Genomic DNA, 72,089 nt, shown 5'->3' with positions numbered 1-72,089 from the left:
TCAAGTTCCAACATGAGCCTCCAAAGAGCATCAGCAAACACTGCCAAGACTAAAAACTACTTGAGGTGTCTGCACTTCTCATATGCAACGCACCACTTTGCCTTTAATAAACCGGGACTTTTCCAGGAAATTCTAAAAGCAGAAGTAGTAAAACCTCTCTTTATTTTTTTAATCAAGTTTTAACGATGGAACAAAGTCTCTATGCAAAGCTCCCAGAAAGAGCCAGACCACCATCTGGCTCCATCATAGAGCAATGACAATTCACAAGAAACGCGTATCTAACCAGCGCTCTGAAATCAAACGCTAGGTTGGCTCCGTAAAAGCTCCATTACAGCTATGAACACACAGCTGTACGTTTCCTCCCTCCTCATACATAAATATACCCTCGGACACTTGGACACAGGGGTAAAATAAATCATTTTATGCATTTGTCTATGCTTCCCTCTTATGCCTGTTACCAATCAACATCAAGAAGTATCTTAAATATTGTACGTATTGTTAGCACTATAGAATATATAGAATATATGTAATTTTATTTTTGTTTTCACACATGCTAATGTATTCAGTATGATAAATGTCTTTTTAAATCCTGCACTTCTTGTCACGCTGTAGATCCACTCCTATTTGACACTGACTCCTGGACATACATGTCAAGACAAAAATAAATACTGCTGTGATGGCAAATATTTTAAAACTCTTAGGACACTAATACAGTGGCATTTGAAAGACTTCTTAAACACAACAAAAAAGACAATAGTTAAATAGAAACCTGCTTTGACACAGCCATAAAACCTGTACTACATTTGCGAGATCCGTACTTGTTTCTGCGAGAGCAGCTCCTAATCTTTGAACATGTCAAATGTTGCACTCCAGCCCTCCACCCATACCCTTAAAAAAAGTCCACGTTGTTATTTTAAGCAAGCATCCCCTCCAGCTGTACATAAGCAACACTGTAATTCCCAAACAATTGAGGTAATTATAAAAATGAATATCATTTATTGTTTTTTTTATTACTATCATGTCTGAACATTTGCTTTCATACAAAAGTCTGATTTTCAGCACTATGCTTTCCAAGGGCATCCCCTCCGCACCAAGGGAGATAAGTTGTGTTAGGAATTGTGCAAGAGTTTTTGTTACCGTCTTCAAAATCACAAGAACTCCATAAACAATATTTTGGTACAGAATCACTGCCTGGCATTTTAGAGAAGGGGAAAGGGGCTTTACACGTATTATCAGTTCCACTTTATTTTTTTCTTTTTTTTTTTTTAATCGCATCTAATCCAATGGAAGGGGGGGGGTAAAAAACAAGAAAGAAAGAAATCATTACATTACTGTATGTTACCCTTCAGCAGTCTTTGGAGGAAATCAGAAACCAGGTTGCTTTTCCCGGCTCCTTCCCCTCACTCAAGCCAGCTGGAGGGGCTCCTCTCCCCCAGGGCCTCAGTTGCCCCCAAGGGCGGTCGGTGGCTGCCCACTGCCCCGTCACAGCTGCGGCTTCCTGAGCAACGTTCTGCTGAGGTCCTTCACCTCTTCGGGGCTGCCGACCCTCTCGTAGCCCAGCAGGGCCATGGGCTGGTGGCAGTACTCCTCGACCTGCTTGATCTGCTGGTAGCTGAGCGCAGTCCTCCAGGCGCTCAGTGCCTGCGTGGCATTCCTGGCCGATACCACGAAGGGCTTGGAGGAGTAGCCGGGGCCGCTGGTCATGTTAAGAGCAAACTTCTCCATCTCTGGGCTGACTGACAGGTTGACGAAGCCATACACCTGCCGCAGGGTCTTGATGGGCTCGACCACCAGGTCCTCATAGCGCACGGCCATGTAGTTGCCCTGCAACCAGTCAGGGGGGTGCAAGGCAGTCTGCAGGGTCTTGGCCATGCTGCTGCAGATGACCTCCATGGCACCCAAGGCATGGTAGTCCGAGCCACCCCCCCCCTCCTTCTTTCCACCCAGCTTGTGGCCGGCATCAAGGAAGGGCATGCGGTGGATGCGGGGGTCCCTGCTCCTCACCACCTGCAAGCTCTCCCGGATGAGGCCATGCCGGGACTTGATGCGGGAGCTGGCAACAGCCCGGGGGTCCCGCACCAGGTGGATGACTTTGAGGTCCAGGGTTGGGTCCTGCATGAGTGGGGCGAGGACGGCCAGGTCGAAGACACGGACACCCTTGATGACCAGCGTGCGATACTTGTGACACTCCTCCTGGAAGCGGCTGAGGCGCTGCGGGGGGCACTTCTTGCACACCCGGTCGTCCACCATGCCCACCACCTCCTTGCGGTAGGCCGGGCAGAGGGGCGAGGAGCAGATGACCTTGTTGGTGGCCGCCCCGAAGATTCCCAGCGTGGTGAGGTTCTTGCCGGCGCCCGCCGTACTGTAGAGCTGGAAGACAGAGAGGTCGCACCGGTACAGGGAGCTCAGCATGTCACGGGCCGCCCCTTGCAGCGAGACGGCGTCCCCGGGGTACAGCTTCTGCCAGACGTGCCACACCGGCTCATAGAGGAAGAAGACCTCGGGGTTCTGGTTGAAGAGTTCCCCGAAGAAGGACGACCCCGAGCGCCAGGTGGTGAAGACATAGACCAGCTGCCGCCGGGCGCCCGCCGGACCGCGGCTCCCGGCCGGCGGCGGCGGCGGCGGGCGCTGGCGCGGGGCGGCCGGGGGCTCCCCGCAGCGCCGCGGCTCCCGCCGCCACTTGTACTCCAGCAGGTTGAGCGCGGCGAGGAGCAGCAGGAGCGCGTAGCCCAGGCACAGCGCCAGCGCCTTCCGCCGGCACACTTTCATACTGGGCGGCGGCGGCGGCGGGGCCAACTGTTGCTCAGCGCCCCGGCGCCCCGGGGCCCGCGGCGGGCAGCAGGGCGCGCCGCCCCCGGCGCCGTCTCCCGGCCGGCCCCCCGCGCCCAGCCCGCATGGCGCAGCCGCCGCGACGGCCCCGCTGCCGCCCCCGCCCCGCCGCTGCCCTACTTAGCAGCCGCGCGGCCACCCGCGCTTCTTCCGCGCTGCCATCACCGAGCGGCCGCGGGCGCCGCCGCAGCCCAGCTCGCGGCGGCCGGCGGGGCGAGGCGGTGCCGCGCTCCGCTCCGCCCCGCAGCGCGGCCGCGGGGGCGGGAGCAAGGGGCGGCGAGCGGGAAGAGCGGGCAGGCTCCTGCGGCGCGTTGCGCCGCGCCGCCACCGCGCATGGCGCCCCTCCGCCCGCGCCGCAGTGGGGAGAGCCCCGGCCGTCACCACCGCCGCCGCGCAGCGAACCGCCGCGGAGGTGCGGCCCGAAATGGCGGCGCCCCACCCCGCGCTCCCCATTGGCGGCCGCCGCCGTCACTCCCGTCGCCGTCCCGCGCCCGCCGCAGTGCCCCGCCGCACTCCGTGCGCCCCCTGGCGGCGGAGGTGGGGGTGTCCCTGAGCCAGCCGCAGCCCCGCCGCCCGCCACCGGCGTGCAGCGCTCCCCGCGCCTCTCGGGACAGCCCGGCCCGCCCGGGAACAGCCAGCCGTTACGGCACCCGGCCCCGGTCCGCCCGGGTCTGAGACGCCGGTGGGCGATGGGCGCTGTTGGAAGTTGGTCCCTTGTGGTGGTGGGTTTCCGTCCACCCTGCCTCGGGGGCGCAGGCTCCGTCACCGGTTACGCCTCGGGCAGTAAAGCTGCGTCGGTAACGGGAAACGGGAAAAACAAGGCGGGGGAGGAAACCCATAAAAGGCCTGAAACGGATGCGGTCCCGGCCCCGTTAACTCGGTATTTGCAGGAACTCGGATTTCTCAAAGGTCCTATAACCTCTCCTGGATCTTCCTGATGTAGCTCACACGCACATGTACCTTCCTGCCGCTCGAAAATGTCTCGCAGTCCCTGTGCAGCCGGTAGGTGCCTGCCAGGCCCCCCGAGCGGACACCGCGCGGCTGATGATGTTGAACTCGCTTGTGTCGCGCGCGGGACTTCCCGAGGAGCGCGGCCCCCGCCCCGCCCGTGGGCAGGGCCCCTGCGCGCCGGCAGCGAGCGCGGGCGGCCGCTCGGCTCGGCGGGGAGGCGAGTTGTGGGGCTCGGGACAGGCGAGGAGAGGGTCGACCCCAGCCCCACGGCCACGGATCGCCCACCCAGCCCCACCTTTGCTCGGCGGGGACAGACGCTGCCCCGGCCGCAGCCGCGCCCCCACGCCAGACACCCCCCTCTGCCACGTGTTATAGCCACAGCGTTGTATGAACGTGTAACGGAGTTACACTAACGTGTAAGGTAGCACAGGTGCTTTAGAGAAGACCCACAGGCCCAGAACGCACCCAGCAATGGCACCGAGTGAGCCCGGTGGGGCCGGCGCACTTGTGAGACCAGAGACTTGCCAACACCGCGCTGTGGGCAATGCCCAGGGACGCTGTTAAGTCGAGGCATTTTCTCACAGGGTCCCCTCTTCCCCCGAGGGAGATCAGGGCAGGCACAGGGCTGATCACGAGTTACAGAAGCATTTGGTGACCCTCCTCTTCCCCTCGCTTTTCCCAGCAGCGCTCTCATTCTTGCAGCCTCCCCCCCCTTCACAGGATACATACATCCCAGCGCTATAAGGGCAGGCGGTAGGTTTGAGCTGCTGGAAGGCTGCATCTGACTCCGGCACAGACCAATCCCTCCATGATGGATGACACTGACAAAAGTTTTTGCTGGAACATTTATTTTCTGAATGGCACAGATCCGATACCACAGCACCTGCTTTTATGATCACAGAGTGGATAAAACACAAATTCATCCGGTGTGTCTTGTCTGTAGTACTCTATTTAAAAAAGGTAAGAAAACAGTACAATAGGGTGAAGGAGCTAAATGTGTCAGCAATTCTTATATCCCTTATCAAAAGGATTTCTGTACTGCCAGATGTTCTACAGGGGTATTAACAGCCAAGCTGCCTCTGTAGAAAAGCCCCTTCCAGCCCCAAAGCGAAGGGTAACATCCATAGCAGGAGGGCTCCACTCGTCCCTGCTCGGTCCTTCGAGCCACAGAGCTTCGCAGGGCTCAGCGGCAGCGAACCCCTGCTCCGAGACGCTGTGGCCACCCACACCCCGCTGTTCCGCGGGAGACGCAACCATCAAACCACACGGGACGAGTCAGGGGAATCATTTCGAAGCTGCCAGCAACTCCGGTAGCAGTATTAAAGTGTTCCTGTGACTTTTCATACAGAAGTGACTTGTTAATAGCAGAATTAAAACAACCACTAAATATTTGAGAAAAGTCTGTATTTCATCAAACAGTGAGGGGGAAAGGGAAGTCATTTTTTTACCTAGAGCACTCCAGAGGAAGCACTTAAAGCCACATTCTGCAAAAATAATTTGTATCTAGTTGGCAGAATAAATGTAAAGTTTAAATCTGATGAGCTTAAAACAATTGCCTTGTAACTTTCAAAACAGAGTATATAATGAAACAGGACGTATCTCTGAAGCCCCCTGCTGCATGCAACTCCTGCAGTTACTTTGTGCTCCAGTCCTAATCCTTGAGTTCTTGGATTATTCTTCTGCTTATGCCCTTTTTATAAAGGTATGGATTAAATATTTATTTGGCTTTACACACTGGCTAAAGGTGAAGTGTCCTTCAGCCAGCTAAAGCAGAAATGTTTATTTAAACGATGAATAACAGCAGCAATACTGAGACACGGTAGTTCATAAAACAGTATCCCCCGCCAATATTGTACTGCAGCACTAATGCAATAAAGGACAGGGACTACAGGGAGCAAAACCAACTCATAGCAGTGAAAAAAATCATTAAAATATCATGAAGTTCAAGTTAATCCCTTCTTTTAATTTCACTTGGTTGAAGACAGGTATGAAATTTTGTAAAAAAAACAAAACTACAAAGCCATCTCCAGTAATTACACAATTTAAAATTTAGCAAGTAACAAATGAAGATAAGCAAACATGAACTGCAAGCATAGCATTTGAAATGGCCACACTAATCAATAAACCCAAACATTAGAAGATGTTATTGCATTCTGCACCTTCCCTGCTGTTACACAGCGGTTACGTCTTTCAGAATCAGTGAGTGCACGAGTACTGACAGTAACACTGCCTTCATTACACTGCTCCACCTCTACCTAGGATGGGTCCGAGCAGTTCTTTAATTCAACCTCCACACTGCAAAATGGAATCTTACTTTTCAAAACTGGAGTTATACATGTATTTATTCTGTGCAGGTGGACTCAGGCACCCATGCAGAACCCAACTGAAATCAGTCAGGTTCAGTGCAGCTGCAATATTCAATCCTCCCAGAAGAAGTTTCAGATGTGGTAGTCAAGTTATCACTTTAAGCAACTCAACATCAATGAATATTTAATAAGCTTATATGGAAAATATTTATGCAGCCAACTTTCAATCCACATCAAGTTTTGGTTGTGTTTTTTTCTTTTTTTTCTTTTTTTTTTTTTTAAATCATCTACACATCTGATGCAAAGTATTATAAACACGGACAGCAAAACCCAGCTCGCTCACTCTGCAGATCTGTTGATGAAGCCGAGGCACACTGTTTCGGGCCATGGTCATTGTAAACAAGAAAACTGTCCTTAAAGGGATTCTGAATTTTGCTTTTTTCTTCTGCAGTCTGTGATTTAAAGTATTTGCTGATCTTCGAGAGTAAGAGTGCAGGCAGGCAAGCAGGCAACACTCATCATCAAGAGCTGTAACAGCAAGTTCTTGGCTGTGCTGCAGGCTGGCAGGTATCAGCTATTTGGTGAGGCATGGCAGCGTGTGCAACCAGAGCCATGGACTGTAACAGTAATTTTAATTCCCACAAGTAGCCAAAAAGTTCATACCTCCCCCAAGTTTAAAAGACAAATTTGTAAAAATGTGCAGAGATTGAACCAATTAATCAATCATCTCTTTCCAAGCACTAGCAAAAATCATCATCAGGCAGCTGGCATTTAAAGGACTCTTGGTTTTTGCACTGAAATAAAGAGAAGACATGTAGACTATCACAGAAAAAAAAAAAAAAAAAAGAATATGATGGGGCAGGGTTTTCTAACAACAAGTCCAGGGGACAAGATCCTCACCAAAGAGGACTCTGATAACTTATCCCACTTGTTGAGCTACCTTCATGATTTTTACAGCTGCCCCCAGACTTAAAAAAACTACCATGAAATAGAGCCCCAGGTCAGCAAAATACTTAAGTATTTGATTGATTTTAATCATGGGCTTAAATACTACTGTAGCCAATTGAAAACTGAATTAAAATCAGCACCGTAGCGAGAGAGTTATTTTACGTCTTTTCAAATAATTTCTAGGGTAAAGTGTTTTGCTTAGTATCTCAAACCTAGTTTGGAGAGTGGGACCCCACCAGAGTGGGTCAGCAGACGGTCCAGGCTTTGCCTGGTCTTACCATCTAGCCTATGTGCAAAACCAAAAGAATAGAAACTTAAGTGGTAAGAGCCACAGTAAGCATGTGAAAGAGGAACATTCCGCAGCTGAACAGAGACAGCACTTCGCAAAGTTGTTCATCTATTTCAGTGTACATTTTCCACCCTCTGTTTTACTTCATGCCAGTCTAATTTAGGCTCATTAGTTTCAGTATACTTATGTTGAATAATAAAACTTTCCTTTCCCTGAGAAGTAAAATTCACCGTTAAAAAATAAAATTAAAACCCCCCAACACTTATTTCTAGGCCAGCTTCACTTTTTAAACATTACACCTTGCGTGCTTTGATAGAGCAGAAGAGAATACATCTTGTCCTGTGCAGGCAGCTACACACCACAACCCAGTCTTCCCTCAGATATAAATAAGGTGGCTGTATTTACCTCAAACTCTGCAGCGAGCAGTGTGTAAAGTGAGGGATCAGCAACTGTGATTAAAATTCCCCAATTTAAACTAGGAGGAAAACAACCTCATTTTTTGCATTTAATGCTTAAATATTTTATGTTCCAGTTTAATATTTTATATTTAGTAATGATAGTTATGATTTTTACATGTAATATTTAGACAACCCAAATCCCAACAAGTTGAATGATTTTGTCCCCCCCCCAAAGGGATACCGCCCCAGCCAGAATTCTCCAAGATTCCCTCCCAACATCCCTGCGTTAAAGCGACGGGGATGCAGAAGGTTTGATCCTTACTGGAACGCTTCCTGACTTGATTTTCTGGGGGGTGTTTATGCTTTAAAGACTTGCCTTTCTCATGTTCACAAGGATGGAGTGGGCACAAGGTGAAGGAGTTTTTCCTGAAGTCAAACTTCAGCAAGACTTTATATTTTAAAGACAAATTATTTTCAGATGAAAGATGGAGGTTTTTATACACCTAGCGTGTGATAAGTTCTGGGTGTTGATTAAAAACTCCTGTATCTAGCCTAATCTGTTCAGGATATATAGCTGCTGAATTCCTCGACTGCTGCTCAAAAGTGAGATTCTTTAAAGCACAAGTTACAGATTGCAAAGTGTGAACAACATGTACAAAAAATTGAGTAGCTACACAAACTTGGAGATCTATAAATCTGATTAAGACTGTATTTTGGTATCACCACTAGAAATGGGTGAGAAAAATCTGCACAGTAGCATTTAGAACTGCAGATACTTGGATTTTGCACCCTTCTTTTTAGTACTGTGCATAACTTCTGACAGCTTATTCAAAGTCTCATGCAGCAGTGGCAGCCGATTTCCCTCAAAACACACTTACTTCCAACAATGCTGAATTCCTCGGCAGCCATTTGGTTAAGCAACGATGCAGTAATCTGCCTTCTAATAACTCATTTTCTCTTGGATGTTCCTTCTGGACTGCACGTACGGAAGCGGCGCTGCAGAAGCAGCTGGCATGGACCGAAATTAAACCCGCTTGTCATAAACCAGAAATACATGGCAAAGCGGACAACCTACCTGCGGCAAGTTGTTCCCCTATTCCCCCCCACGCCCCGCTTCTCCTTTATATTCACCTCCAGTTGCACAGGTGACATTTGCAATAAATTTAATTTCAATAAATATTTATAAATTCCTGTTTGTGCAGCTGAAGGAATTCCAGAACTTCATGAATGTCCTGAGGACACTGCGGTGTAGTTAAGCCTGTATTTGACTTTTATTGAAATTAGAAATCTTCTCAGCTGTTGTGTAACTGTTTTATCTTCTAAAGGAAATTAAGAGATTCTACTTTTATAACCACGTACCTAAAGCAACGGGCAACGTACCGTTTCACATCAAGAGCTTCCAAAACCTTTAGCAGGTCACACGTAAGAGCTGCCTCAGCCACACACATTCGGGTATCTCTGAAGTCCCTGCAACCAAACCCACGAACCTGGGTTAATTAACGTCTTGGCACCCTCCACCCCCGGTTTGCAGCGCCCAGCAGCCCCCAGATCTCTTCGGCCGGCCAGCGCACCCGCCCCGGCTGGCATCCCCGTGCGGGGGGCCGTGCCCCGGCACCGCTGCCACGCAGGGTGTCACCCCGCATCTCCTGCTGCGCCGCCGGGCGCCCGGGGCCTCGCTTGCCTCTCGCCCCCCACGGACCGCAGGCAGCGGAAGCCGCGCAACAACGTGCCCCCGGGCAGCGGAGTTGCACCGGGGGCGGGGGGGGCGGTCGTCTTTCACGCCAGCCTGTAGGAAGTCCCCGCTGTGATTCGGAGTAGAAATTTGATCGTTACAGATGGAGAGTCCCTTTTTCTCAGATCTAGAAGATTTTCAAGAGTTGATAGCGAATGATTTATGTTACTCGTTGAGTTTAAGAGATGCAATGGATTAATTTCAAGATCTTTCCTAGACAGTCATTCATAGCATGTTGCATGTTAGTTACGTGAGAAACACAGAATTCTCACTCTCCTTTGTCCTACGCTCTGTATTTGAATTTTAAGACAAGGATTAGGGACTCTCTTCCCTGGGATTTAAATTTGTCCCATCCCTAGTTAAATGAGGACCAGCTATTTTGCTCCATCATCTTTATTGTAAATTTTTTTTTTTAATTATCTAGTATAGTTACCCAAACTGCAAACAGAGGATGAGAATCCACGGCCCCTCGATTCACACAATGGCCATAATTCAAACCCAGTCTCCCGTCTTACATTTTATAGCCAATTCTTTTCCAGAGTTTGCCCAAGGGAATATTCTCCATTCAGTTAATCAGCAGATGATTCTTTTCCCATAGTGCTGGGAAGATAAACTAAAATGCCAGGACAAAATGTCACCAGCAACCCAAGAGACGCAGATTTTATTATGAAAAACACCAGTATCAGCTGTAATAAAAACCTATATACCACAAAAACCTCAGAAGGTTCATCTCCTGTCTCTGAGCTTCTCTGTTTGCAACAGTGCAGTGTTAGCTCTCACAGTATCTAGCAGGTGAAAACATCTGGCTAAATCACTCCTGAAACATCAAAGGTGTACCTTTTTAGCACAACTGAAAAGATGAAAACTGGTTTCCACATCCAGTGATGACTTTGGTGATGATCTTGATTGCTGGTAATCATCTTGGAAGTTGAATCCTGAGCACAGGCAAAGTCCCTGATCCATCTTCCACAAATCCAAATTGCATGCATGAATTCCACCCTCTTCCCACACTAGCTAAATTTTATACCCAGAACAGTCTCTCATACAGAATTAACCTACTCTGATAGGCTAAATCTTTTCACAAAAGATTTCTGAGACCTATTACATAGACCTTACGCCTACCCTTTCTCCATGCCCACCTTCCTACAGGCACACTTACCACACGCAAGTTCTAATGACCAAAGTCTCAGACCTAGGTCCAGCCTCAGAAGCCCAAGAAGCAGAATCAGGAAACAGATACAAAACTTGCTTGCAGGCAACCTCTTAACAAGGTCTTGAAGAGTACAACCAACCACCTATATTCAAGGCAAGCAGCTACAGCAAGTTTTCCAGTCTACACAAGAGTAAAAATAAAAAGAGAGCAAGTAGGTCTAGAGATACCACAACATACCATGTTTCTTGACTGTGAGCTCTAGGTGAAGGTTGTTAGTAATTGGGACTTGTCTCCCATGTGAATGCTCTGTGCTCTAGCATCATCAAGACTTCATATCCCAGCCTTTCCCATCTTGTGGGGGCATCTGAGGTCTCTTTCCTCTTTTTGGTCTTTCACAGATCTTGCAGAAACTGAATTATCTTGAACGCATTTGCTCCTCTCAGATTTGACTGATGAGTTCAAGCGCCATTGAAGAAAAGAAGAGACGGAGAGAGGCACAGCCAGTGTGACAGCTCACTAAGAGATGGCCCCAGTTCTGCATTTCCTTCCTCCAACGCACCTCATCACATACACCATCCTACCTTTCCATGAGGAAAATGGTCAAACAAGGGCTAGAGCTGGTGGTGGGAAAGCAACAGAGCCGAAGTGAGCAGGACGCGGAGTGCAGCATCAATGCACTCCATCTTATCAAAACACACGCTCCAAATGAAAATACTGCGGATGGAGTCACACGTTACAAGTGAACCGTTACCAAAAATGAAGACCATCCTCCTCACTGTCCTGCCCTATTCCCTGCACTGAGCCAATTCAACTCACTAAGCCAACACAAAGTCAGCCAGGTGAACACAAGCACACAAAAAAGCGTTCTCCCTTAATGAATTGAACTGGCTACTCAACAGGGCACAAAAAGCAGCAGAAAGGACAGAAAAGCAAGAGCACAGGAGGCACGGGGAAGGTAGGCACAGGACCTGCACCCCACAGCAGCAACAAGCTGCAACACCGGCCCAGCCACAACACGCAACCTCGCACCACGGCAAGACACGAGTGCAGTTTCCTTCGCCCGACGTTCCTGCAAACCATTTTAGGTATTGAAAAGCTGCTCATCATCTCAGTATCAGAGCAGCAGTTCCAAGTGGGAGGTTTTCTTTGTTCAGGAGAGGATTCTAGAAACAACTACCCAGTGAGCAGCCCATGCCTCGTTAAGGAGTTTCTGAGAAGCACAGAGGTCACTGTTGATGGTAGCAGAGCAGCAGCAATTACAACACCAGAGGCAGAATCAGCATCGACCAGCAGAAGAGCTGGCGAGGCCAAGAAACTGCCCTTAACGTAACAAGCACCAACACCGCTCTTCTCCAGGTTAAAAATAAAACCAATTTCTGGATGTCGGCAAACTGACAATTTTATTGTCGCCATGTCATTTGGAAAATTTTCTGCATAAAATACAAACCAAAAGCAAGTAGGACAAAAAAGTTCATGTGAAACTACCATTTCCTCTTTAAATAACCACAAACAGAAAACTTTCCAGCTTATGACAGAGTCACACAGTAAAACATCCCTGCACAAGATCAGACATGACAAGCGACAACTGGAACAGGCTTGCCCAGTGAAAACGGGCTGTGCTGACAGAAGCAGGTGGACGGAAAAACAGTATGCAATTGTTTAAGACTTCCGCATCATACATGGGAAAAATACACGTGGACAAAATTAAATTAGCATTTTAGTTACGATTCCTACAAGAGTGGCTTACCACCTGAGGAGCAGCAGTTACGGCAGCGGCATGAACCGGTGCTATACTGAAAGTCTGACAATAGCTTATGCAGGAATAAGATCAAAAAGAAATTTTCAACTACTACTATGAGCTGTTTTAATGAAATACAAGTTTATGAACTCAACAATCTTATTCAGTAAAGCAGACTGAGATAATTTTAGGGTTTGACTGCTAATATCACGTTTGTAACTTGATAGATCTTATGGTACTGAACGGGTGATTCTAAAAGACCTCTAAAACTCTTATCTAGATTATTCCACCACTGCTGCCTTCAGATGTAGAGAATTCACTTCTCTTGTTGGCCCTTTGTAATCACCCCAAAAATCTAGATTTTTCAACAAAGAAAATGCATAGAAAGTAGACCAATTTTTACTAAAAAGGCAGCAATTCAAATACTCTTCAAAACTACCTCTACCTTCATGCAGCCAAACATCTGTCCTCAGTGCAGGTGTTCAGCGTAGACCCACAATAGTTGAAACGTCTCACCCGAAATTCCCTCAAGCGGCTATACGCAAGTCCGGCAAGCCAGCAATCTAAAACTAGATACAAAGCTCAGACCTTAGACCATCTGCAGAAATACAACAGTGCTTCCAATTTTCGTTTACTGAAAACATTAATTCCAGCAAAAGACTCTAAAAGCTTGTGGAGGAAAAACCCACAAGCAAACTGCCTGAAGTGATCAAAGATGCTCAGAACAGATTTGTCATTTTTGTCCGATCTTGCTTTTCTGATCACAAGATTCTAGTTTTTAAGTCACGTTATGTGAACTCCTTCAAGACACCTTCCTCTTACCGGCACAGTTCAGAGACAGAGCTATTTACTTTTCAACATGCCAGTGAGAAGGTTCTAAAACAATTATAAGGTTTTAGCATGTGTCACTAATCAACTGTAAGTTTTGCAAATTTCTTAACATATGGAAGGTTATTGATTACATGAGTAGTTTAAGTGTAGTATAGACTTCTTTAGCCTAATAACCATGTGATTATGTTTAACAGCCTACTCTCATAGTCCTTAGGCTGTGTTTGCCTCAATGCTAACACTGTAACTATGTGTAAACGGTTAATCCCGAGGAAAGCAGGCCTCGAGAAAATTAAAACAAAGAAGAGTTAAGAGCAAGGACTGAGAGATTAAAGCGAACAGAGAAGGTCTCTCAACCTCGAGCGTAGAGACAGACTGGCAGGAGTGCTCAAACAAGGATGATAAGAAGGAACCGCTTGGCTGAACAACAGAAGGGACAAACATCCAAGGAGAAGAAATTATCCTCAAGAGACCCGTGACCAGAAAAGGGGAAAAGGAGTGGGGGGCTGCCTCCCCAAACAACCACTGACGACCACCCGAGATCCCCGCACACGTGTGGTGTAGTTTTGCAATGCCAGCATTATGTAAATTACTGTAATAGATAAGCAAGGAGGCGGTGATTTCTTGGAAAATGTGTGTCTAAAATTCATGTCTAAGATATGTAAAGGATGAACTTTTGTTTCAGCGCACGCATGTTAGGAGATATCCCCCACGCGTCCAGCGCTGCAATAAAGATGTCTGCTTAATAACACTTTGATGTTATTGAGTTTAAATTTCTTAAGTTTGGATTTCTTTGAATCACCAAGAACACGCCTCAAACACTGGTTGATCCCCAAGAACCCCCTAAGGGTAAAACTGGATTTCCCATTTTAGTGCTCCGTAACTTAGACGTCTCAGGCAGTACTTGTGCCAGAGTGGAGGTCCGATACAATTTTCAGTTTCAGCTACAAAATATGCCTCAGAAACGTATTAAATAAAACCACTACAAATTTGAGAACTATCCCAATGGTGGAGATAATCGTAAGTTCATAATTGAAAAAGCGTAGTAGTTTTACATGCAGAAAAAACAATGAATACAGTAATCCTGCAGCTCCAAAGGGTTCACAGGTGCTTAGGTGGAGCTGCTGTATATTAGTACAGGTGACTTGTAAATGCAGAAAGCAGGAGTACATTCGGTGTCACTGGGACAGACGAACACATGACAGCGACAGTTACGATTCTAAATATATGCTTCGGAAAATGTAGTTTGTTACCCTTGTTCTTAAGTGGTTTATTCTTACACTTCAAAACCTCCAAGGGGGAGGTGGGGGAGAACATATGCACAGTGCCTAGTGCCCAAATAATAACCTAACATTGACTTTTAGAAACCAACTCTTCCCCAAATAGTATTACAAAAGGTAAATGCAGCTGGTGTGCAGAGAAGTCAAAGGAAGTCAGAGTTTAAAAAAGGCAGTTCAAATATAAACACTTCTGTAACACTGGTAAGGACAGACTTAACTTGTCAGAAGGAGACTCTATGCAACCAAGCAGCTTTTCTCCACCGAGACAGGGCCCACATGCTGAGGGTCTAAGTCTTACAGAGACACTCACAGAGGTCAGGACTGGTTCAGAAAAGAGAGATGAACTTGCAACTCCATACCTAGAAAGCTTTCGCCTAAGTATCTGAATGTCTTATAGAGTGCTGGGCAGGCTTCACCAAAATCTATCAGCATGACAGTCTCTAGTACATACCTGGGAATATACCACATACGTTCCATTTCTAACGTGATCCCACACCGGGGCCTCACCAGCTGCTCTTTCAGGCTGCAGCGGGGTTACTCAGCCACACTAGAACTCAGCTGTAGCAACTATGCTCAGTTTCTCCGCCTTGAGTAAGCCTAAAGCATGAATATTTACCTCTGATATCATCCATTAATGCAGGGCAGGAGAGGACAGAGAAGCCCCTTATCCACTCATGCCTCCTCCCGCTCCCATACCAAAGGGTCAGACACTCGCTGCCCGTGGGGTGTTCGAGGGTAACGGGCTCCCTCCTCTCGTACAATCACAAAAACCATTTGGAAACACTGGACCACATCTCCTCAGGTCAAAGCTTTTCTTCCGCAAGGATTTATCTGAATGCTACCTCCTGAATCCCAGGATCGATAACTTAAATTACCCCTATGCTACATCAAGTAGATGATTTTTTCACCCCAAAAAGCTGCAGAAACACAAGTCACACAGTAATGGCAACTGTGACTGTACCTTGACTTGTTACCAAATGTCTACCCCCCGCTTTTCCTTTGTGGAAAAGCCAAGCTATAAACAAAACTATTTATAAAAGAAGGGAAGAAAATGAAAAGATTAAGTAAGATCGAGAGATGTTCTTTTCTACTGGAGAAAAAAGAACAGACATCCAGTTAAGTGTACAGATTCTTAATTGCTCTTAAAAGACCGTTAGGTACAAAACAACTTTCCTAAAGCCCAGGATATGAAGCAAAGAACAAGAGGTATGAGAATGGTATTTAGACAATAAAGATACTGAAAAAAGGTATTGCATAATAAAGCTGTTATGAAATGAAGTCTAACGGGTGTACTCCTTTAGCTCTCTAGCTAAAGCTAAAGCTACTTGGCTTGAGCCTTTTGTAATCACTGATGAGGATTTTATAAAGGCTGAAATCAAAATCAATTCTTGAAAAGTATGGCTAACCTATAATGCCAAGTGATTTTCTACCCTGAGGATTTTTAGCTATTAAATGAAATACACAATCGATTCTGCAGGTATAATATTCCTGTGGCAAACTATCTTTAGTCTCACTTTACCTAGAACATTGACATTTACCACTCTTCCATTTATAAACAGCTACAAGATAAAAGTAGTAAAGTTAATCAGATCTGAAGTGAACTTCTTCCTGTCCCCAACTGATTTTAGTACCTACTTTTTGCTCTAGAAAACCTTACCTAGTCTGTGCCAGGTGCGAATACACAGCATTTAAGAAAAAAACCCACACTTAGTTTCTAATAGTTTAACTACCAAAATCTGTACATCTGAAATGCCTTATGTTACAGGGAGAAATAAAAATATAAAAAATAAACTCTGCGTATTACTAAAACAGATGCTTTATAAGGTATTACAAACAGATAAGCTGTATTCTTTTCTCATTATTAATGCATCTATTCAATACTCATTCTAAGAAAGTCTTTACAGTAAGTACACATGCATTCTCCGTATTTTCATCTCTCAGTTCTCACTAGCAATGAGAACTTAATCCTCTTAATTCTCCCATTTGGAACATTTGATATAATCTTATAACAAAGTCTCCCATCAGGAGAAAAGTTGAGAAAGTTTTTTCTAAAATGAAATACGCGTATTTTTCAAAAGATATTTTTAGATCCTGCTTATGCAAGTGTTGCCTCTTAGGCTATATACAAATACAACATAAGATTCAACCTGGCACATTTACAAAACTAACAATGTAAAACCTGTAGATACACAAGTATAACAGCAGGCCATCATCCAGCACTCTGTGCCTGTAGTTAAGTACAGCTTTTGCTTTTAGAAACAGTTCACAGGAGGCCAGATCCCTTTTAATTTTATGTTTTTATTACAATCTCCCCACACCTCCAAGTATAAACATTGAACCCTCCCCATTTCTCATCCCTGCCCCACTCCCACCCACAGAAAGGTTGCATGATAAGAGACCAAGGTGAAGTGATTTAAAGCCACATCAATGCCTAACACACAGAACAAGTTTGGAGAAGGGAAAGCCTAACATTAAAAAGATGTTAAACAGCCTCTTGATTCCAAAGTATTAATAAATAAAGTATGTAATAAAAAAATTATTTTTCCCATTTTAAAGAATTTCCACAACAGAGGAATAAATTCAATAAAATAATGTAAAAGCTGTCCTTAAAATCCATTTTAGAAAACAACAGTATACTGTAGGTTGCAATTATTGTACCTATACTTAAGGAAGGAGTCATACAGCCTCAGGCTTGCTGTCCTTTTATTGTTCCACATGCATGCCATAAATATGGCTGGTTATTGATACATCATATATATATATGATATACATACACATACATATGATGCATCTCTGCAGAGGCCCTTTCTTAAAAACAAAGGAAAACATGACTCCGGTGTCACAAATATTCCCTGCAATTAAAACGGAGAAATACAAAGCAAAGATTTACTTGTAAAGCTTATCACGGTAGGTATCAGACTGTTCAACTGTTCTTACAGTAAAATACCACGGTAGGAAAGCAAGCCTATCCATTGGATTCAAAAGGTGCTTTTATCTGGGTAGTCAAACTACTGAAAACAGGAACAGAGCTACCACTATGCTGAAAGATCTAAGCCCCATAGTATGTCTGAAATACACAGTACTTCCAAACAAACTATGAATTCCTTTAGAGATCTGTATCACCAGTGGGGCAAGAAAACAACATCTTAATTTTCTGTTCAGATTTTATTTGAAATCTAATTCAAATTGTCAAAGCTACAAAAAGGGGGAACATTTGAGTTATTTCTGCTATGTCACAACATTCTAAAACAAAATATCACTACTGCCAGCAGATCAGTTACACACATTTCTGATGAAACTTCTAAACACAAAAATGTTTCATTTGGGAAATAGTCACAATGAAGATATTTTGTACAATATAAAACAATGACAGGTCTACAGATGCTGATACTCATGAGTATACACGTGCATTCACAAAAAAAAAAATCAGGAATGCTTTTTTGTTTTTTAACAGACTGTTCAGGCACAAAAACAAAACCGCATTTCCAGTAAGTGACAGCATCATAAAAAATATTAACATTGTCAGTGTTTGCTTTTCTTTGACTTCTTGTGAGACCTGTGAGGAGAACGGGACTGAGACCTGGATTTTTTCCCTGACTTTTTAGGGGATCTGGATCGCGACCTTCTTGATCTTTTGGGTGTCCTGGAGCCAGATGGCGACCTGCAAAAAAAAAAAAAGTTATGTCGAATAATAACTGTGATTCTGTGATGATACCAACTTCTACAGTTATTTGACATTCATTTATCGAGCTAAACAAGGTAGAAAATATAGCCTATATCCATGTAGAAGAGAACAGAAATGAAAAATCACGTTGAATTGTGTTATGTTGAAATACTTTTGACTGTCAAACATGGTCTGCTTGTGACATAACCCCACAGAAAAAGTTACACTGAATAAACTTACTGTAATCTAACCCACATCTAATACATTAATCTGATATAATCTAAATTGAATAACCACCATATTAACTTAAAAAAACACTCAAATACTTTTCTACTTCTATTTGAATTCCTAACTTATAGCACAAGAATCTGATTACTGTAAATATGTACTATGACTTTCTGAACAGCAAATGAATTTTCCTCAGCATGTCTGAGGAATCTTTTATCAACAAGATTCTACACCTCTAAAACAAGTGGAAGCTGAACTTTTGAGTTTTGAGCTACAACAGCATCAATACAATAATAAAATCTAACTCGAAGTTTAACAATAACCAGAGACAAATGTTTCTGTCAGTCTGGAGATTAGGCAATACCTATTTCAGAAACAAAAACCCATAAGCAGCATCTAATCTAGATTTTTTTTGTTAAAGAAGCAAACCATGGGAGAAGAGCTTCATGTAAGCAAAACATCAGTGAAAGGCTGCATGCTTACTATAATTCTAGAAGTACTATGGGCTACAGAATATTTGTTCTTTGAAAATAAAAAGCTAATAAAGCAGCAAGGTGCTTTGGTTTAAAACAGTATTTCTCAGTATTATCAGTAAACAGGTAAACAAGAACACAAAAAGTGAACAGTCTCGAGATATCAAGGCAGGAGGCTGTATACGTTTCAGACACCAACTGTCCAAACATTAACCAGGAACATGCAGTATAGTCCATTAGGAGATAAAATACTTGTGTGTCAAACACGTTCTGCTATAAAGCACACAAACAAAACACCCCAACAAAAACACACCTACCTACTTAACTTTCCTACAACCTAAAATAAAACAAGATACCAACTTACCTTTTGGCTTTTTTACTGACATCTCTGGGAGAATCTTTATGTGATGACCGAGAACGTGAACTCTCTTTGTGGGACCGTTCAGAGCGCTCTGAGCGTTCTGATTTTGGTGACGGAGATTTTGCTCGTCTACTGCCACTGCTGCGAGATGGGCTAGGTGAAGCACTGTGTCGTCTTTTCCTTTGTAAAGAAAGCAAATAGTTATGTACCTACACACACAGAGACATACAGAGAAGTGAAAAATGTATATTAAGAGAATGAATTCCTTTTTGTAGATATTTTCTTTTGCCAACGTAACGTTAGATCCTTTTAAGTAATTAAAATGTTGTAGGTCTTTTATTATTAAAGAAAAAAAAATCAAGTTCAACATGTGCACCAGACTTTCTCTGGTTGAAAAAAAATTAAGGCCTTTGACTCACCATTTTTTATTGCAGTGTAAAAACATTCTGTCATAGTTTCCTGAAAAGCAAGGCCTTTTACCATATCTACACTTAATACCATGGAAGAGTTTGGCTATACAAATACTAGAAGATCAGAGTGTACAATCAACTACCCTAAAACTAGCTGTTTTGAAGAATTTATGATATGAATAACATTTAAACCACCACAAATAATTTGTGGTATGACTTCAGTACATTTTTTGGACTAATACACTGCAGTCAATTTACTACCACGAGAGTTAAATATACCCTGTTTTCAACTGGTCATTATTTTCCCATGTCTCCTCAGGGCCTACATGAGCCCAAAGGGGATTCTATTCAAAGGGGTACGTCACTTAGGGCAGGATAAAAATGACGATTCCTTTAAAAATTTTAAGCATGGGAGTTTTTTGTTGTTAGGTGGTTTTGTGTTTTTCTTTTGAAATAAGATGCCTGGTACAACGTAATTTCAAGGCTGCCATTGCATACAAAGATACTAACTGTGAGGTTTTTCCTCCCATCCACCTTACTCCATAGAAAGCCATACCTCTCTTTTCTGGTTGGTGTACATTCCTCCTTTTCCTTCTTATCTTTGGACCTGGATTCAGATTTCTCCTTGTCCTTTTTGTCTCTGTCCCGTTCTCTTTCCAACTCTTTTTCTTTTTCCTAAATTATTAGAAGCATTCATGATTTCAGATGAGGTGTGACTAATTATTACAGACAATCAAGCTAATCACAAACAGCTGAATACTGAAAGAACACAGCACATAATCTGGGAAGGAACCAATGGTCACACTACACCCAAATCTTTACTACTGCTTTATACATAGAAGAAACATTCATTGTAACACAAACACTGACAAAAACATGAAAGATGTCACCTCATGTGAGAAAGTCTGAGTATCTAATTGGAAATGAACAGTCTTCAATTTTACCAATTTCAGGGAACTATTAGCGCTGTAATAGATTTTCTAAACTAAATCAAACATGAAATAATACCAGGAACCTCTTTCTACTTAAAACATATGCATTCATCTTCATTAATCCAGACTGAAAATTGAGACATCTCATAACTACAAGACATTTAATGACAAAACTAAAATAGAAAGAAGATTCTGCAATAACATCTACTCTGCCAAAAAAACCCACAAATATGGTCCATTTCTATATACCAACAGGGCTATTTTGATATATAACAAAAACATATATCCTGAGCACACCTCATCTGTCTGTCAAATAGTTAGAAAATCAATTATAAAAAAAATAAACCTAAACCATCAGCAAGTCTGAACACAGAGATCAAGAAATGTGCTTCTTTCAGTATTGGCATAAAAAAGAATTCCTTCCATGCCAAAAAATTAACAGATATTCGCTGTACAGCCCATAAAGACGACAAAGAAGGAGTGATTTAGCTATGTGAAAGAAGCGGGGGCGGGGGGGGGGAGGTGTGTAAATAACATAAGTGCAGGAAATACCAGGACAGCTATACTAATCTAGTCTTACATTTCCCTTACATGGAAGACTTACCAGTAAAATTTTAAAGTGTCCCTTATCATTATACCCACTATTGCAAACTATTGTGAGATTCCACTAAAATCAATGGGCTCTTAAGATGTGCCTAGATTATTTGATAGCATAACGAATTATTTCTTCTTGATAAATAGTAATAAGTAAATAAGTATTTTAAATAGCTGTAAGTTCCTATTTTCTTAACAATATACAATACTACTAGGAAATCTACTCTTGGAAATCTTATCCTATAGTAAATTAGATGAAAAATGATGACCAACCACCAAGTTAATGGGAAATGCAATCAGAACCAGTATTACATTATTACTATTATTATTATACAAACCAACTTTACTATGGCATTAAAGCAAAAGATAAAGTTATTCCCTTAACAGTGGGGTTGCTATTGTTTTAAAGAACACCTGCTACCATTATAATGAAATATTTCTTAACTAAATATTACCTTCATTGAAAGTGAAAACAGAAAAGATATTACTAAAAAATATAAAATATTGCAATCTGGTTGAACTAATTCAACACAAGGCATCTAACGAAGCTATCAGGATTGCAATTTCTGGCTTTTTTAAACTACTGTCTCACTAAATATTCTGTGCTTACTGTACAAACCACTTCTTTCTCCAATTACAGAAAACACCGAGGAAGTGGGAAGTTTTAGGATACAGCTACATTTAAGAGGAGAGTTACTTATAAAAATTGAAGTCTTAACTGCTAACATCAACCTCTAAACATGTAAATGTCCTTCAGGGATCAACTTTCTTAATTGTAAGTCTCCTTCTTCAAGGTACTGTGCGAAGTTACTTTAGTGAATTAGTCAGATATTGAGCACCAAATAGCGCAAGAACAAGTGACAGACAAACACCTGGTGAGAAATGCCTATTTGTATTTAGCTTCCAAGAAACTGCATGGGTACCTAATTTCATCATTGATCTGTCAGACTGTGAAAACAGATTAGAGAAGCAACTGCCACTTACTCTCTCTCACTAAATGCATTGCCCAAGCAGGTTACATGTTCTTTCGTTGTTTCAGAGATTCAAGCTGACGTGACATCACATATATGATGCTAATTTTTAAAGCCACTCTGACTTCATAGTCCAGAGAGGACTACTAAAAACGGTAATGGTACAGATTTACTTTTAGATGATAGTATGAGCTGGAATTATCCAGGAAATCTTAGACACTGGAGAATCAGAAGCACATACGCTGCTTAATACTATTCTTTCTCTTCCTTCAGAAGCTTTTAGCACAGTGGATCAATTACAAAAAGCAAAATGAAAAATCTGATTAATATCTTCAATTGACTGCTCTCCCTTTCCTTTCCCACACCTAAACTTCCCAAACCTAAAGTTGGCTTTATGGAGTAGATTCGGAAGTGACCTCTTTAAGGTTTCAGTACATTCTAATGATACCCATCTGTACAGTGTGAAATACTACATCATTTTGATTAAAAAGAAAGGTATCTACTCTGCAGAAAGCACTTGGATTTAGACATGCAGTTTGACATTACAGTAGAATTTTAACAAGAACCACGTGTTGTTATACTTAATGCCACCTTACATTTGATGAACTCAATAAAAGCCTATCACAGAATCAGAGCCAAACATAAAGAACATTTCTTACCCTCTGGAGCAGCTTGTCTCTATAGTGTTCAACCTGTTCCTGAAAACTCTGGCCTGGTTTCTTGGGTCTTTTCCCAGACTCTAACTCATCCTGAAACTTCATCACCTTAAGCTGTGAAAATAATACTGACCATTAGGTTATTGGGCTTATTATTATCCAGTTAGGCAGGTGGCTGAAAATGAAATTTCCGTGATTTATAATCTGTGTTCTTCATTCTTTCTATACGAGCTTGTGCACAAAAAGATACTAACTTTATTTAAACTGGATCAAAGCAACAAAACCACATACTCATCTGCAGGCACCTGCAGTTGTTTATAGACATGTTACGAACTAAAAATAAAGGGATTTTTTTTTCTGTTATTCTACTACATTCTGTTCCCATCATTAGAACACTGCACCCTTATATTTCTTAGATCATTATCTGGGTTTTTCTTCTTTCAAAATGAGATCATTTACTGTAGGTGTCAATATATTGTTTCAACTTCTCTTGTCTACTTCAAGTTTTCCTTCAGAAACTAAGTATTAAAATCAAATGACTGACATAACTAGGACATAAAACAAATGCATCTCCTCTTCAGGGCTGTTTGCACAGAGTGGCTGATTTAAAAGATGTCATTTTTACTAACATAATATTCTTCCATGTGCTATCAAGCTTAGCAACAAAATTCAGTTCACTAGTGCTGCTAAATGTAACACTAAATTTACTGAGATAATATCCCCAACTGAGTCATAAAGTTAAGCAAATGTCAGTTTTTCGATGTAGATGATTTTTTTTCCCTAATATACTAAAACCTTTCTATAAGTTTATTTACATCATAAAACGTCACTCACATCTCAATTTCTCAATTCTTTATTCTCACTGACATGGCCTTTTACAAACAATCGTTCAATTTTTTTGGATGAGGTGGTATCTTTTTTTGGGGGGTAGGGAGGAGCTTTGTAGTAAGTCATGTTGTATTTCTCAACCCTCTTCCAAATGTTTATGCTCTGATCCTACTACTGTATTTCTTGTTTCAATACTGACCTGCAGACTCATATATGTAAGAATAGATTTTTCCAGTGCTTGAGGTTTCATTTTTAGTGAACACAAAATATTTCTCTCTTGAGAAATATTTAACTCTTCCACACTGAAAACACACAAAGGAAAACCATGTCCCTTTTGATTGTATGAAAGGATTCTTATTCTCCAGGTCCTTAATTCCCTAATATGAAGTAGGAATAAAAAAAAAAAAAAAACACAAAACACAAAAACTCTAAAGGTTTCTTCTTCCCTCTCAAAAGCAGGAGGCCAGACTGGATATGAAGATACTGTATATTCTGATCAGTCCTTCCAATTACTGACTGAGCAGAAAGTAAAGGTATCACAAAAACTATCTAATCACAAGAACAAATATGTTAAGAAACATAAAACCCAGGCAAGAATAGCACTACTTTGAACAGGATCCCCTTCAGTTACAGAGCTTATACCAACAACACATCTTCCATTTTAGTCTCAACCATGATGAAGCAACTCGCTTTGGGGAAAAAAAAAAAAAATTAAAAAAGGCATTGCTATCTTGGTACCACACTAAATTTCTGACCAACATTCTGCTTACCTCCCTCCTTTACAGAGTACGCTCTACCTATGGTTGAGCATTTTTCACTTTTGCTTACAATTCAGCCAATGGGAAACTGACATCATCACTTGTCACATACCACTCCACCTTCCATAAAGGCATTTTTATTTCTCCCCCCCTTCAGATGCAGAAGTTTCAAAAGCAGGAATACCTCTTAGAACCATACATTGTGTCACCCTGTACCACCTGTGCTAGTAAGAAATCAAGATTGCATTCTCTACCATCGTGTGAACTCCAAGGCCATCGGCTGCTTAGCACACCGAGTACCGAACAGAAGGAGCATGGAAGAGGCTTAGCGGATCCAGAAGGCATCTGGAGCTGCCATGGTATGAACATGCCCATAAGACTTCGACTTTGTTTTCCCAACTAAATCACCCAGATAATTAAAAACAAAATCAAACACAAAACCATACACAAAACAAAAACCCGTCCTTAGAAGATCCAGTTTCTTCACATTTTTTAGCCAACAAAGCTGTGAGACTATCTCTGTTTAACCGCACTTTGAAAGCAAAAAAGCATAAGACTATAGCCCAAAGTAACCTGTAATGAAAGAAAACTAGGCATCTGATCAACAGGCTTTACTGGATTTAATAAGCTTATCTGGATGCAAAGAAATGCTGAATTTCTAGCAGCCTGTCTTACATGCATGTCTCACAACCCACTGCTGGCATGAAATTTAAAATGCCAAGAGAAGCAATTTGCACATAACTTCTCCAGTAACCATAGGCAAAGGGCGGGGGGAAAGGTGGTCATTAGCAGGTGCCTAGAAGGAGAGAGGAAAACCAGGAAAAGCCTATACAATAACCACTGACTCAACACCACCCCAAACTCCAACTATGTATGGTGGAGTAAGACCGTATGGTTTCCTGAGACAGCTGTGGTCTTTTACAGACCAATCATCAATAGATCTCTCTTCCACATACTTGCTGTATGTCCCTTTGAACCCCTGTAAACTGACTCCTTTTAGAAAGATGCTGTGGGTAGCGGAAGTCAGCTCTAGTACATTCCCTGGAAAAGGAGACTAGATGTTACAAAATGCTGAGATGATAGCAACAGCTCACTACAGAAAGATCCTTCTTTTCCACGCTCCTCCTCACTCCTGCACTCCAAGCAAAGGGGTCCCCCCTCTAGCCTGCCCTTGCAGCACCTGCAGTGCTTGGCTGAGCCTTCCATAAGCCAGATCAATTCACTAAGCCAGCAGAAGCCCACCCCCCACCTTCCATGGTTCTTTCCTCTGCATTAGTGAGATGGATTGGCTCAGAGGAAGAATGAGCAAGTACCAGAGCTCATAGGTAGGACCAGGATATTCCCTTTCAGCAGAGGTAAGCAGTTAGACCACATCAACTCATTCTACACCTTCACGTATAGCAGCTTTTGCTACTTGCTCTAGAACACCACCACCGTAAATATGTTTAAAAAAAAAAAAAAAAAAGAATTACTTAGGTCCCAAAGTTCAGAAAAGAATTCTCTAAAGAATTGCAATGAAACATATTTGTTTCATTATCTCCCTTCACCATTTCACTATTGATAGCATCTTGGCTGTAGTGAACACTCTTCTTATTGATCTTTTCAGGTAGAGTATACAATGCTTATATTTGTATCATACAGTTCCAGATACACCCTCGAGAAAGTGATCCTTAAAACTTAGGCTTAAATCTGCTTCAAAAACTAATCAATTAATTTTGTAAGCATTCCACTTTGTAAATGTGCATTTATAAAGACCTTACACATTCTCATTGAATTCTTTAACTATTCTTGTCCAACAGACAAAAACTATTAAGCTTGTTCATCCTTAGGAGTAGATATATTGACTTTATCTAGACTATGTCTGGAATCAGTAATATGCATGGTATTATGGAAGGGGAAAATTTTTCAGAACCTGGTGCCAAAACTTCGTAATACTAATCTTTGACACAGCAGTCTTCCACAGCACAGAGAGTTTAGAAGTTTTTGGAGACTGCAATGCAGAACCGTCAAATATCACTGGAGTTCCTGTGAGTAATCTCTACTATATGCTCTAATGCAGGAATCATATTTTCACCTAACCATGAGGATTTATCTCTTGTAAATTCAAGACAAAACAGTTCCACAATATGCCTCTTGTATACTAGTTCTCATCTTGAGATTTCCCCCCTCCCCAAACTCAGTTGAGGAGAGTTTAAAAGATTTAGCCTTTCCTACAAGTTGAGGCCTTGATTACAGACTAACCAGTAAGCCATCAAGTTACGGAAAAGGGTAACATCTTGCTACCATGGTTCAGGGAAACCACAGGCTAACACAAACTGAAGCCCCGCCTGTAGCTTTTCGCATTTTGACACAAACAGGTGTGCCGTGGGCAGCCTCCCTCACTTAAAAAGAATGCATTTTCAAAAACTGTTCTTGGCTTTTTAATCTTCTGCTGATACTGTGTCCATAGACTGGTTTTCAAGTGGAAAAAAGGCTTTTTCACAAGAGGTTATTCCACAGTTATACACCCTCAGAACTTAAATGGCCGGTTCCAACACAATTTATTTGGGGTTAATTAGCTGCATACTACATATTAGGATTAACTAGGAAGTTAATCACCAGATGCTTGATGAAAGATAGGAATTTCTGCTTGATATATAATTGCACTCAAATCTAGACTGATTACAGGCAGGACACACATCCAAGCAGACCAAAGTGTTTTGTTTTTCCTTAAAACAGACTCGCCCCAACAATTGCTACAAGTCCTAGACTTTGCCAGAAGCAGAGCAAAATATTTTTTTGAAAGCTTGAGTTTTCCAGCAAGTCTATGGGCAATGGAATTTCTGCAGCTACAATATTATCAACAACAGATGACAGCAATACTGATGTACACATGTGAAATACCTCTGCAGCCATAACAGCCCTCTGGCATGCTCAATCACACTCACAGGATGCCATGTGTCTTGGAGCTAGGCAATTCCTCGCTTTTGTCTTTGTGTAAAATAGAAGTAGATTCAAAGATTTCAAATAGACCACAATCTGCTGATTTAAAGATAGTCATTACCTTCTAAGGAACAACTGCTATAAATAGCAAAACTATTGGTTAAGCAAGAATCAATTTGTCTCATTTGTTATTTGTTGTTTATTAAGCTGCAATTAGTAGGATGTTTAACTGGAGTATCTTTTTGCGGTTTTGCAGTGGCCTCAAATGAGCCCAATACAGAAACCTCCAGAGACTGTAAAGACCAAAGGGTTATATTGTTCTAGTGACGATTACAAGCCTCTGATAGCTCCTATGACTTGATACAAAAGCAAGTATTCTGCATAATAAGCACCATAAACCAGAGAAAGAAATAATGCAAACAGTATGGAACTTCAGTTTCTTGACAAAGGTATACAGGGCCTTGAAATCCAGAACAGGCTTTGGATACAATCTGCTCTTGTGGACTATGCTTAATCTATTCTTATCCTGTGCTCTAGTCATTCTCTGTTGGAGACTGAATACCACCCTAAAGAACTTTGATTTTGTCTGGTACAGCAACTCATATCAAGAAAGCAATGAGAGTAACCTCCTTTCCTTTGCGGCAAAACTTCTTTGGCTCTTGGTAGAAAAATAAATTGCATCTCAAATACCATGACACTTTGGGGGGGTTGGTGGGGGTGTTAAAAATTAAGCAATCAAATGCTACTCTGAGGTCTCAGGTGGCTAACACAAAGGTGGGTGTAAAGGCAGCTACTAAAGAGGACAAATCTCCTGTTTGACCCTTTTGGAAGCACTGATACATCTAGATTTGTGAAGAGCCTGCCTCCTGCTGCAGATTAAGCCTGCACTGTGCTTTTTTGGGGTAGGATTATAAAATCTTGCATAACAAGATGGGAAGGGAAGTAAAGTACCTTAGAGAATGGTCCAAGGAGGAAAATGCTGCTTCATTTTGTCTGAATTTTTGTACGCACTGAGGAAACAAGCTTAATGAACAACTTAAGCAATGTAAAATTCCCATTTTTCTAACACTCCACAAAACTGAGGTCTCTTTACAAAGAAGAATACACCTTTCTATGTCCCTGAGGCAAAGACATACAGACACAGGCACAGCACTGTAAAAAACATTCTGAAATTTGAGTTATAATGCAAAGCAAAGTACCAATCTTTCTACACACAAACCAAAAAAAAAACCAGTAAAGAAATCGCTGTCCTTCAGTGTTACAAGAAAGCCCTTGCTCTAGCCAAGTTCTGGAAAGAATTCACACTTCAGCAAGGTTAACAGCGGTATGGGGGGAGGCAAACAAAGGGTTAATAACTTGCCTTCTCTGACAGCACTGCTCTGCTGGCTGTGGCCAAAGTTTGTTTTTTACTGCACTTTTCCCCTCCCAGCTGACAAACTTAATTTACTACCTGTGCCAAGAGAAATAATTGTTGTTTGTCTTCATGAATTTCAAAAAAAATGCATAAAAAAAAAGTTTTGCAGGTTCCCTGGTAGTCACTGTGTAAGCTGCTAAAGAATCACTTTTTTTTTCCGCCACGCAAAGATTTTACATAACATTAACAGTGTATATTACATGTCATAATTGCTAAAGATGGTAAATTGTTGTAGGTTTTTTTTTTCCTCAGTTCCTCCCCTCGAATTTAATACTGGATGTGTTCTTTGGCAGGGACTGGGTACATATTAAGAAGAAACTTTGAGCATGAATGCTTTAAAGTAGTATAGGGAGTACTTTTCGTGTCAATGACAAACTTGAGGAGCAATCTTAAAATTTAAGTACTTCTACGTGGTGTCTGAAATGTTCTGAAAATTAAAAGAACTACAATCCTTTTCTGCTGATTCCAAAAGTCTGAAACTGAGATGGTAGTTTACTTACCACAAAGAATAAAGATGGAAACATGTACTTGAAAACCTCAAATATTTACCACCTAAAACTGTTAACAGGGGATACATTGATGAAAGAACTTAGAACACTTGTGCAGTGTAAAATTGACAATGGGTAAAGTAAATCACCTCCTAATCTGCCTCCACAACTGCCAGGAAAATATCTATAAAACAGATACTCCATCTGAAAGAAGCCCTTTCCATAACCACTATTATCATTATTACAGCAAAATGAAAACTAGTTTCACTTGTACTTTCATTAGTCTAACATTACATATTTTCTACGGAACTACTGCCACCATGAGTCAAGTCAGACATAAATCCCATTTAGCTTTTCTCAAAACTCACTTCAAATGGCTATGCATCATGACCTTTCAAACTGCTATGCAAAGCAAGAGGTTTCTAAGTGCTTAGTTTTTCGCCATTAATTTTAATAATCTGAATTTTTAAACAGAAGCATATTTGGGAGAAACAACAGTTCTGACATTATTTTAAAATATTATTGGTTGTACATCTTAAAAGCACGTTATGGGGCTTTGCTAATGTCTGATTTTAGCTAATACATTATAGCATAAATAGGTAGGCAGCCACAATTACATCTTCAAAATATTACCCAAATTATAATCTGTTACTTGGAGATGCTATAACTGCAACAAGTAGTTTAACAGCTTCTTAAAATCATTTTAATACACTGAACAGAAGGTACCAGAATTTCAGTATTCAATGTATCAGGGGGTTTAATACTGAGTACAAGCTGGAAAGCCACATGCAATTTTAAACCTGTTTTTGCATGGCACTGTATGACAGAAAGGCTTCACTACTAGACAAAGCTCACGCTAAATTCAAGTTCTAGTTACCTTCTCAGTCAACCACAAGCTCCGAAGCCAGCATGAAGACATAAGAACCTGCGCTCATCAACCCTAACAGCTATACTAACGCATACGCTTGAAGAAAGGATAAACGAACAAGCGAGCCCTATAAACTGCATCTACTACTTTGATGTCTGACACAGTGAAAAGAGCAACTTTTACATGCCATAAAATACAGACACTTCAAGGCAAGAGACAGAGAGAACAAGAAAGGCGTAGGACTAGGCCACATCCAGAAGTCACTCCCATTTGTCAAGAGGAGGAAAGTGTAGACGAATCCAAGCAATCTAAGGCCACCAGTAGTACTGAAAAAGAAGAGTAATTCTCAACATGCAATACCCTGACACAATTTTAAATTTTTTTCCTGCATTATTTTGAAAGCCAAAACAAGACAAGGCAAGGCTGTAAACAAACATACCTTTATAAAAATACACTGGACTAAAAAACCTACTATATAATAGAACTATCATTATTTCAGTAAATATAACTCCCTATTATATGTAGAGAACTGGGGGAGGAGGGAAGGATTGGAAAGGTACAGAAGAGTGGCACAAAACACCACATGCTGACCTCTATCTCTCGGAGTTTGGCACGCTTTTCTTCACTCATTTCTGAATATTTGACTGATGATTTGGATTCAGGCATTTCTTCTTTAATAGGATTGGAATACATGTGTTGCTCTTCTGACTTAGAGCTCTGAGTATCTTCCTCATCTTCACTCTCTTCTTCTTGACTTTACAGAAAACATACAGATTTAACTGATATATACATATATATTAAGACAATTATCTGTTACAAAATTTACCATCTCTCCTATTTAGTTTCTATGATTAGTTACTGGTTTTGCAATGTTAAGAAAGATTATGTTAAGTAAAAGTCTGCAGCTACAAAGCAGTCTCCATCTGCGACACAGATATCTTAGTATTTTCATTTAATCAAATCGCTAATTTTTATTACTCAGATAATTTACACTTTTTATATAAACAGTGCAGAACAATTCTTGAAATTTACAATCACCAAATCCATACCTAACTCAGCTACAAAACAAGCCCACTATCTCAACAAAATCTCTTTAAATGCTGTAATTGGATATAGTAAGTTTTATAAAAGAACAAAATTTACCACACTTTTGCTTTTTGGAGGCAAACCCAAGACATGGCAGATATTCAAAATTATATTCCCAGACTGGCCACTAGAGTGCTGCAGTAGTACATGCAATGCAGTAAGATCTTTAAAGCATTACTAATAGATGCTCTCAATTGTCTAAAGAACAAAGTAAAAAGACTGCTCAAAAACAACAGATGGCATGGAGTCTATTACCATCCAAAGAAACATATACATCAGAACATTATTCACTGTGTGTGTCTCAAAAGCAAAAGGCAGAGGTTTAGATACATTCATACATACCTGACATCAAGATTTCCCAACTGTAAAATACTACTACCTTAGTTCTTACTATCTGACATTAAGTTATCAAATCAGCTTCAATTTAAAAATTATGGCTAACAACTCTACCAAAAGGTGTAATTTATCATGTTAGAAAAAAAATTATGGGGGATGAAAAGTTGATGCGCTATAGTCCCGATTTCTATCAATTTTCTTATTTTCCTACTTCCAGAATTTCATTTTTGTTCTGCTCTAATACATATGTATCTCATAGGGAGTTCCTAAGACACTCAACTTTGGAGGCAGAAAATGAATGTTTTACTTAGAATGAAAAAGTATTTACTTTTGAATTTCCTCCTCCTCAGATTCTTCATGTTGGTCAAAAAGCTCCCACTTAGAAGTAGTAACAGCTAGAAGAGACAGTAAGAGAATTTTAACAACAGAAAAAGCTATCAGTCTGAAAATTAGTATTTGTAGATATAATAAAAATTACAATGTGATAAAATTTACCAGCATCTAGCACTTAATACAGACCTTCTATTTCATAGAAATACTCAAAACTGCACATTAGCAGAATATGTACATTTACAGAGCTATTCACTTACACTGTGTATCATGTTTCAGTAAAACCTTCAAAAGCAGCCAAGTATTTGTCAGCTTGTAAAATCTTGCCTTCCAAACAAATATTTAGAAAGACTGCCAATCACATACCCAAATTTTTTTTTTCAATACTTCTCAATGAACTGGAAATTATTTTTAAAAGGTTGGTATGTTATTGAAGTAGAATAACAAAAACAGAATACACTATTTTCTTGACTGAAGTAATAACCAAGAAAAAAAGTTACAATTGAAAATCCTACTGTATTACTACAGAAATGGTATTAGCACTTTTAAACAGATCAGTTGAAAGTAATAATGAAGCAGATTAAGTGACATTAAGCTTTCAGTTTACTTAGGGAAGTGTTTTAGTTTAATATATACTTTGAAAACTAACCTTGAGCTTCCAGTTCTGATTCATCCACTGCTTCCCATTTTGAAGGGGCAACTTTAAATATAGGCTCATTCTTTTTTGAGTCTTCAGCTGTATCCACTGTTGGAGAGAGAGACACAGAAAGATAATTTCCAAAGCTCTTCAAAAGTTCAAAAGGAAAAAATCCTAATAGAACAATCAGATTTAAGTACTGAAGCATATTATACTGTTTCATTATTTGCAAAGAAAAGAAATTAGGATTTGGAACCTGATGTGCATAACATCAGAGGACACGTACTGTGTCTCTGAAGTAATTACAATCTCAAAGGAGTTTTAAAACTAATTCTTCCTAGAACAAATTGAAATTCGTCAATTCAACCTTTTACAAAGCTACACGCCATGCTAATTCTTGGCTGTACTTATAAAAACTACTCGGGCGGAAAAAAAAAACCCATAAAAATTGAAGATTCCATTTGAAAGTAAAATTGAAACATTTCATACAAGGAACTCCATCAAGATCATCATCCAGTGATTTAATTGGGACTCCATCCAGATCATCAATAGGAGCAGCATCAATAGGAATTCCATCCACATCTTCTAGGGGAGCACCATCAAGCTCTTCCTCAATGGGAGCACCATCAAGATCATCAGGTACTTCCTGAAAGCAAGTAGTTGCAAGAGAGTTGTAGAAAGCAAGTGTTTCAAGAACAAGTCTATGTTGTTTTTCTTTACTTCTGCATCTATTGATTTATTTCTTTTTAAAGGAGTAGCTTTAAAAATACTTAAACCCCAAAACCCTCAACTTTAATACTTTTTTCTACAAAGTACAGTTGCTTATACAGGAAAAATACAATATCCTCCTATAAAAAATTATAAGCAAGAACATGGAATTGTCCACGTTGCCCACAACGTACTGGAAGCTTTACAATACCTATATACAAAAGAAGAGATATTAAGCTGAGGTTTACCTCAAAACAAGCCAGTTACAGTCAGATAAATTACACTTCCTACATATGAAAGACTCCCTGAGAACAGTAATCTGAACAACTGACAGAATTAAACGATAAATACACCTACATATTCTAACTTGTTAGGTACAGGCACTGACCTTCATACATGCATATTCACCCTGCTCTACTGCTAAGGGAAATAAGCTAACCTTCCAATTATACTGTAGGTCTCCCTCCTGCTGTTCCAAAAGGCATGTTTCCACAGTTACAAATGAACTTATCCCAAACATATGTCCATTTATTAGTGTCCACTGTCTTGATTCTCTTAAATAATATTTATGCATAACTGTAAGTGGACTAGTACACATTCACTCAGTGCTAATGGTATTCTAGAAATTTTAAGCATAGAGCTTCAAAATATTGAATTGTTTATATGTCACTATGCAGTCTGCTAAAACTCACTACATATTCTGTTTAAAATCTCTTCTCTTTTTTTTTTTCCCAGAGGTTAAATGCTGTAGCACAACTATAAACTTATCAACTTACTGCTCTAACACAGCAAAGATCAAAGTAGAGTACCACCAGCGTAAATGGTCTATCACAACCTTCCTCTCAGACTAAGAAAGCTCAGATGGCTCTATTACATCCAAATTTGACACTCACACAAAAAGGAAATGGATTATTCAGGTAGCCAGATGCCAAGCTATTTAGAACTCTCAGAAATTAAAACTAATGCCTGAAATTCTAACTCAAAATTCACAGACAGATACTACAGAGTATTTACAATACAAACGAAACACCTGTCATTCTGTACTAGTCTTTGTTCTCAAATGGTTTCACAATAGAACTGCACCACAGCACCTCATCTACAAGCAACAAATGCATAGATTTAACAGTATTTGCATCTGAAAATATGTGTTACACCTGTATTTAAGGTGTATTCACCCTAACAGAGATATCAAAATAATCCTTGCCATACCTATTTTATATTTATATGCTTTCCCTCACCATCTGCTAGCATCACTACCAAGGTCACTTACCTCCGTTTCTTTATCTTCCATGATATTTACAAGCCCCAAGAAAATATTCTGTAGTTTGATCAGAAACGGTTCTGGATAGATCGCCCAGTCCTCCCATGCTCGGAAGCATGTCATTACCCGTTGCTAGAAGCAACAGAAAAAAACCCACGTTAACAGATTTATATTAAGAAACTTTAAGTGATCTGAAATACACCACGGAGAACTACTACTGTAGACAGATACTCCTAAGTAGCTCCATACTAGAGTATATTACAATGACACCATGCTGGGCAAGACTCGTAATTTTACAGAAATATGTATATAAGAACTACTTTTTTAAAAAAAAAATCTCATTTGGGTTTCATTTTCCCTTTAAATTCCTGTCACATTATCAAATTTCAGCTGTTCACAGTTCCTATCCAGATAGTAAATTTCATTCTGCCCAGATGTTTATAGTAGGTGTCTGTACTAAATGTAACAGAAGATATCTTTCCCTTTGTAAAATAAAATAACTAAAATTAATACTGGCTTATTCATATTATTGAACTGAAATTGTGTTCCTACTTTCATTTTTTGTAGAAGCGAAATATATTTCAAATTATGGGCTTCAGGTCAAGCTTGATGCATTAAATGTGCCTGGAGATTTACATTTTTAAAAAAATCTACTGCCTGTCTTTACCATACAATTAATAAACACTTTTGAAGTAGCAGATAACTAAAATTGATTCTCAATCTAGAGCAATTGGGAGCAGAGAGGTAGGACAACCAGGATAAAAACCTTAATACAGAAAAACTAACTACACTGTAAGCTTTGTATTTAAAGCTTCTGATTTAAAAGAAAAAAAGAAATGTAAAAACATCTTTTAGGCAGGAGAAGGGTAAGTTAGGCTGACCATGAGAATGGTAAGAAGCAAAGCACTGTCTCAAAAGTCACTCTCAACCACCCATGGTCAGACTGCTTATCAGACCTCAAAAAATAAAGCCTAACTGTAACAAAAATGTTTAGAAGGGAACTTTATGCTGTTATGTCCAGTAGTTTCTTACCACACCGACCTGCCCAAATTTATTTTTGAAACTGAAATACAGGTGGTCCAAAAATAATCAAAAAGCTAGAAGACCTTGTTTGCAATTACTAGACAGATATCCTCTCAACTCCACAACCATGCATCTAGCGGTACGCTTCAGCTGTTAAGATGCTAATTTTCTTCCTTAATTTCCAGGCTATCTTTACAAGAGAGAAAACGTAGTTATTTAAAAAACAAAAAAAGGCTTAATTAGGAAGCTTGAGGTTTAAACCACCTATCATAGTATGCAATCTCTTGTGCAGGAACAGCTCTTTATTTGACTTCTATGTCATGTAAATAACAATGAAATACATACCTTGAAATTTTCAGACTGTAAATGGCCTTGTATTGTACGGTAAGTAGCATTGAGATCAGAGAATATCTGACATAATTTTGTTTCAAAACTAGAATTAAACATATACATTTCTTTAGTTAAACTTTGTAATATATGTTTTCTGGACATACATAATTCATGAAAATACCTGGGACACAGGACTCAAAAGCACAAGGTTCTGATCCCTATAGTAGCCATGAACTGAACTATAAAGCAAATATGATTACTATATATTAAGTCACCTTGGACAACAACAGAACTGTGAAGGGAGATCTTCACATCTGCTGCAGTCTCTTTATACAGCCTGTAAAGATTGGAGGAGGGTAAGAGGAGTTTTACAACCTTACATACAATAAAAGAATTGTCTCAAAATTCAATTTGTATTTTTAAAAAATTCTTAGTTATGTTTCTATCCTAATTTACTCAATGAGGCCCTCAATGAAAGCACACTGAGTAACAGCTGCCTAGCTTCCCTTGAGCTCCTCTCAATGTGCAAGGAATAAACTGGCACAGGAAAGACACTCTGCAACATGAAACATTATTTGCAGTCACTAGCATTTTGTAACATGCTGAATATTCCCCATCATGCTACCATAACATTAGAGGGACTCCAGGAAGTGGACACGAATATCTAAATAGGACAAAGGTACTCTTCCTTCGACATTTTTCCTAAATTCTGCTCAGCACCTTAGAAACAAAGCATATAATCTACTTATGAGTTCTCCAAACTTGATGAAGAATTAAAAAACACCTTTTAATGAAAAAAATTCTATTTAGAAAATTGACTTCTTCACACTGATTATTTGCTATACCGTATCTTGAATATTATCTACAGGTTCCCCTTCTGTAAAGAGGCACATAAGTTATTCTCGCCTCTATGAGGTTCCATGCAAGTGGTCCTTTGCATAGAGCATATACACTTTTTGCATGACAAAGCAATCCTATGCACTAACATGCTACATCTTTTACTTATATCTCTTTGCATGAAAATGTACCATCAATGTTGTAACAGCATCCTCATAGAAAAGTGTGAATTTCTCTACAGCCACATGTATCCAGCGATGTACAAAACTGAATATAAGGATACATATATTTTTTAATCATCAATCACATAAAACATTATACTTACAATTTCCTATAGTAGGAAGCATTGGCAACTTTAGCTGAAGAGTTGTATAACACATCGGATACCAGATATAATCTCGCTATCTACAATAAAGAAAGTTCAAAACAAGATAACTCTAGAATTTAAATTACCCTGAAAATACATGTATTTTTCCAGAAAGAATACAAGATATTTTAAACTATCTAGAAGTATCAAATTAGAACTAAGTGTAACACAGCCATATTGTTAATAAACATGCTACGAGGCAATTAGCCCCCGTTATGCTACAGGGTACTAGCCACTGTAACATCATATTACCTAGTATCACAAAAGGACAGATCACAGCATTCCAATTTTTATTTCCTTGTCTGAACAGACTATTGTGCTGCTTTCAACTTCACAGTAAGGCAGATTATTTACAAGCAGGTTCAGAAAAAATAAAAATATATTAACAAAATCCTACAGGAAACAAGCATACTTAAATGCAAGCCCATGCTTTAGTACAAAACCTCAATGTTACTTCAAACTCATGAAATAATCCTTATAAATTATATGCACATGCTGTTAAGTGAGCTCTTTCCCCAAAATAAAAGATTATACAAAACCTCCACACCTTCTTAGGAAGAGGAGTCTTCAGAATGGACAATGATTCTGTAATGCAGTCTACAATTTCTTCAGCAGCTTCCGCATTATTTAGACAGAAAACCATTGCATCACCAATATCATTCTTCCGTGGTGTTAATCCACGCAGAATTTCCTCTAATTTGTCCCTCTGTCTGAAATATCAGGAATTTTAATACTTTCAATTAAAAATTAACAATACTTTGGGGAATTTCCATTTAACGACTTTTTTATTTTTACATCTTTAGGATAAAAACAATTTTAAATATTTTTATATTCTGTTGCCTGAGTCTTTTCAGTGACTCATGAACATATGCATCTACATTACATAAATAAAGTGCAAAAAATTCCCACTCAAGTCCTGACTACATACAGAAATCAAGGAAAAATAACTTGAGAAATACCTTATGCAGCAGATCAGTATCTCTACTAAAGTAATTATCCTTTGAGGTTTAGTTTAAGCCTAAATCAAAATGGATAAATCTAAAGCATGCAAGTAATTTCTGCTGTGGAATAAAAACCACTAGATTCAGAAAGCTAGTAAGGAGCAATTATTTCAGGTTTTCCCTGACCTTGATATATAGAGAACACTCTCAAAAGAGTATCTTTTTGAGCCTTTCAAAAAGAAGATAAAAAATACATTATGTACTAAAACATCAAAAACCATAACTGGTATCATAACTATGATGAAAAGTATAAAACAAGAAAAAATTCCACATGCTAAGACGACAGTTGGAACAACAACAGCAAAATTAAGAAAATCATGTATTTCCACTACCACAGCCATCCCCACCACACTTGCGATTCACACCAAAGAACCCTGATGATCTGTCTCTTCCCGCTTATTAACAAGTACTCCAAATTTTAATTTCTGATTAACAGCACTAATAAGTTTAAGATTATAGTAACTATTTAGTTCATGAGATCATAACCATGTTGAGAAAGGTGCTACATACCCCCAAACAGGAACAAAAAAAGGGGGGGGGGGGGGGGGGGGGAATCTCATCTTCCCAACCCCCTTCAAATAAAAGGTAAATAACAATTGGATTGAAAGGACTCATTGTTCAGTGGTGACAAATCCAACCAAATTCAGAACGTATTCAGCACCAAATACCATCAAAAAGACTAACTGAAAAGCACTGAGGTTAAGAGTTTCTAAGTAATATTATGACAAGGATGACACCATTTTAGGGATGACATATTCCAACTACAAAAAACACAACAGGAAAAACACAAGCAGATTAGAACAGCACTATAAATTGATGGAAGTTCATACTCTTCCTTAAGTGCACCCTTCTTGTTTGGTTCCTCCACAAAAGCTTCCGTTTCTTGCTCTTCTGACATCCCATGCAAGTATGGATTCAATGGTGGTGGCCTCCAGAATGATCCATTTTTGAACATACGGAAATCTTCTGTCCTCCACTTTGTTGGAGCATCTCCCTACAAAAAGACAGCAGTATTTTTATTTTGGTGTTCTTTTATTTCATTATGCCTGAAGTTATGAATTGTCACTAAAATTTGACTTGCCTGAAGAATTGAATAAAGCTTCCATCTATAATACACATGGGCTGGAGTCTGGTTTTCAAATAAAAACCTAAACCAAAGAGCAAAGAAAAGACAATTATTTAATTGAAGCAAATTCAAAGGAAGTAATAAAAAACATGTAACAAAACCCTGTTCAGAATCGCACCTCAGCTACCAAGAGAACTCAAAGTAACTAAAATCACGTACACCTACAGCACAGCTGTGCAGAACAAGCGCAACTGCTCCACACACATACATACGCAACCTGCAAAGCAGAGTGCAGAATTCCACAGCATTTCTCGAAGTTAAAAGCAGAACAAGCAGGCTCAGAAAGAACAACTGTGCAGCCCCACGGTAAAGTAGAAGAATCATCAGTGCAAAGAGTCAGTACCGGAGCAACTGCAACCTCAGCACAAGTGGTGCAGGAGCTCGTAGTTATACAGTTAGGTTGCTCAGATCGAATACTAAATGACTTGAAGTTTTCCACCATTAAATTGTCTGTCAGAACACTGACAAGATCGGGGTGAGGGGCAAGGGGTGGGGGGTGGGACACGGACAAAAAAACAACGCAGTCCATTTTTAATGGTCAGGATATTTTGACCTACACATTTTCTCAACTTGTATGTAAAGATCAAAATGAAGCACTTGAACTTTACTGCAAATAAAACGTTTTTAAAAGGTCATTGAGTTATTGAGCGTTTCCCTGAAAAAGTTTTTCAGAGACTGGATTTCACAAGAAATTTGGAAACTGATCCTTTTTTATTCCATTATTTCCACAAGAGCTGGAAATTCTGACAACTTCACTATGTCAGCTAAAGTTTAATCCTATTTGCACTGACATCACAGAAAAATGACTCCCAGTTCTTGCTAAAGGTTAGAAATTAGGCAGACTGGACTTTACACTGAGTTAGCCTGTCTGGTTGCCGGGGGGGAGGGGGGGTGTCTTTTTTAAATTGTGTGCTACCACTTCCACTCAAGACTTTGAATCCCTCAGAAGAGTAGGCGTTAAATGTAATTTACTTATTTTTATATATGTACAAACGTATTTTGTAGTGTGTATATAGTATTTTATTTATATGCACTCATTAGTAACAACTGGAATAAAAGTGCAGTCTCCTTCATAAAAAAATAGCATAAGCATTCATACAATTTGTAAAATTTAAATCTGCACATGAAGATTGACACACTAAAAACAACTCTTATTAGTATTTCCAAAATGTGAAACATTAGCAACGGTGAAAACAGTTAGCACTATTTCAAATTGAAGCAAAGTAATAAGCACCTGAACATCGGATTGTTGATTTCTCGGTTCATGATCATGGCTTCAAACATAGGCCCCTCCCGTACCACAAACTCTATCATTCGATGTATCAAAGCGAGCAAATTCCTACAACAACAACACAGTTAAAGAAAAATTGATTCAGACCTAACACTATAAACTACACTCCACCTAAGATACTACAACTGTGCAGGAGATTATTTTGCTGTATTGTTAAGAAAACTGTATAAAAGATAAGGTAACATGGAACATATTATAGCCTTGCATCATAGACACGGGCATTCTAAAATAAAAACATGCCTAGGAGTGGTGGAGTAAGAATCTGAGAAGAGATCTCATTCCTGAATTTCCACGGCTTAGCCTACAACCATCTCTTCTTTAGTAAGAGCTTAATAGTCTTTACGCATAAAAATGGGCAACTGAACACCAAAGTACAATTAACTATCAAAAACTAAGCCCTCATCTAAATTGTCTAGAACTAATACCAAAGTGTTAGCTGAAGTTCTACAGAAGAACAAGTAGCTGAATATTATGCTCAAAATTATACACATACTTGTGAATATTCAATAGAAACTGCATTCAGCTTTCAAATTATTCAAGTATGAAAAGAAAAGCAAATAGCTGCCTTGATACCAAACCAGGCAATGGTTTTATTAAATTTAGATCCTCTCTTTTTGGTCAAAACTAACTACAGGCATAGAACAAAACTGCCCATCACTTCGTGTCATACCATCCAATGTTTCCTCCCTCGTACACTTAAGTGAATCGAATCACAATTTAAAAAAAATAAAAATCTGTATTCGTTTCGTTCAGCACTACATCCTGAGACAGGCAAGAAACAGATGTGAAGTGCACATTTTTCAAGCCACATCTGAAAATGCAGAGCCACTTTTAGGCATGCTAACAGGAGACAGTCATATAAGCTTTAGAAAGAATAATGATCTTAAGTTTCCAACCTTTTGGAGTTTTTTTGGAAACAGGATCCTGAATTTTCAAATATAAATTACCTACATATATTAAAAGCTTCACAGCACATGTCCTTTGCATGTGATGCAAACAAAAAAAAAAAATATACAGACTTCTACATTTTTTTTAGTTTATTTTCTTAGATGTAACAAATGGATATTGGTTCTTTACATGTATCTCACTAGATTTCCTTTTACCAATCTTCTAATTATTAAAATTCAAGAATTGTTACATTGAATAGCTGCAGAATTTTCTATTCCTTCTGAGTAATGAGATGATTATTTTCTACCATGAGTATTCAATGTTCTCCCACAGATATAGAGCACTAGATAAAAAAAAAAATCAACTTAAAAACATAGTAATAAGAACCTGCCCCTGCATCTGCAAACTTCGCAAATGTTACTTTATACCGGCTAGCATTAAATCTACATTTGCCACCTGTATTACACAAAAAAACAAGCAACTACATACAGCTGAATTTTCCTGTTCGCTTTTTATAATCCTAGAAACTTTGTAAAGAGGATATAGTTTCAATAATTCTGTAGCCATTTTATTTAAAGCAGTGTTCTGAAAGTCTAAATAGCAAGACCGTTCTTGTTATATGAACTGTATTTGAAAACATCAGTAAGAAAAAAAAATTACAACTAGCTTTCAAGCCTCTGAGCTATTACACCATTCCTTTATTTTAAGGCAAATGCGATGTGATCATTTCTGTCTTCCTGCAGAACCATGCCTTTGGTTTTCGTCTAATCTTCCTTTCATTAGGTACAATAAAGTTGCATTAGAGCAGCTTATGCTTGAAGAAGAACATCTGCTTTGAAAAGACCTCAGATGTATGAAAAAAGTTTCAGTACATCTCGTATCTGAAAAGAGAGCGTTACACGCATTTTGGTACCCAAGACATGACTACTTGAAAGTGAGTTTCTCAGAAAAAACTTGATTGTGTGTACTCAAGGTTTTCTGCTTAGTAAATGCTAAGAAGTAAGAGATGTTAAAAACTGATATTGAAAGTTTTCCAAGGAGAATACTTAAATGTATTATCCCACTGAAGTCAGATGAAATTTTGCATGATGCAATGCACTGTATAATAGTCTTAGCAGTTGTCATTAGCATCTCTGGAAGTCATTAGAAAAAAAGTATTTTCAAATACAATTCAATTAACATGAGCTTTTCTTGTCATACAAGCTTTCAAAATGCTACAGTAAATAAAATGGAAACATTTTTCTCTGAAAGCTAATTCATCTGTAAGCACTGTAAGCACTGTACAGTTTTACAAGTACTTGTTCTATTACTCAGTACATTTCTCAAATCAAGACTCCTCCTGGTCACCCAAATTATTCCTGTCTCTACCTAACAAAAATTGTAGCATCCTAGAAGTTAATCAAAAATACTAGTGCATTTACGCATCTATTGACAAATATTAATATACTACTATAACTAGCTTCACAAATCTCTGCCTTCCCCCCACACACACGCAAAAAAAGAAAAAAGGGACTTTGTGACAATTAAAACAGTGTAGTAAAAAAAGATTATAGTTTTAAGTGCATTATTTTAAAATGTCATTTAGCTTAAATTGGCCAACAAAAAAAAAATTTTTCCATTATAATAAAACCACATTTATTGGAGCCGATCGTACCAATGTCTGGTCAAAAACTGTATACTTTCCCAATCCATCCCATGATGTTTTCCTGGTCCCCCGCTGCCGCAGACAGTTCAGCTGGTGTTGCTCACCAAGGCCAATGTCAAAGAGAATTTGGTAATCTTTTGTGCTTATTTACTTTTAAAACAGTGTTGTGTTCCTATGTTTGGGAAAAGGTTTTAGCTTAACTGAGCAAGAGTATACCTAGACTTGTGTGAAGGTAGGAGCACTGATTGGGACCGGTATGTAAAAATACCCTTGCAATATAGAACTATCTTTTCAGTGACCAAAATTATTAACTGTCGCACATTAAAAAAAACCAGCATAAATCAAAACTGATTTTTAACTGAATTGGTTACAAACTGTACAAGTCAAAAAAAAAAAAAGGGAAAGAAAAAAAACCACCCACAGCACCACACTGAAGACCGCTGCATACTGGCTATGAAGTACTCTGAGGACTCATACAGCATCTCCAAGACAAGCTATTTCACCCTGGTGTTCACTAGGTAATGTCATTACCCTGCAACTACTTCTAGTGCCCAAATTCAATGCAAAAGGTAATTACTTAAATTCATCCTCACTAAAAAAAGAGTTAAGATAAGGATAGGAAGACTGAAAGACACACACATTTCCCTCAAACGTCATGAAAGAACCATTGCTCAGTCAAGCCATTACCTTTTCCTCAACATCACCATTTTTCTTTAAAATTCCGAAGGGGAAATTTTCTATATTTAGATCAGTAATAATAAAGAAAAACATGTACCTTTCTGTTGGGATAACCACTTTGACTATGGCTTGCGACAGAGTCTGTATATGAAGTCACATCAGATAATAAACATAGAATATGTGAGTATTGTTAACAAGTAACAAGCAAAAATATACATATGCAATGAAAATACTACACATCTATCACAAGTTTTGCAGGCAATCACTGCTGTGAAGTTATAACTAAGCAATTACACAAAATGCAAACGGTTGTGTCAGTGAACCGTAAAGGTTCACTAATTGCAAAGTATCAGAACATTCCTGTCAGAATGTACATTGATGCACTGAATAGGTACTATGGTGAATATAATAAGAAAGGAGTTCTTAAATTTATGAAGACTCTAAACTATTTGACTTGGATCACGTTGGTATTACTTTATGCACAAGTCTTACAAAAAACAGCCCTAACATTTAAGTGTCATTCAAAGAATCAACAAATTCTTAAAAATGTAAATCAAGTTGATTTGTGATTACAAGATACTTACCCTTATCAGCTAATATTCCAGAAAAAGAAAGTTTAAAAACTGACTCCATAAGTAGCATAAAATACTTACTCAATGTCCAGATTAATTACCTTCTACACAAAATACATCAACTCCTCTAGTGCAAAAATAATGCTACCCAAATTAAAACGTAGTATTTTGTCTAAAGAAAGCAATTTAGATACTGCAATTTGGCAGCCAACAAAAGGGGGGGACGTAGGAGAAAAAAATCCAGGGAGCCTGGAGGGGGAAAATGATAGCCAGATTTAAAGCAGCACTAAAATAAATCAAGACCAAATATATTGTACCCTAACACAGACATGAGACAGAGCTTCAGGAATTAAATAGGTTCCCTTGGGCTACAGCAGGGAGCCAGTGAATTTGTACACTAAGGGCCACCAAAGTCAGCCTGAACAATGCAAATCTATGAAGCCATTGAAATACTGTCACAGATGTAGTATTTAACAATGAGATATGGCCCAGGGTACTGTAAGTTACCTTCTCGAAATCTTCCTTGTTTTTTGGTGGTGGTAACATTGGAGCATTAGGATTCTTCAATCTCTCCCTAGGCTGGGCATTAAAAGGCAGTCCTGACGGAGGAGGTGGGAGGGTATGCTCCATCATGGAAGGTGGAATGTATATTGGATGTGGTGGTATAGGTACAGCTTTGCCCCAGCCTAGCTTCATTTCAAACGACATAATCATCTTGCCTGAAAAAGTGTAAGTGGGAAAAAAAAAAACCACACACATAACAAAACACCATTCCATTATAAATTGGTTCTGCATCACTCAAGATTTCTCCATACAAGTGCAGCACTGAGGTTCGCCTGCCATGGTTTACTTTTTGCTTACATTGTTGATTAATGTATCACATCTATCAGACTACATCATGTGCAAATGAAAGTTTATTACATGAAATATTTTATTAATCTTCCCCAATGTACATTTTCGTAAGACTACAGTACGCGATTGCTGTGGGGGCAATTTAAAACATTTTTTTTTAGCACATCAGAATGAACAGAGTAATTTTAAAATTGTATTTCTGCACTTCAATTCTTCAAAATCTTCTTGTTCATAATAGCAGATTTCAAATTATGTCATTCAAAACCAAATGTAATAACCCATCAGAATTCCTACATATTGTAAGCCTACTTACTAGTGGTCCTAGTAAAGGAACATTTTAAGTAAGCTATGCAAGGCCAACCTTTCATTTTCTATGCTTTTTGTCAAAGATGCTGATTTTTTATTCTCAGGTTCTTCCTGAACTGTAAGGACATAGCTGTCTTCATCACATAAGATTATTTTTTTCCTTCTTTTTTTTTTTTTTTTTTTTTTTTTAATAAAAGATAGACAAGATAGCCCACATGCAAAATTACATGCCTGGTGTAGTACAGGTACCTCTTCAGTATTAGGAATTTAATGATTATTCAAAAGAACATAACATTTATAACCAATTACTGATTATATCCTGTGCACTAGTTGAATTTATTCACAAAAAAGTTATTGTTGATAAAAAACTACAAGTAATAGATTCCTTCTTAAAATAGTCTGTTTACAGAGGAGAGATTATCAAGCATTACCTCCCACTCACAGGAATTTTACATCTTTACTCACAGCAAAACCCACCAGTATTCCCAGGCCTTGTGTATGCTATAGTTCAATAACTTTCAGCTGCCAGTAGAACAGTCAGGGTAAACTAAAATCACTGCCAGTGTACTATCTACTAGAGTTACAGCACATCTATCACTAGTCTGATAAAACAACTTCAAGATATGCTTACAGTTACTCTTTAATATTCCTACAAAGATAATTACAATTCCAAACTGAGAAATCTGTTTACCATTTAAATTCTTTAATGCTCTTTCAGCATCTCTCCTGTTCATAAAGGCAACAAAGCCACAATTTCTTTCTCTTGCTCTTTCTTCATCAGTTCTTGGCCACATAATTTTAACACTCGCTAACGGTCCAAAGCGTCCAAATTCTTGACATAACATCTCTTCATTCATCTGCATGAAAAAAGGTAAAAATTAGAAATACAGTAGCAAGATGTTAAGATACTCATTCACATTATTGTCCAAATGTCAGGATTTTATTTTTTTTAGTTTCTTGAAAAACAACACTTCATTGATACCACCCAATGTGTTCTACTGCAAAAATAATACTTTTTTAAAGTGCATTTTAAACTGAGCACACTCAAGTTTGAGATATGATCCACCTTGCACAGAGATACCCATGGAAAAATAAATTTTAAATGAGCATTTCTGCATTTAGTAACTGATAGTCTAAACCTTAACTTTTACAGCATTATGTACAGAGCATTTACTCAAATGAATACTGCCTCTACACACACCAGTTGCAGCTAGTGTACAGCTTTAAATGTATGTTTATTGTTTCAAATAAAAAACAGGGAAAATTGCCACTGAAAAAATTCAGCTGGACCCAAACACTCCAACACTGCACTTTGGTCCTTGGCTCCAAACTTACTTGAGGATTAATATTTCCAAGATACAAATTTGTTGTGCTTGGATCTCCAACATCATGTGACCCTGGTGCATAATCATCCAGTACTACAACAATGGAGGAAAAAACCAAACAAAAAAGAAGTCATAATCCTTGCTATGCATTTAAGTGACAACATAATATTGAATGAGAAAGGAATCTATATTACCACCAGATGATCTGTTTCTTCTTGAAGGAGCATCCACTGAATAAACAGAAGAAAGACATATATAATTTAGTCTACAAATTCTGCAGCCCAAATAAACATAAAAAATAACATCTACTTACTTGAACGACGCTGGCCATCTGAATCTGACTGGGGTGGTTCAAAACGACTCAATCTACCTTTTGTTTTATGTCTTTCATCACGTTCCTCTTGTATTCTACAAAACAAGTTTAACATAAGTAACAATATAATTTTGAGGTTTTAAGTCTAAAATTTTCAATTAATTTTAAAAATATGATAGTTTTTAATACTAAACAACGGGCTTGTTAAAAATTTCAAATTGCCAGTATGTTTGAATTTCTGGTTAATCAACTGGAATATAGCCACCAGAATTATTCCAGCTGCATGCTTCCTCATTCATACTGTCAGGGTATTTTAATCTCAAGCAGAATTGACTTGGTTTGAGAAGCAGTTCACAAGACCAGAAGTAAGAATTTTGCTCTGAAAAAGTGACCTGAATTCCACATCCAACTGCCAGAGATCCACTGACTGTGCAGATAACTTTTCAAGATGCACACAACTCCTTATTGCCTGTTTCTCCTCCCACCTTTTCCAAGCTTTATTCATGTGGGCTGTCACCCCACCTTGTAGGGTGACAGACACCACCATATGACCATTTCCAGAATATACAGGACCCCATCTCAGTTCATACCTCTGAGGATAGTAGTCATACAACTAATACTCATACGACTAACTATTTGTCTCTTTGTAGTTTGGCCTTAAATCCTGGTACAAACATATTGTGTACCAGGAGTACAAGGCTGTCAATTCAATTAATTTCCATCAACTAATGAACAGACAGCAATGAAGTTCAGACACTATTCACAAGAGCCATTTATGGATTTATAATGCAGTACCTATTGTTTTATAATGCATACAGATCATTTTGTTTTCCAACTCTAACATCAGGACAAATATATGGCACTCAATACATGTGCTGCTCTTTCTTTTATATTATACATTCAAAAGTGCAATAATTTGCTTTTTGAAGCATTACTCAGCTTGTTTTTAAAATTATGCAAGCTGAAGTACATCTCTAAACTTTAATTACAAGTCTTATTTCTGTATTAATACAAAAGCTCAACCTCATACTACAGTTCCTCCGTATAGTTTTAAAGACACTGACAAAACTTCTTCTTCTTCCCAAGCCTGATACACATTTCAATTTGCAACCAATCTCTTTGCTACATTCCCACAAAGAGAAACGTCAACAGCAAAAACCTGAACATCCTCATCCATTACAGTACCTACTTTTCTTGCTGTATCTTCACTAACTTTAACAATGCATGGGACCCATGTTAACAAGTGTTCTCATTTACAGGCTCACACTTGCCAACTAAGAATGGAATTGTGTCCCAAGTTCCACTTGTAACATACTAACAAACACAGGCTTCCGGTTTTTATCCTGGTAGATGGCTGGTTGATTCAATCATCAAGGCTTTTATTCACACTTAACTGATCCAAAAATCATCTTAGGTAGCTTTGGAAACATAGCCAGTCACTCACTCACTGGGATCTCTGAAATACTTTATGTATTTATATGTAATTTTTTTGGTAATTGCTCTGGATATTCTTCTGCTTAGGAAGGAAGTACCAGATGGTTTCAAAGGTCACAATCAGACATCTCCAACATGCAAAGAAATCCATTCATTTCAACAGACAAAGATTTAAGCCAGCATACCAGGCTGTTTTGGTTTGGGTTTTGATCATTTATAGCCTCTGGTCAATGTTACATTTCAAAACAGAAGTCCTTTTCAGCAATAGTGGTAAACGCTTCCCATCACCAATCAGCGTTAAGAAAGGGCAGAAGTATCAAGGAACACCAGAGAACTAGTGGCAACTGATTACCCAGACAAATCATACGTCTATAACAGACATCTACCAGTATGGGTTCATACTCTGTTTAATTTTCATTAAGTCATAGCACTCCACAAACATTTGCCAGGGGGGAGACGGGACACACACCAAAACAAAAACCTACTTTGGGAAACGGCTTATTAAGAATGATCCTAAATATTGCCTATAAAAACCTTGCATCTTTATTTACAGTAAAAACTAGTCAAACTTACTGCTTTAATTCTTCTTTAAAAAGTTCCAAATTACTCTTTTTCTTTTCTTTCTCTCCTTTCTTCAAAGGCTAAAATTAAAGATATATCAGCCAACATTTCAGCAGATAAAATGAAACAAAAATAACACGTAAGTAACAAAATTTTAGATAATTTCCATGCATATTTTACCCACAGCTTTCAAACCAAGTAAACTACAGGAGAAAAAAACAAACAAAAAACCAAGACTTGAAAACATTAAGATTGAGCACTATCAAACACAAAGCTAAAAAATATAAAATTATGGACAGCTTAAACTAAACTTTTTTACTTCTCATTATTACAATGCAGCACGTGTGATCAAACACTCTCTACAACATACAAATCTCAAATCTGTGATGTATTTTGTCAGTTTGTTCCACTTGGAAGCTGACCACACCCCTAGCAAAACATCATGCTGTAATTAAATAGATATATGTGTGTACGTATAGATGTAAAATAATTTACATATATTCAATTATTTTATTCACAGACAAACATTCTATGTGAAAAGAATTTCCTTCTCTTGCTTCCTTTCAGATATAAATACAAGTCTGAAGAAATAGTTACTCTAAATAGTTCAAGATCCTCAGAAGAAACACTCTTAAATGACAAAGAATATTGATATTGTAACAGTACTTTTTTTTTTACTGTAATATATGCACCTTAACTAACTCATGTGAACTCTTATCTTCAAAACATTGCTTTTATATAACCAAATTTAAATGAAAACGTTTCCAATAGGCAGACATACAAAATATTGTGTTACACACTACAGCTTTGGAAAAACTGGACTTCCTACTCACCCCAGGCAAAGTTGTTTGTTTGTTTTTGTTTTTGGGGAGGGTCTGCCAAATAAATAAAATCATTTTTACCTCATTATCTTCAATCACCATTGGACAGGGCAAATGAGTAAACTCATTGCATTACTTGATAACTATTTATGACAAATTTGAAAAGCAGTAACATTCTTACAGTACAAATACTTGCATATAACACAGAGCTCAGTATAATAAAAAATGCTACAATTCATTTCTGTAACTGTAGAGCTTTACATACAATGAAAATCAAAACTGCCATCAAGTATTTACCCCACTAGTCTAAATGTGAGTTTTGTTTAAAGCTAGAGGGAGGCTAGGATGGCATCATCCACAATTATCACATTACATCTCATCTCCCACCCTAAGAGGCAGTATCATGTATGTTTCACTTAAGCTTAAAAATTGCAGTGAGCTCTATTAAGACTTTTTAAAGACATCCAAGACATTAATTACACATTACACATATACAGTAGTAACAGCAAACATATGTAACTATCACTTGACTTGAAGACTAAGTTTGTTCATAATATTTCCATTACTTTATGATGAAATCTCAGTTTAAGAATTAAAAAGCATCAAACCATGCAGAAGTCAAAAATAAATTAAATAAAACAAGCTGTTCAGCTTCAAAAATGTGCAAGTTCTACAACTTATTTGGTACAACTTAAAGAGTTACATAAAGGGACTTCTCAAACATCACCACAAAAAAGAAAAATTAAAAAACTCAACCAAAAAAACTTGGATCAATGCAAAGTTCAAATTTTTTTTTTTTTTTTAAAGTTATAAAAACCTAAACACAGATGGAAGCAAGAACTGATTCCAAAACTTCACAAATTCTCGGGACTGGAGATACTGTTACTTTGCACCAGCCACTAAATCTGTATTTATGAGAAGTCGGTCTCAACCAGCAATAACATAGTAAAAACATACAGCAGCCAAATCAAAGTGCAGTACTAGGTATATCATGCTGGATACAGGGTTACTGAACCTCTGCATTTCATCATCTTGTTATTTGCTATGGAATTAAGCAAATCAAAATTTCCACCTTCTTTTAATATGTGATAAATGCAGACAAACCTACTCTGCAAGATCATACAGTCCTTTTTTCTAAGCACTTCAAAAATCCTTCCTAAGTATGAGGTTAATATTCAGGTAAGAAACTTACAGGCTTTTTGGTTTCTATCATTAAGAGGGATGGAGGCTTCTCATTAGATGGCTGGCTTGGTTGATTTTTTTGATCTGAAAATCGTGATGATGGCTTATAGATTTTACCCCGTTTTTCATCTGTTTCATGCTCCTCTGAAATTAAAGGCAAATTAAAAACAAATTAATTAATGCCACACAATACTGTTCATTAGAAAAAATGCTGTTGTGCTTTAGTCTTGTTCATTCAACTCAATATATTATTTCACTTTTAAAAAGTGATAATACAAACGTTCTGTAATTTAACTTCTTTTAACATAAAGAAAAAGACCAAAGATTAGGTATTTTAAAACAAAGCATTTCTCCTCTGAATTTTAAATGACAAATCACACCACTATCTAGTGAGACAAAGCATAAAGTAGATTTCAGCATCAGGTTTCCTTTGCTGCTTCTAATACATTATAATTTTAAAATGCAATTCAAAGCCAATCCTCATCTTTACTCAAAACCAAATGATTCACCACTCCCACCCCCAAATAAAGGTTACTTATACCTTTAGATGCATTAACGATTCCTCCTCTTACAAATGTTTTCACTTTATTACCATCACTTCCTTCAAAGGCAGCAAGGAATTCTTCATAAATTTCTGCAGCAGCCTTCTCATCCTCCTACATAGCAAATGTTAATCTATTTACTATCACCTCAGAACAACCTTCACTAGGCAGCTATTCTTAAATTAGCTATGCAACATTCCTTTTTATTTTCTAGAGCTCATGCTACAAACTGCATCAAACTAGTTTCAATTTTAGACAGAAGAATTCAAATTCCTGAGAAGTGTGGGAAGAACAACAGCACATAATACATAAAGCAAGTAAGGCCTGTATGCTCAAATATGAATGTTCATTTACAAGAGCTTACAAGGCAATTTAACATTCAAAAGATGCCAAATAAAAAAGATCATATGAAAGACCAGAATTATGAGACTGGAGCTTTGTTGACCTAAGCAGAGAACAGTACATATTCCATTTTACCAATTACAATCAACCCATGTGAGTGAAGGAGATTAACAACAGGATCACCTTTATACATTTCCCAGAGAAGTTAAATCAATGACTTGAGTGAGACACTAAATTTAGCACTACTGAATTTCTTTAGGCTAGTATTTCCAACAACCTAGCAGGAGATATCCCACTGAAATATAGTAAGGGCTCTGTGTGTGTAAAGTTCAAAGACTAAAATTTTTAAAACTTCCACTTTACCAATTATAAGCTACATATTTCCTAAAACTTGGATGCTCCCGAGTATCTAAAAATCAGTATCAAATTTGAATATTAATTCAAAAAGAAGCCATTAGACAAAAATATGTTTTACAGAATAACAAGGATGCATATTGAAACAATTTCAGAGACAACAGGTACTCTAATTACTGAAATCCAATGATACAGAGCAAACGAAGAACAGAAAATAACCTGAGGTGATGGCTGTCTTCATTTTGAGCAATATATCAATGGATTGTCATAATCCAATATTTCAGTAAGCCAGAGAACTTGATTTCTCACACAGAGGAAGAGAGAAGCAAGCTTCTCTCTATCTTAATGCCATGTATGCCAAGAACAAATTGAACATGTAAAATACAATTCACTTTCTTAAAAAGATGCAATTCTACAATTGTCAAAATAAAAATAAAGGAATTTGGTGACAAAGCTGGTTGTAATCGAAAAACAAACTTATTTCAGCTTTGCATACAAAATGAAATTTCCTTTGTATACCATTACCTTCTTCTTCAATTCTTCTTGCTCCTTCTTGCTCAGAGTCCGTTTGGCAGCACTCATTTTGCCAATACTGAATGCTTTAAGTTTGCTTTCCATTAGAGGCTGCAAAAGGAGTAAGAAAACAAATGTGAAACTGTTAGAAAAACAGTGAAAATATTGTTACTCTTTACTTGGTCTAGATCAGAAACTTTATACCTGAAGTGAGTTAACCTAAACAAAACAAAACAAAAGGCTGCCTGTACTTCTGTCTGAACTTGACATTATCTAATACACCAAAAAATGTTTGTTAAAAACAAATAATCCTTGGTTTAATGAGAAAGCTTTTAATACACCATTCAAATGCAGCTGAAATCTGAAAGGTACTTGCAAAAAAAAAAAAAAAAAAAGGTACCAAAAAAAGCTCGACCTGGCTGAAAATAGGAGCATTGGCAAATGCGGATAGTGTGGAGGGAAAGAGCCTGGAGGTCTTATCAAGACACAACATACAGTTTCTAAACCTTTGGAAATATATGCTTTGCACTACAGTTCCTTTTTGGTCATTGCAATTTCCAGAAGAAAAAAAAGGTTCTAAAAGCTTTTCTTACTATTTTGGCCAGAAAAATGTCTGCACAAAGTTGAACAGGTGTAACCAAAGAACAAAACGGACGCTAAATTTCAGTTTTACTTCAAGGTTACATGTACTATTTTTGCTTGAAGAAGAAAATGCTTCTTGAGGTATAAATGAAACAAAAGACCTCACATTTAGCTCCTAGATTCTTTCTATTTTAAGCAGTTTAACCCCCATTCCTCCCTTCTTGAAACCCTCATGAAGGAAGGACTTCACATAACAGTCACTTTTTGAGAGTATGGAATTAGAATTCTTAGAATTCTATTTAGGTAGTTAATGGATGGTAAAGCATTGAGAAGGGACAGACAACAGGATGAAGACCACATTCAAAAGACATGGGCAAAGGGAAGGAAAGGAGAGAAAAAAAGATAAGGAACTTCTCTGAAAACTCCTATCTTAACACAGTAATTCATAAGGAATCAGCACAAGCACAAGAAAAAAAAGCCCCAAAAGGCTAAAATATAAGCTATTAGCCTTTATCGTCAAAATATTTTGGATGCTCTTACACAGTGCACAGTGATGCTTAAAACTACCACTTTTGCAATGACAGTTCTTTAAAAAAAATCAGTTCAATTTAATAAAACATCGAGACAAATAAGGTGACCAACTTAACTGTTGTATTATTAAAAAATTTCGGAGGCCAACTGCAAAAAGACTTTCCTTTAGGAATAATCTTCTTTGTAAAGGGTTTTATTTTTAGTATCAGCTTCCTATTCATAATCTTTTACATAAGAAAAAGCACTATGAAAAACAACTGTTTCTAATACTTTCAGTTTATAATCCTTGTTTATTATCACAAACACCCTTAGATTTGTTTCAAGCATGTGACCAAAACAGTTCCTATTTCTTTGAAAAATGTTTCCTACTTCATCATTAAAAGGAAAACTACCAGTTACAAATTAGTGCAGCATTTTCTGTGGAGTTATGTGGTTTATGACACTGTTTGTCAACATGAGCCACTGTCATCGGTTTATCAGGAGCTTTTCATGCATCTGTGTTTTTAGACTTAATAAAAATCCAGTTTTCCTGTTGTCTGAACAACAGCTAGTATTTCAGTATCACAGACAATATACAACCTTGGCAAAACATGGGCACAGCAATGCAGGCAAAACAAATACCACCCTCCTACCCAAAGCTCACCCTGTCATCAGAAAATAATCTCTCCCAGTAATGCTACAGGATACCTGCCAATCAGCCACATGAATGTATCTTCTAGTGACATAAGGGAAGCAGCTGTAAGATAACAAGAGTTCTGGCACGAAGGTCTCCTCAGTTTAGAAAGGGTCTCAGGAAAAAAAAAAAACAAAACAAAACCCAATGCCTTCAAAGTGGCTGGCGCAATTTAAAGGTAATAGGATTGAACTAATTTATGCCTGCTAGTTACACTCCAGTAGGCAATTATAACATTATTATTAACCATATGCAGCTTCACAGAATTCCTAGCAGAGCTATACAAAACTTGAAGGCCTTCCTCCTTCAAAAAAAATGGAAAATACAGTGAAAAGGGTAACACAAATGATGGAAGCAAAGAGAAAACTTCTAACTCAGTAATCAGATCACTGTATGAAAGCAAACCACCACTAAACATAACGTTGCACTGACTATAAGGCACAAAGTACTGAAGTCCCAGTTCCATGGACAACAGAAAATATTCAAAAAGAGATTTAAGAGTAATTTTGCAAATTGTGGCAAGTAAAGCAAATCAATAAAAAGACCTACTTCTTTATGAAAAGTTTCTGTTATCACAACTTGAATAATGTTATCTTACAAGCAATTTAACAGCTGGTAATTTATTTTTTTCATATACAAAAATTTAAATCTTGAAGAAAATTTAACCATAGAATGAACTGTCCGGTATTAATGCTCTGTTTGGCTCTTGCTGCGTGTTTTCGTTTCAGCTCAGAAATACGTAGGCCTTCAAACAACGTACCAACCACATGACCAGGCAAAAGTCTCTTGAGGGTAGGAGAGAAAGATTAGGTAACTATTCTTACCTTTTGCCTTAGGTATATTTTATTAGAAAGAAAAATAAAGGATTAAATTAGGGCCACACTATCTCACTTTTGAGAAGCCAGCTGTACAAAAAGACACTTTAATACACAGTGACTCTTTGATTAATCACCCCGTACTTTGAACTATTCCTCAGTGTAAGAGATAAACATACGGGTCCTTACAGCTTCCTCCTCTTCAAGTAGCTATTATGAATGCAATACCAGGCAGCAGAGCTTCCTACACTAGTAGTTGTTTGAAAGTTTTAAGGAATATTTTTAAACCTGAAAATCAATGGTTCATTTACAAACACCTACAGATTAGATACCCAGCAGACCAGACTCTGCCTGCAGCAAGCAGTCTTCTTCAGAGAACAGGCCTATTTTGAGTTTATGGGTTTGTTTGGGGGTTGGTTTTTTTGTTTGTTTTTAAATATTTTGGACTTACATGTGTATCAGCAGATCCAGTGGTGTGTACTGCATCTGGCACTCTGACCTGAAGAGAGAATGAAGAGGAGGTGAAGCACAGAAAAAGAAACAGACAAACTACCTTTGGGTTTTTTTAATTCAGTTCTTCAAATGTGATTTTCATTTCAACTTAAATGCCTAAATTAATTAAAATTAAAGGCTGTTAAAGATTACATGAAGTACTTGATTATATTTGCCTTACTGTAAAATAATTTCCAAAACTGCTCTTAATATGCTGCGCATAGATGAAAGCTGGCCACCTCAAGAACACTAATTTAAATCCAATTTGTGAGTATGTACTAATTAACATTATTACTTTATACTGTAACCAAACTTTAACACGTAAACCAGCATATACAGAAAATCTGCATAGGATTTTTAAAATCAGGTTTTTAAACGAATTTAAGTGGTGGAGAACACTCCAACAAGCAGGACTGAGCACATTTTTAAATTACGTAACACCCAAATTCCAGAAAACCTCATTGACATAACATCTACTATCAAGACATAACTGCCTGACACAAAATTCATATCTAAATTGAAATTTAAAAATCAAAATTAAACATTTCCATTAGCTCAAATCTGTTCATTAGTAAAAAACATCAGTACTTCTCCTTATTACGAGGAATTTATAGTTTCTACCAGAAATAGGAATAAACGGTGCTCATCTCCAGTCTTCCAAAACAGACAAGCACCTAGAAGATAACTTACTAGAACTTGTTTTCATTTTGCATCATGCTTTTTCATCAACTAAGATAAAGACATTTATCTTTGGATAAGTATATTTTACAGTCAAAGCAATTTTAAAAAATGGTAGGTAGCACTTACAAGAACCAGAACTGGTTTTACCTTCCACAAAGGGGGGAAAACACAAACAAAAAACGTAATTATGTCTTACTCTCAAATACCTCCCAAATCCACTTACCTGCAACGCTACACATTACTTACAAGGCGTACCTTTGCTGAGAAGTTAATAAAAAGTTTAGTTAACTTGTACCAGTAGTAGTTCATTATGATACATGTGGAAGCAAATATCAAAAGCATCTTTTACTAATACTGCTTCCTGCAAACTTTTCCTCTGTATTTGGTGCTGGATTTTTTTGTGATTCAAAACTGCCTATGGCACTCAAATTAGCAGCTTAAGGAAACCCGTCCTCCCCCAGAGAGTTTATGAATGTATAGCACAACATCACACAAATAAAAGACAGACACAGTGCAAAAGAATTTCAGAGCTTGAAAACTGCATTCTTCCTGCTGCCAGCTGCCACCCTGCAGCAATCAACACACTAGTTACAATTCCACCCTTAAAATAAAAAAAAATTAGACCTGCAGTTAAAAAGATAAATCTCAAAGATGGGCTGATACAATGCCATCTGCCTTTGTGTACTGACTAGTCAAGACCTAGTACTGCTTGGGGAAAGGAGGTTGTTTGGCAACAGCAAAATGAAGTGACCATTTCCCAATTCTCCACATCCATTTCATTTACAGGAGTTTTGTAAAGCAACACCTTCCAACAGGGGTGGGTGCTGAAGCTTCTTACCAGGAGGACAGTAAACAAGGCATCACACAGTAACAAACAGTACAAACACTCAGTACCATGACACTTAAGACACAATATCCTGAGAAAGAACATTCAAAAAAGTAGCAAACACTAAATCTGTTTTTCCAGCAACAGAGCAGATGATACTGCTTGGAAAGGATTTCAATGTGTGGTAGCACGCAGAGATTCTGCAGGCTAACACTGGGAAAGCAGGCCAATGATGAAAAAAGTGCAAGTCGCTGAGCTAGAAGTACAGCGGCGCTCCCCAACCCACCAACAGGGACCGTGGCACTGAGGAGCAAGCCACCCCAAACGTTAGCTGAGCAACAGAATTTCTGCTAAGGTGGACTCTGAAAACTTCTAAAAGCAGTTTTAGCTTTTAGACCAACTTTATCCCACAGCAACTAGCAGCCTTGCAGAGACACGTTATCCTCCTGCTTAAACAATTCTTATTTTGAAGGTCTTCCCTTCCCATCTATAAATTTGGTTCATACCTTTGGTATCGCTTCTGACCATCCAAGCAACTGTACCCACAAAGCACAAGATTAAATGATTCTTGACAAAAATACACATTGCTATCTGCCAGTTTCTAAATAGCAGTTATTAAAAAAAACTAATTCTCACAGCACTGCACTTTGCATCCACCTGCACAACCTTGACAAAAGAGGCAATTTTCTTTCCTAGGAGTTACAGCAGCTGAGTTGTCTCCGCAGAATCAGTGTCTTTCTAACATCCATAGAGAGGAGCATTTCAGAAGATGTTGCCCACCTGTGTTGAAACCTGGAACAGGATTTTTTTTTCATCTTCTCATCATGTTAAGTAGCTCAACTGAACTAACTGTTGAAAGAAACATAGCCAAAGCTCTGTCCTGCACCTGATTATGTCTTGAGATGGGAAGATTGCTCCTTCATGTTCAAAACACTGACAGAAAAAAATGTAATGAGTCCATCTTTCAATCATTGCCAGCATAAACAATCTACACATGCCCTCTTACTCCCAATTCACTGCCTCTACTACTCTACATGAAACTTATCCTCCCCCCGCCCCGATTATTTTCTGGCTGGATCACTTTCATTGAACATGTGCCTCAAAGAATTGTGCCAGCAGAAGTGAAGTAGCAATGCAGGCTCTTGAAACGGCATTCCAGTAAAATATGGCCCTTTCAAACCACAGTCTTGGAGGTCAGGTCACTCAAAGCTCCATTACAGAGTCTAGGAGTCTAGCCAAGTTTATTCAACCCTCAAAAGAAGCAGGGAGTGGGGGGGTGTAAAATCTTCAGCGGGCCATACAAGTGAGGTTTATGAAAAATTCCTATCAGAAAGTCAAAGCAGATTCTGATGTTCAAATTTTCTTGCAGCTTCCAACAAAAACAGAGAAAGACAACCTATCTCCCAAATCTTCCTTCCTGTCAGCAGTGCAAGTGCCCACAAATCCAGCTCTTCAAATTTAACTACCTCTAGGTAAAACTGGCATGATTGTGTTATTTCACAAATATTTAAAATATGCTGTATAATAAGCAAACTATTTTTTTTAATTGATACTGATGCCATTTAGTAAAACAAAGAGCAACAAAAGCACAAAAGCTGCCAATAAAGCCCAGGAGGAGGCAATCTGTGGCTTTCCAAATGCTGAAGGTTATTTTTTACAGCTGTACAGGCTACAACATAAATAAAAGCCCTGCACTTGCAAAAACTAATAGCTTTAGGGTAAAGTGTTTATGAGAAACTAGTGTAAGATATTCTCGCCTGTTAAAATCCAAAGGCAGGGAGGTTTCCAGCCCAACTTATTTTTTTTATTCTTCCTTTCTCTAGCAAACTCTCTAGAAAACAAATGCTTGCAAACATCTACAAATTCTTTTTCTAGCTAATCTATTTACTCTTTACATTTACTGGAATAGTGTGTATTAATATTATTCACTATTTAAATAGACATCACTTGCAGACACAAAAGTAAATGGAAAATGGTTTTCTCCAGAGTACTTGCAAGGAATGCTATTCCATTACAAACTTAAACTCAGATGAACAGGAGCTGACATTTAATTTTCTACTGCTAGAGACGAAATGAGAAGTACACCTCCTTTTATGTTTCCATCAACAGAGGAATGCACTTATGCCTCCTGCTCCCAGTCACCAGTTGAACAACAATACAGGGCAAGTTAAAGATGACTAGTTTCACCATCCTGCAGAATGCTGCATCTAACCGGAATTCATCACACTTAAAGATTTGACATTGCCACACGTCATACCCTTTAACCTATGAAGGAAAGCTATCCATTCACCAGCGAGTAATCACTGTTCTTCAACATTTAATTAAGACATAACTTACTCAAAAACCTGAGAAATTTAAGATTTTTAGAATTTTTTAAGATCCTTTAAATGTTGTTAAAATGTTTTTTAGAATGAAAAAGGGAGACTTAGTTTGGTCCAAGTGGATAACCTCTTCTGCTACACGGTACCAAATTTGTACAGTATTATATGTAAGCGCAGTGGACATGCAATATAGTCACTATTCTCAAAACATAAAACAAGAAAATGGCAGAGTCACTGAGCAGCCAATATTTCAGTACATCAAGATAATAATTGAACATAATCAGTATCTGCCATTTCAGAATCATATCCTACACTGACATCCTGTGCAGTCTTGGGCAACCTCTATTTTCTCTTTCTTAATTTTGTCCTTCTTTCCTATTTAGATTTCTGGAACTCTCAAGCACATATCTTGCTATCCTAATCTCAAAGTGACAAAGGAATAGATGATGCTTTTGCAACACATTCCACATCAGAGACTCTCAAACTTGTTTAGAAGCTGACAGCATCATAAAAGCAGCTACCACCACACCAACACAGGCAATGGGTGCTCCTGGACCTGTACCACCTCCAGTGATGGTTTTCAAAGAGTGAATCAAGCAGATAATGGCTAAGTGAAATAAGCTCGATTTTACACTATAAAACAAAATAACTGGCTAGACGTTCAAAGTCAGTACTTGGACACTACGACCAAAGGACAAACACCACACATTCTGAAGGGAAAAACCGTATCTTACTGTAAATGTTAAAGCCTTCGACTGCTAGGCCACAGCTCTTCATAGAGCACAGAAAATAAAATGGCGCTGTGTCTTCCCAGGAGGTCAGCTAGAAGCCAGCAAAGGCACATCTGGGAATTGCCACTGAAACATATCCTACAAAGTCTATGAGACACATTTGTTTTGCAAGTACAACTACTCCTCTAACCCGCAAATACAATGCACCAAATGAAATGGAGCCTAAAACTTCGATTTTGATATGTAAGTAAATGACTCTTAAATTATTAAAAAAGTCAAAACATTTTGATAAATAATTGTGTAAAATGGTTATTTTCTTAGATTGTTAAACCATAACCATTTTCATACAGAGCCAACTAAAAAGACACATTTTTATCCTTGCATTAGTAAATTAATTACAAAAAATAAGAAACATACTAATTTCAGTACCATTATGTCATACTTCTTTCTGCAGACATCTGAAAAGTATCCCTATGGATATACATATTGCAAGGATTCATGAAATGAAAAAAAAAAGACACCACATACACCACTTTACGTTCTCTAGTAGTCCCACCGACTTCAACGGGATGGATGACTTTGTATAAAGAGTTAAGTGTCTGCACATACCTCTACAGAACTGACATCTAGAACAGAAAGCAATTCTTATAAATTAATTATTATTGTATATTAAAAAAAAGAGTATCATCAGCACAGAAATAGTAAACAACAAAACAAAAAAGCTTATGATGTAACTGTAAAAAGAAATGGATCACATCTGGGTGGGTTTTGTGTACTATGTTATCAGTTGCAGTAATCAATAATTAAATTATTAGTCTATGTCTAATTATAATTGAAATCCCAAAATGTGTTATTCCCTGGAAGCCACTCTCTGTAAATTAAGACCTACTTTACTACTGAAGTTTTCTGTCCAGCTCTTACTTGCAGTTGCAAGCCAAAAGCAAGGACCAAAAAAATGTTTCCTGGCAATATTTGGAATAGGGAAGGGAAATAAAAATAAAACTCGCAAAGGCTCTTGGTAACTACATTTCAGCTAGTTTCCTAGCAGGAAAAAAAAAAAAAATTGTATTTTAGCTCAATACAAATATGGGTAAAAATTATTAATCTATGTAGCACTGGAAATTCCTGAACCAAAATGTGACTTCTCCCTTGACTGATTTACACACTCACAAAAGAAAAACCATCAAAACTGGAAGATTTACATAATTCAGGCCTAAAACCTGCTAGAAGGCTGCGTGAAAGGAATTGTCACTAATCACTAATCCTCAAAGCGTCAGCTGCCAATGCGACCCCCAAAACACATCTCACTCTCTACTCTCTTGGCGGGAGGGGAATGCTCAGACAGCAGGCAGCTCTGGGCTGTTATGACCCGCAGCCAGCCAGACGCTAGTTTCAGCGCACAGCTCTGGACAAGTCGTCCAGAGCTCCTGCGCTGCCTGGACTTCTGGTCTGCAAATCCAACAATTCCAGGAAGTAAATCGGGAACAGCGAAAAGAGCAGGGAACGCCATGGCGAATTCGGGAAATTTGTAATTTCATCGCAAATCAAAATAAGAGATTCGCTCTCAAATTACCGTTTTCTTACACAATGGTAAGTTGGAAACTAAGCCCACGGCGGGGATCACAGAACTCCCAGCACGAGCGAAATTGAACGCCTCCACGGGAACGGGCAAGACTCGAGCATTAACTAACCGTCTCCATCCGAAACCGAGGATGTGCCGGTTAGAGCAGGCCGGCCCGCGCCTGCAGCGCGCTCCCCCGCGACCCCGCTCCCCCGCCCCCGCATCCCTCCGCCGCGGGCACAGAGACGTCGAAGAGGCCGCTGCCAACAGCCCGGGATAGAGGCGTGCCCGGGCCGGTTCCGCGGAGTGGGGATGCCCCGCGAGAGGCCCGGGCCCTCCGGCCCCGCCGCGCCACCCCCTTCCCGCCTCCCCACCCCCTCCCGGGGCCCGCAATCACCCCGGGCAGAGAGCAGGGACGGAGCAGGCCGCGCCGCCCGCGCCTCGCCGCCCCGCCACTCCCGGGCCCCGCCGCCGCGCAGGCAGGCAGCGGCCGTGCCCCGCGGCGGCGGAGCGGGCTGGCGGGGCCGCGGACCGCCCCGCGGAACGGCCTCACCTTCCCACTGGCTTTCTGCGAGCCGCTGGGTGCCTTGTCCGCCATCTTGCCTCTCCCCTCGCTCAGCCCTAGCGGCGAGGAAGCGAGCACCGATCCCACCGAGCCGGCGAGCGGAGGGCGGGAAGCCGATGGCCGAGCCACCGATGGGGCGGCCTCCACCCGGGCGGGGCGGGGCCTGGCCCCGTGTCCCGCTCCTCAGCGGAGCGGTGGGGGCAGCGCGGGCGGTGTGCTGGCGGCGCGGCCGCGCGCCTCGCCCGCAGCCGCCTGCCTCGGGCCGTGCCTGCGTCCCTCCCGCGTTTCTTGCTCTCACGTTAGCAGAAGAGAACCCACGTGAAGTCGCTAGGCGACCCAAATCTGCCTAGCAACCAGCCGCGGTGAGGCAGGCAGCGACAGGCGGCCAGCGGCGGGAGCCCGCGCCCGCCCGACATCCCCCGGTCCCTCGGTGGCCGCCTGGGGCACAGCGCAGGCGCGGGCCGCGCGGCTGAGCGCTGCCCCGTGAGGCGGCAGCAGCTCTTCCGCCCGCCTGAGGGACACACGGGCCCGCGGGAGAAACCCCAACGCGAGAGGTCGGCATGGAATCATGGAATCAGAAAATCCGTGGGCTGGAAGGGGCCTTTTAAGGCCATCTAGCCCAGCCCCCCTGCAGTGAGCAGGGACATCTTCAACCGGAGCAGGTTGCTCGGAGCCCTGTCCAACCTGACCTGGGATATTTCCAGGGATGGGGCATCTACCGCCTCTCTGGGAAACCTGTGCCAAGGTGTCACCACCCTCACTGGGAAAAATTTCTTCCTTGTATCTAGTGTAAATGTGCCTTCTTGTAGTTTAAAACCTTGTCCAACGCTACAGGCCCAGGCACAAAGCACTGACCTGCGCTGCCAGAGCCCCTGGGAGAGGAGAGGAACGTACAGATCAGACAGAGCCTTTTTTAATCACCAGATGTTCTCCTACAAGACATTAGCAGGTGACAGCTGGGAACAGCTCAGGCTGTCCACCAGTTAACCTCCTCCTTGCTGTCACCACAGGCACGATGAGGTGAGCAGTAGCCAGACTCAGCTGAGGGCGCTGGGAAGGCCCGTGGGGCGGGTGGTGCGCGTGTCCCGCGGGGCATGTGGTGTGGGAATGCCCAGAGTGCTCTCGGTGCACACCAAGGGCCCAAAAATGTGTTTTAGATGGGAAGGCCTCACCCAGGATCAGGCTGGGCAGGATGGACAGTGTTGTGCAGCTGCAGAGCCCCATGCTTCGGCCATTCTGCACAGCTCTCCTCATCCACTGATCCACATCCGTAGGCATTGAGCAGTGTCTGGTCATACAGCTTGGAGGCAGGGCTTGCCCCTAAACATCTAGCAAAGTGAAATAGAAAGCATGCTGTTTAGAACAACCTTAAACTGCTAGATAAATCGAGAACAACCCAGGAATAAATAGCAAAAAGGACAGCATAGCAAATCCTCCATTACTGGGTTTGATAGCATACCATCACAGCAACTTTACTGAACATTGCTTAACTACACAGTATACCCAGATGTCACATTGCATTATCAGGACTCTTGCATTCCTGTGCATTTATGGATTTTCACCATAATGTGGAAGATGCTGGGGTTGAGATAATCACACACAGAATCAATAATACTTAAGGAAAAGACAGTAGATACACAGGAATTAATGAAAGCTTTAAATCCACCAACTCCTGACACCCACTGCCCTGTGAGTGACGGGAGGGAGCAGGGCCTACGCTAATAACCATACTTGTCAGCAAAGCATGAAGTGGGAGCTTCCAGAAGAGGCAAAAAGAAACTAAAAAGAGAGGGTGAGAAGAAGTAGCATGAGGATGAGGAGGGCAGAGGCAACCGCAGAGGATGGGAAGTTTAGAGAAGAGGGCAAAACCCTGAGGAAACCTGGCCTGCTGCAGGTGTGCGTCCAGCTGTGCGGGGAGACGGTCTGATGAGAGCATGTTGCTCTGCCAGTAGCTACCTTTAGGGTGAAGGTTTAGCTGTGAGCCTTTTCATGGCTACCGTCATAGTACAGGTGCTGACGCTGGCTGTCACGTAGATCAGAACAGGACTGAATAGGCTGGTTAGTGGAAGAAACACTACAGTGTTACGAAAATTAATACTCAGGAGCTGGAGAAAAGGAGAAAAGTCTCCCTCAAAGCCAGAAAACGCGGTCAGTACGTACGACCAGCAGCGCAGGCAAAAGTAAAAACTGTCTACAACCATTTCTTGTTCTTTATGTAAAGAGCAGCTTCTCACGGATAGCGGGGAGCTGGGGAAAGGCTGCCCTTCGCGGCCGGCCGTGCTCGCTCCGGCAGAGGGCAGGGCCAGCCCGCCACCGGGCACCAGGCACCAGGCACCACCCGCCCTGCTCAGGCAGCTGCTCCCCAGCTGCCCCCCTCGGCACGCCTTGGGTGACATTTTTACATTGGTATGATTTCTACTTCCTAAGTCACACAAAAAATAGCAAAATAATAAACAGTAATCATCATTCTGTAGATGCAAATTGCTTTATGCTGCAATCAAGTGAGCGGTTGACCAGACAGTGCTGCTGCAACTAAGAAAAAGGTGAGGCAGGCAGAGGAGTCATGTGGCAGAAATAGGCATTTCTCCCTGCATTTCAAGCCTCCTTCCACCGTTTGTAAAACAACCATCCAAAAATTTTCTGGTTGGCAGCTAAGGATCAAGAGATGTCAGATGTTTATTGCGCTCCCTTCAGCAATAAGCAATTGCAGCAGTAAGTGTTTGCTACAGCTACAGCTGACAGAGTACCTTACCTTCTAGGATCTTGCCTTCCCCTCTGGAGGATGGCCCTCCATTGCAGCCACCTGCACAGCTTTCTGTGTGCACCCCAAGGCATTGCACAGATTTGAAGTGGAATCACTGCTGGCTTGGAGGGAAGGAGGAAGAAATAAAACCCACTCCTTGACAGCAGGATTTGAGGATAATTCCATCAGCCTGTTTAGGATTTGTTGAGCTCCAAACTTGCCCATAGAGGAGCTCTTCCACAGGAAGGAATGATGTTGGCCAAGGAGCTTTAGAGATGGATTAGACAGGTTCTTATTGCTTCAGAATCCAAGTCACGTCCTTCTCTTCCCCCATCTCTCTCACTTTTTCCTTGAGAGCCACTTCACCAGCTTGCAGAGGTCAGGATTAGTGTCATTCATGACCCGCTTTTGGATTTTTTTTACATGTTAGTGGAAACAAGTGCAGCAATGAGTTGGAAGCAGACCAGCTGGGGAACTTGTACCAGATAGAAGGAGCCACAGGAGGAGACACTAGATGCTGCCCAGCTCTCGTGGGACTGCATTAATAAACCTGATATGAAAGAAAGACTGACACTTCTGGATAAAACGCAAACATCTAGCTGGAAAGAGGAGCAGGCCCTTGGATGCTAGAGTTTTGGGGCCACTAATGTTTAGAAAGTTTGTGCTCCATTTGGCCTCAATCCCTTTATTTAATCCACCTCATTAATCCTTTTTAATTATCCACCTCATTGTTTAAATCCTCTGCTTACTGCTCAGCCTCTATGCTCTTTTATAATTAATAAACTGCACAAAATTAAGAGCATCACGATCCAGAGCATGCTGTGAAAAACAGGACAGAGTTTCAAAGGTCATCTCTGAAGAAATTTTTTCAGAATGAACTGTACTCCCAAATCTGTGCTGTTTATAACACACTGTAATAGTAAAGTAGCACTCATGTAGTTAGTGAATGACAACACATCAGTGCCTTGGGCTTACTGGGAGAGGAAGGGAAGGGAGGAGAGAGAGAAGGAAAGGAAGCAGCAAGATGCAGAAATCTATGGAGAATTAATGGTGGAAAGGGTAGGCTAGTAATGTTAAAAAGGAAATATTAGACATTTTTCATTATAATGCAGTAGGTCTGGTTGCATGCAGACCTGGGAGTTGTTTATTAACTGTTGTTACAATGACAGATATCATTACACAATATACCAGGGAAAATCATGAATTATCATAAATAATTAACACTAAGCTACATTAAGTAAACCACACGCTGCTGTGCATTACCCTTGTCTTTGTGACTGTTTTTTCCCCACTTTCAGAGGACAGCTCTCGCTTGCTCTCACCCCAAGCCAGAGCACAGATGAACTGCTGCAATCCTTTTGGAAAGGTGGGTGTGAGGGAAGGGCAGAGAAAAGATTTAAAGTGCTAGGGAAGTTGCCTACCCTGTAGCAGAGGAGGCATATTTGAGGGCATGATGTGGGCAGATCGGGAGCGGAATCAAGCGTAGCTGCTGGGCGTACAGGTTTGTGACCCTGTGAGTCATTGCATGCTCTCAGTAGTGGTTCAGGGATCCCTAAAGCCACAGGCTGTGCGGGCTGTTTCTCCACTGCCTAGGCAGCAGTCTTCCAGCTTCTTCTCCCTTATTCCACCCTCCATCTCCCCCCACCCCTGGGACTGCAAACCGCTAGGCAAGGATTCTCAGCACAGGTGGATGCACGCTCCCCGGGTACTCGTGTGTTGCCAGGAAGCTACGGGTGTGCAGCAGCGGGGAGAGGGCAGAGGTGCGATGAGAGGCAGGCAGCACGCAGCTGGATTACAGACAGCCTGGACTGAATTGAGATGCTTTAGCAGGCACCCTCCAGAATAACAAAAAAGAGCCGGAGAGGGCCATTTGGATCCAAGGTTCCCAGCAGCCTGGCCTTGTTGCTACTGCTCTGTCTCCCGGCTGGAGCCGTCTCTGTGTTGCTCCATCTCTCAGTGCTGGTGCCCCACCTTCCCTCAGCTGCGAGTCCTGCTCTAGTCCTTCCCTTCAGCAGCAGCTTTCCCTTCCAGGATCCCACTGCTCTCCTGGGACACGTATCTTATTGGGGAGCCTGGAGTCTTTCTTCCCCTGGGACTCGTGAAGCAGTGAGGCCCATTACGCAAACCAGTCACAGGGGCAACACCTGACTTGTACTGTCTGGCTGAGAAAGGTCAGTAATTTGCAGTGTATTTTCCAGGCTTTATTGTGAGTATCAAATGAAGGCTTAATTCCAGAAGTTCTCCTGCAGTCTCTTGTCAGAGAGAATTAGCCTCTGTGGCTGGAATCCAGATGTGCAAATTTATCAGCTGTTTAAAAGCATGGAAATTCACGATGAGTGCAACAGCAGCCTTTCCTTTGTCCATACCAAGAGTCCCTCCTTTCCTTACTAACAGTGAGTAGCAATTTGTGCTCTGGAAAACACTCTCACGCAGCACATAACAAACCAAAAAAATTCCTTAGCCATGCATTTTGTAAGTGAGAGTTCAGCCCTGCAACCCTTGCAAAGGACAAGTGGTACTTGAGCCCCTGGTAGGTGGGACAGTGGGGGGTTCCAACCACGGAAAACATACATGAAACATGGATACACCCAACATGCTATTCTTCATCCCAGTGAAACTACTTTCACTGCAATACTTAGGTTCACATTTGCTGCTTTCCAAAGAAACACAAGTTCCACCAGTAATCTTTCAAAACCAAGAACTTAAAAAAGACAACAACCAAACATTCAGAGAAATTTTCTTAAAAAGTGAAGTGTTGTTTCCCAGTTTGCTGTGTTTAGAGGTTTTTCCAGATTATTTCAGATTGGTTTTATCTCTGGTTTTTAAAGCATAAAGAGCATAAACCTGAAAATATTCAACTTGAACATAAAGAGGGCAGAAAATTAGAAACTCCTGGTGAGAGGTTAAAATCAACATTGCTATGCAACCATGGCGGTGTTGGTTATTGTTGTTTCCTTTACCATATCTAGCTTTTTTCACCTCCAAGTGAGGCTTTAAAATACAACTATCACTTTCACTTTTCTTTATCTATGAAGGAATTACATTTATAAAGTATAATTGTCCCTAATTAGTTACTCAAGAACAAGAAAATGATGCAAGGATTCCTGTTCACCCAGTCTGAAAAAGATGGTTGGGTAGAATCTCTAAAGGCAAGTTAATCTCTTCAGTATTAGATCAAAGTACCTCCTCCGTTATTACAGAAGGTTGTAATCAATGCAGTAGAAAGTTACCCACCTAGATATTATTTTTGCAAGATTGATACACACTTGGAAAAGGATTAAAAAAAAAAATTCACATACAACAAAAGGACCATGTTTGTACATTTGTGCATCTGTTAAGATGGTCTCCCAGAGAAACGGCAAGCATGAGCTACATTAGACAAAGTTAGATGAGGCTGAAGCCTCTCTTCCTTTAACACCTGGTCTTTTTGAGTACACAGAACCAAATCTGCCCTCACTCATGGTCAGTGGGATTCCACAGAAGATGTCAGAACAGAATCAGATTTACTAAAGAGATTTTAGTGAAGAAGAACAAGAATCCAGAGCAAAGAAAGAGGTTAAGTGTTTTTACTCAGATAAAACTCTTATTAAGAAAGAAATTAGTAAGATCTGTCTTGGAGATGAAAATATAAAAAGGAAAAAGAAATGAAAGAGAGATAGAGAGAGTTGTATGGTAAAAGATTTTATCAGGCAAGAGCTCAAGACTGATGTTTGCCAGTGTAAGTGGGTTGAATTGGGTGAGGCTGAAGGTGTATCTTCAAAAGCATCTTAAATCTTCCAAACACCACCGTTGCTTGTTCAGGAGACAACTTTCTCTCTAGTGGTAGATTTAAGTTAATTTCTTTACTCACTCAGAAGGGCAACAGATAATAGGAGGGCTAAGTACAACCCTAGTTGTACTAACAACTAGTGTGCTGAGTATCTTAGAGTGTGAAAGATAAAATTATCTTCTTTTTTTTTTCCCTAAGTAAAAGGCATAATTTCATTGGGGAAGGTTGAAGTAATTGAGAGTATCTTATAGAGCTTTTGATATTTCTGACAAAATGATACCTTGTGAAAGGACTTCAACAATGAATAAACCAAAAGTTTAACATAGAAACAAACCCAAATATGGTATTTTGGCACATCTTTTTCTTTGAGTCTTCAGCCAGCACTGATTAACATTATCTTCCATTACTCACCTCATTAGGCAGTGCCTTCATCAGTGTTCTAAGAGTCTTCTCAAAGGTTATTTGGAGAGAAAGCCTGCAGAAAATTCTACACATGCTAGAAGAAACCCGGGTATATGCTGACCATGCCCTTCTAAATATAAACCCTTGTTTAGAGAAATGCACTGAGGCTTCTTCATGCACTACATTATGTGGACTCCTCTCCGTGACCTCCAAGTGCCCTGACTTTCCCTTGCCTACCATGTAATAGTCATGTAATACTAATCTTGATGGACTATGTATGAACAAGATACTATTTTGAGGTTGTAAGTGCTTTAAATTGTAAGATTCCCAGTACACTACTCCACAGCTGGCTTGGGAATGGAATAATTAACTCAATGTAAAGATGTATGCAGTTGCCTTTATGAAAGCCCAGTCTGTCCTCAGAGACCATTCTGCCCTGTGAGGAGATAGCCTTGGAAAAAAGCAAAAGAACCAGACTGTTAGTAATGAGTTTCATTAATGTGTCTGCTAAAGCTACATTTGCTGCCACTTGGCAATGATTTGAACTGTGATCTTCAGAAGCTCTGAGATCTCCGTGGCACTTTCTGTGAGACCCAGGTTACGCACACATGACATCAGCAGAGCACCTGGGACATGCCAAAGCTGGTACCCTGCACAAAGGCAGAGAAAATAAAATGTATGTTTATTTTACACTGTTTGTATTTATCCATAGCACAGTCTTAACAGGTAAACCCACCAGGGACAAAGCAAACACTATTAGATAGCTACCATGGGCCTGGGCTTCCTCCAGAGGAGCCGGCATGTACAAGTCTCTCAAGTGATTCTCGGCTCTGCAAAGCAGAAAGCCCCCATCCCCCTAAATATTATTTTAAGATATCTCAAAATATTACAGGAAGTGAGAAATTTCTAGACATTTATCTTCTCTGCAGTGTTAGTGCATTATCTCCGCCAATACTCAGCCAGTCCAGTGGCCACCAGGGCTGTGTCAGTCTTGAACCACAAGCACACCCCACCTGCTCCTCCCAGCCTGGGCTGCCCCCCGTAAAAACACAAACCCAGGAAGCCGGGCGATACCCCAGTACGCTCCGAGGCGAGAGGGCTGAATGCCTCCCACATCCCAGAAAGTCTGGAGGTTGTAGGAAAGTCAGAACACGTCAAACGAGCCCTGCTGCCGCTGCGAGGCCAGCAGTTCCCAATCAACGGCGGATGCTGTTGTTCTTTAGACACCATCTGTTGCAACAGCTGCTGGTGGCTTTCCAACCGGCTCTTTAGCGCAGGTCTAAAACCAGATTGCTCCCAGTCAGCCACCTCTCCTTAACTAACCTTGACGAGGGAGGCTGAGGATCACGGTCACTTTGGTCCTCTTCCCTAAGGCCTGCAATGGCACCACCATAAACTAAAGTCTCACTTAGGTACTGGGAGAAACGATCGCCACAGCCCTACTGGGAGCACCTGCATGTGGTGTGGTGTGAGCAGGCGAGGGGAGGACATATCTTCTAGCTAACAGCCCCCTCACCACCAGGTGCATCTGCAGTGATGCAGCAAACAGTCCAGCATCTGGCCTGTCTCTTCTTCGGGGTGGCCTCTCTAGTGCAGAGCAGCCCCATGAGAAGTCTGGCCTCTACCAGAAGCTGAGCCGTTTTCATTTAGTCCCCAAAAGCCTTAAATCCTTTCCCTAAATCACACACGGCAGAGCCCACAGTGAGTGGGGCCCTGCTCGCTCCTGGTGCGGCTGCAGCTCACTGCGGGCGCATTACGCAAAGCCCTGTCAGTCGCTCCTCGAGGAGCGTCTAGTTGGTCCGTCCTCGCGTGCCACCGGGCACCGCCTCTACAGCACATGGACACCAGAGCACATGAGGCCCGTTATCTAAAAAATAAGTCTCTTAGTTTAATATTTTACTCTTCCCCTTGACTTTTCAGCACTGTTCAGTTGTGTTTCTTTTCCTAGCAGGACTCCTGTGCAACTTTTATGAAGACTATAAGCAAAGCCACCAGGCTGCCCTAATTCAGATAGTTCTGAAAAATCAGTATTTTTACTGTGATGAAAAATGCATTGAAAATCACTTTCAGCAACGCATTTTTAATACTTTTTTGTGCCAGTTTTTAAAAACCCATTTCTGATTACCTCATTGTTTAGAAGATTTTTCATGTTGTCATGATTCACCACTGAATAGAAGATTTTTATTAAAAAAAAAATCTTTGAGCGGCATGTCCTAATTCCACTGGACCTCGGTTTACACCGTATGACCATACATACACGTCTGAGTATCACCGTGTAACACAGACACGGGAAGACCTAGAGCTGTCAGATGTTTAAGACCATCTGAAAACAAGCAGAAAGGAAACACGTCGGAACAGTGGAGAACAGGTCCGTGCCCTGGCTCCCGCCGGCGCCCACAGGAGTTACTTGCATTTCTGCGCTGCCTTCCATTCACCTCAGACGCGTTAAGGTACAGTAACACCCGTACAGGGCTTTTCCCGGTATTTTTATATTCCGATTATGTAACTGTGCTGCTTGCATAACCGCACCGCCGATAAACGCAGGATTTGTCTACGGATCCACACGGAGCAGCTCCTGCCCGCCCGTCGCCGAGTCCCGCTCCCAGGCGCCCCGCGTGGGGCGCGGAGGCGAGGTGGGTGCCGTGTGTCAGCGGGACGTACGGCCTCCGCAGCCCGGGCGGGGACCCTTAGCCCAAAATAACGTTGGCATTCATGGC

At 40.1% G+C, this 72,089-nt stretch overlaps 2 protein-coding genes across 3 annotated transcripts; both read right to left on the bottom strand.

The window, feature by feature from the left end:
• Positions 1-907: 907 nt before the first annotated feature.
• Positions 908-2,769, bottom strand: CHST2 (carbohydrate sulfotransferase 2; the record flags this gene model as incomplete). The annotated part of the gene is made up of 1 exon (XM_082003645.1): positions 908-2,769. The coding sequence occupies one exon, from the start codon at positions 2,767-2,769 to the stop codon at positions 1,483-1,485; it is 1,287 nt and encodes a 428-aa protein (XP_081859771.1). The 3' UTR covers positions 908-1,482.
• A 14,709-nt stretch (positions 2,770-17,478) lies between these two features.
• Positions 17,479-62,509, bottom strand: U2SURP (U2 snRNP associated SURP domain containing). 2 transcript variants are annotated; one of them, XM_082003849.1, is made up of 28 exons: positions 62,447-62,509; positions 55,733-55,780; positions 52,693-52,791; positions 51,471-51,585; positions 50,940-51,073; positions 49,760-49,801; positions 48,939-49,006; positions 46,932-47,026; positions 46,813-46,848; positions 46,629-46,711; positions 45,985-46,150; positions 44,643-44,854; positions 43,661-43,704; positions 40,296-40,400; positions 39,017-39,083; positions 38,766-38,929; positions 37,482-37,644; positions 36,893-36,972; positions 35,746-35,833; positions 34,387-34,509; positions 32,898-33,054; positions 32,421-32,516; positions 31,770-31,836; positions 30,611-30,773; positions 22,745-22,855; positions 20,145-20,263; positions 19,182-19,358; positions 17,479-18,113 (listed from the first exon to the last, which is right to left on the bottom strand). In XM_082003849.1, exons 1-28 carry the CDS (start codon positions 62,489-62,491, stop codon positions 17,975-17,977), a joined length of 3,006 nt encoding a protein of 1,001 aa, XP_081859975.1. In that variant the 5' UTR covers positions 62,492-62,509; the 3' UTR covers positions 17,479-17,974. The 2 variants fall into 2 exon arrangements, with proteins under 2 accessions (XP_081859975.1, XP_081859976.1); XM_082003850.1 differs by lacking the exon at positions 49,760-49,801.
• Between the last annotated feature and the right edge of the window lie 9,580 nt (positions 62,510-72,089).

This window comes from Phaethon aethereus, assembly GCF_964289735.1.
Source record: "Phaethon aethereus genome assembly, chromosome: 9".
Classification (NCBI taxonomy): Eukaryota; Metazoa; Chordata; class Aves; order Phaethontiformes; family Phaethontidae; genus Phaethon; species Phaethon aethereus.
This window is presented reverse-complemented; position numbering and strand designations above follow the sequence as displayed.

Coding starts and splice junctions, on each gene's coding strand:
- U2SURP (XM_082003849.1), bottom strand. CDS start 62,491: ATGGCGGACAAGGCACCCAGCGGCTCGCAGAAAGCCAGTGGGAAG. Junction 55,781..62,446: donor CGCAGAAAGCCAGTGGGAAG/GTGAGGCCGTTC, acceptor TTCTCTCTTCAG/GTCAGAGTGCCAGATGCAGT. Junction 35,834..36,892: donor GCTTCCTACTATAGGAAATT/GTAAGTATAATG, acceptor GTTTAATTCTAG/TTTTGAAACAAAATTATGTC.